At 40.7% G+C, this 72,089-nt stretch overlaps 1 protein-coding gene across 1 annotated transcript; it reads right to left on the minus strand.

The window, feature by feature from the left end:
• Positions 1-14,190: 14,190 nt before the first annotated feature.
• OPN5 (opsin 5) lies at positions 14,191-52,669 on the minus strand. Its single transcript, XM_037393118.1, has 8 exons — positions 52,241-52,669; positions 50,509-50,617; positions 41,617-41,769; positions 34,899-35,018; positions 30,425-30,595; positions 26,867-27,201; positions 23,566-23,810; positions 14,191-22,267 (listed from the first exon to the last, which is right to left on the minus strand). Exons 1-8 carry the CDS (start codon positions 52,265-52,267, stop codon positions 22,204-22,206), a joined length of 1,224 nt encoding a protein of 407 aa, XP_037249015.1. The 5' UTR covers positions 52,268-52,669; the 3' UTR covers positions 14,191-22,203.
• Positions 52,670-72,089: the final 19,420 nt, after the last annotated feature.

Below are 72,089 nucleotides of genomic sequence, written 5' to 3' on the forward strand. Positions count from 1 at the left end.
AGATCTAATGCTCCAGCATTAACAACCCATACCAGAAATTCAGCCTCTTTCAGTAGGATCATTTTAATTTAAAAAAAAAAAGAAGAAGAAGAAAAAAAAAATCCTATTCCTTCCTTCCCTTTTTATGGGTATGGAATATTCTCATGCTGTTCCTGAGACAGAAATGCAGAAATGTAATTTTCAGAGAGCACCTATATATTTCAGATGTCTTTAACACGCACAGTTTTGTCCTTTCAGAGAAAGTTTAATCCCATTGTCTATTTTTTGTTTCACTTTCCCTTCCTCTACGATGTTGTTTGCTTCATCTTTGAAAGACACAGGATCACCCTCATGCAAAAGGTAGCTCTTTGAAGCCACAAATAGTCCATTAACCCCACTTTGGAAAGCCTACTATCCCTCATCTCTTTGAAAGCATAACTGAGCAGCAGTCATAACATTTTCTGGGCCAGTTTATAACAGCTGCGATGTTAAAAATCAGTTTTCCGACATCCTTTCTAAACTGATACCTACAAGATAATGACAGCAGTCCTAAAATGTGAGATGTTAGAAAATGAGCATTATTTAAACCATTTTTTATATTACTTAGGCGTCAATATTTCCTACTTGCCTGTTTCATGTTCTTGCCTTTGCTTTCACCTCAAACAGAACAACATTTTGCAAAAAAAAAAAATCAATTTTCTTTGATTATTTTTTGTCTGGAGATTGGAAATAAAGGTGAGAATTTTTACTGGGATCTCTATAGCGACTGCAACCAGAAGACTCCTGTCTGTGGAGAACAGGAGAAGTCTTCAAAGGGTGGGATGAATTCTCTTCTTAGGCTGCTGTGCCATGACTGATGTGGCTACTCTAAAGCGAAGTTCATCTCTGGTGTAGCTCCATACATGTAGACACCCAGGCATCGTTCTGAATATGGAGATGAGTTCCCCCTGCAAAGTTAGGTGTGATGAACCCCCTAAGTTGGTCCCTAAGTCAAATGAACTGAATCCCATCTCATCTATTTAACTGGGGGGAAAGCATCCAGACAGGGTCAAGTTTTAATCATTTGCAGTTTTTTAAGTCGGTCACTTTGCACCATGGTAAGCAAGGAAGGATTTTGCAATGGTTACAATCCTGCTTCATCTTTACTTACCTGGGGTGGACGTAAAGCTGAGGGGCTAACCAGAGGAACACAGCCACTGCTCAGACTCCCCTTGCCAGCTGAGATACTCTCTGAAATGCACACTCTTCAAAAATGAGATACTCTGCTCATACCAAGTAATAAAAATGCATTCTGCATTTATTAGTGTAAGTATTAGCAAATGTAGGGAAAAACTGACTCAAAGCATTTGTTTTTAGTGTACCAAATCACACTGTCTTCAGTAATAAAGGTTACAAATGAAAAACTGCTTCAATGAGATTGCTCAGCACAGCTTTCCTGTGATGACTAAACTCTCTGGGATCTCCAAATGATCCTAAAATCCACATTTTCTTTCTCTACTTTATGTATAAATATGAATTTCTAATCAGGATAGGCATTCTCCTCCTGGTATATATAGTAGAATAGTCCTGAGTTAGTAGGAAATAGCTTTCTACTCTCTTAAAAATTCACATCCTTCTCTAGTGGGTCTTTAAAGTTTTGTTCCAGGAATTGATCATCCTGTTTTGACGTCAATGGCCAATACTGAGGTTATTGAGTGCAGCAATTTTACAGCCAGCTCCTGTTTTCCTTCATGTTTTACAATTAGCCAAAGTTTTAGCAGAAATATCAGCCGGGAAGAAATCCTCTCATCATTTTAGATTCATCAGCTGCAGAAGCTACCAAGAAAGGTCAAATCCAAAAGCAAACATATGTCTTCATATTTACATTTAAAACAGGCAGCCCAAACAGCAGAGAGCTCTTTGCATTTGTTAAGCACAAACAAAGCATTCTGAAGTAGTGAAGTGTGAAGGTGACTGATAAATCAGCCAACAGTATTTTATGCTAAGTGTTTACAAAAAGAAGAGTTCAGGACAGAAAACGCCACTCTGTCCCCTGGGAGTATGCTTACCTATGATTCCACCTTGAAAATGCCTCCATATCAAGAAGAAGAAATCTTAATACCTTCATTTCTTTTTTTCTATTGTTTATCTATGTAGCAAATTTTCATTTTATTCCATCTTTTTTTTTTTTTTCCCTGAAGACAAACCTTCTTACTTGATTGTTGGGCTTTTGATTCACTAACATAACATTTTCCTTGTGGCCCAATATGTAGAGCTGCACAGATGATAAACCAGAGCTATATGGTTATTATTTACTTATTGTTTTTTCATATAAATCACCCCCAAGCTAAATTTCAGAAGTTTTCTGTTCACCTGAAAAATCTGCACATACCTTTTACAACCTGGGATCAAACTTGCTGACATTGCAATGTTCCAAATTCTGATTGATTGAAAAATTTTTTTTTTACTTTCTGTAGTAGTAGAGCCCATTGCCTGAACCATTTGATTCTCTCATTGATGATGAGAGTTACGTTGCTGTGCACTGTGGGGTATATAAGATGGGTTCAGGCTTCTAACCACAATGAAGGCTGAAAATGTAATGCATCTAAACTACCTCTTTAGGACAAAATTTCCAAAATGTGTTCTTCTTTGAATTGTCTGTTCTTAACATAGTTCAAAACCTTGACATGTCATTAAAAAATTTAAGTTTATGTACAAAGTACTTTCTGTGGAGCAGAGATGGTGATGCTTGACCACTTCTCACTCTGAGCTCCTTGCCTTTCTGTAGTGAACACAATCTGGAAAACTGTGGATAAAGCTGTAAATAATGTGACACAAAAGCTGTGTGATACTAGCTGTCTGACAAATGGCTACTCTGTCCGATAAAAAACACTTCTCATTGAGGGAGTCTTTATTACAGTAACAGTCCTGCTATACCCATTGCCTTTTTGGTCTCTTCTGCCCTGTATCATGCTACTAGTGCCAGGACCAGGACTATCCACCAGAATTTGGTTGACTAAACTAATAACCTGTTAGAGCAATCTTTGGCGTGGCTTTGGCCCAAATTTTACACCATGGTGTCCTTGTTACATCCCTCCCCAGTACAACAAGGACATAGTCAAACTGGAGAAATTCCAGCTGAGGGTCACTAAGATGGCCAGAAGGCTGGAGACATAGATGACATACACAGATAGGCTGTGGGAGTGGGGTTTATTCAGACTATTGGAAAGAAAGGGACATGACAGATGTGACTTCTTCCACAGTCTATTTGGGGTTAAGGAATAAAGATAAAGCCAGAGTATTCTCAGAGCTGCAAAATGAAAGGACAAGTGACAATGGGCACAAAGTGCTACAAGGTAAATTTCAATGAGATACAAGGAGAAAAATGTTTCACCATAAGGGTAGTCAAATATTGAAACAGATTGCTCAGAGAAGTCAAGGAATTGTGTCTTTGGAGACACACAGACTCAGATGGACATTGAACTGCCTTCTGAAACCTAAGTGACCTTGAAGATATCCCTCTTCAAGAAGGGGTTTGGATTACTTGACCTCCACAGGTCATCTTTCTCTTCCAAGCTGAATTAGTCTACAATCTTATGATTTTAAATCTTAATACTATAGATCTGTCCAGATTGTGCCAGTTGACTTCTGCACCAGAGAGTGGACCCTGACACTATTTATTTCTAGTACAGATGGAGTTTTTCTGCTCCAAAAAATGGGCATTGTATGCCAGAAGTCAGTAATTTTCCTTCCTTTTCTTTTGTGATTATTCACAAGGCCAGATATGTAATGTTATATACATATATAAAGTATATATCAGCACTAACAAACCCTTGCGGGGAATAGGAAGCAATTTTTACATTATTAGGTAAGGCTTTTTCTATTTTTATTTCCCATGAAAAAAATTTAATAGATATTAAAAGGAAAAAAAAAAACAAACAAAACTCAAAGGCATTTATAAGTGTTGGTTTCTATTTTAGGAAAAACTAAAAAGAAGGAAAAGAACATAATCCCACACTGCAGTTTTCTTGAATATTCCGTGTATGTGACCAACTACTCATCTAGAAAAAGTCATGAAATCTCTACCATATTTTTGAGATTACAGTTTCAATAAACATCAAGGTCAGCTAATTTGTAACAACAAACCATGATAAATCCAACAAGTAATATCTAAATGATAAGAAATAGAGAAATTAATGCCATGTTATCACAAATATTTTCTATACTCTCTTCTGATGCTGTACACAAAGTGCTTCTCAGAACTGGAATGTTCTGAGATCTCTTGCAGATGACCACGAGCATATAGGCCTCATGGTGAGGAAGACAGAGCTCAAAAGAACAGAGAAGTCATCTCCTTCATGGCACAATCACCTGAGGAGAGAAACCTAATAACCCATCAGTGGAAGTTAATTCACAAGCAACTATTTCTTCATTTTCAACTGAATCAGCTTTGGAGATGCCCATGGTAAGGTTCTCCTATGCTCCTTTTTGCTTTTATTGAGGTCGGTAAGTTCTCGCTGGCTTTCCTAGGGAGAGAGCTGGATCTGCCATGTGTATAGCGTCTTTAATGCTCAAAGGATCAGTAAGATCTTTCACACATATATATACATGAAAAGACACGCATCCAAGTGACCACTCAAGTCTTTTTCTTAACAATTAAGACCTGAATCACTGAAGTGGTTAATATATACGATAACCTTCGTACTGTGCCTTTAGCCCAGAGGAACAATGACTGTGATTCATAAGATTCATTATGTGGATTCATTATGTGCCACATTTGGCACATTGTCAACAGTGCTACCTTTTAAAGAGCCAGGATTAAGGGTGATGGTATGGAAAATTTTCTTTTATCCCATCCCTGGGTCAGTCTGGGTGTATCCCATGTATCAGCTTGCAACAAAAAAGTAGAGTGTGTGTCTTCAAGTCACATGCCCTTTGGGAATTTCTAAAGGGAATACCATCAACACAAAGGAAAAGGAAATAAAGTATGTTTAGCAACTTGAAAGAATTAGTTCTTTTATTTTCTTTCTTTTTTTCTTTTTAGTTGGCCTTTCCATGTTCTTACTAAAAGCATAATTTAGTCAGACGCTGCCTTCCTTTTTATTGCTAAATATGTAGGTTGAAAAGTACATATTGCCTGGAATTCAGGATTGCAGATGAAAACCGTTCACCTTCCTCTGACAATGCAATCAGTGTCTGGCATTAGAAATTGGGCTGATTTCAGAAGGTTTTACAAATAGTCTATGCAAACCGCACCAAAACCAAAGGGTTTTGATTCAGCCCTAAAGCATTATTCCATCCAAGCCAGCATTGCCATATTCCAGATATTATCTACTTTTATCTCAGAGCTGACAAACATCTTTCCCCTAAATTGCCTGACTATCCTATCATGCAAAGCAGTCAAACTACTGGGTCAGCTACAACATCACACAGTTATACAGGTAGGATTATCTCAGTTATTATAATTCTTATTAGGTAAAGCATTCATATTCAAACTGTTGGCTAGAAGTCATCTTGAATATTACCGGCTATAAATTCAAGAAACCAACAAAAAATTCCTATTCTTCATGTCTTACACATAGAGGTTTCCACCAAGATAATTGGAAGAAGGTCATAAGTTAGGCAGGCTTGGACACTGTGATCAGCTGTTGCTTTCCAGGACCAAGTACCTTCAGACCAAAAACTTAAATCCTTTGTGAGAAGGGGAATTACTGAAAATAAATACTTAGAGCAATCTGACATTCTAGACAAACCACACATTTGCAATTGCTGCATCATTAAAACTGGAGCTGAATGCTCTATGAACATAGTAGTTGGATAGTCACACCAAAAAGTTAATTTCAAGAACTTGTCATTTGCACAAAAGAAGTGGTGATGAACAATGAAGATTTATTAAACTCTGACAGAAAACAATTGGAAAAAAACCTCATTTTGAACAGTCTCCATCCATCAACACTTCTGTTTGAGGAACCAGACATCATACATCATGAAAAATGTGGTCCAAGTATTTGCATTTTGTTATTTTCCTTTTAGTTTGTTAAATTTGCTACAGGCAGAGGAAAAGTTGCCCTATGGAAATAATCACTCCCACTTTTTGAAAAATGCTATTCCCTTGTCTTCTCTTAAGCTTTGTGGTAAATTCTCTGCCTCCCCATCTCTCTAAAATAATGTGTATGGCCTTAGGAATGTCTTTATCTAACTCCTGCTGTATGCTAGGTTATATTCCATTCAGCTGGTCTGATCTGTATGCATTTGGATTTTCCAGCTAATTACTTTGCTCTATTTGTATCATTAGTTTTATTGTTGTTGGTTTTGAAGAGACTTTTCCTGCCTAACTACTTTCCAGATTTTTTTTAATTATTATTTTCTTGAAACACTGAGTTACAGGAAAAGGCAGCAAACCTCTTGTGCTCCTAATTATAGCCCCAGTTTCTGAAACCTTTAGGCTTTCCCATTATTACTCCTAGCTAAAAGCATTTCAAAGGTGTATTTCCCTTCTTGATGCCTTATAGCAAAACCAGGCTTTCCACATCTAAAAGTTCCCCCACACAGGGCATTTGCATACGTCTGGAATTTTATATGCTGAATATAAAGCACAGAGGAGTCGATGCCATGAGGACTCCTGCTCCCCCAGGTGCAACACCAGGTTGGTATGCTTTCAGCCTGGTATGCAGTGCCCTGTCACCTCCCCAGTTTACACCAACCACTGCACAACACAGCTGTATTCTCACTTGCTCATACTGCTTGCAGAAAAAAACATGTGGCTTTTCTTGCCCAAGGGCTGAAGGAAAAGACTCAAAGAACCCAATGGACTATTTGATTTGTCCTTCTGTTGTTCTGACATGACTAATGGATCAAAACAAAATGAAAAAGACTGAGCGGCTTAGAAAGACTGAGCTCAAAATGAGAAACTGCTTTTTGGTAAATCTCACGTGCAAAATCCGTCTCCCTTTGTGTCAACTGCAGTCAGTTGCCCTCCAAGAGACAGTCAGCTGTCTCCATCTGTCCTTCAGCATCACATCTGCAGAAGCTCATTGGGTTAAGGTGAAGACCACAATCAGACCATCTGCCTTTGGCCTCTTCCATATCACCACTATTGTGCATCACCCCATTGTTCCTATATACCAGCTTGCAATTTGTATATATGGCTAAATCATATTTTCATAGAATCATAGAATATTTCAGGTTGGAAGGGACCCATAAGAATCATTCAGTCCAGATTATCCTGTTTTCTAACATTTATTTATTTATTTATTTATTTATTTATTTATTTATTGTTTCTGTTCTCTATTTATATACTGCAAACCCAGTCTCCTCTGAAACATCTGCCAGACTCAGTAATTGGGCACAGTAGCTACAGTGACTTTGCTCTGGTATGGAGGAAGAAAACCCACACAGCTGCTGCTGAGAAAGCCGCTGATTGCTACACCTAGGTGTAGGGTGGCAACATTAAAGCAAGCAGCCAGCTGCCATTGCTTAACCTGCTGCTGTGTCTTGGTGGCTCCCCACACCAGGAGGAGGCAGGTCAGACTTGCTGGTGCAGGTTGGCTGTCCCCAAGGCATGTGCCTACCATCTCCTTTATCAATAGCGGATCCGGCTCTGGAAGAAGCAGATACACAGCCCCAAAAGGCATTAGAGACTGACTCTGCCTTTGCTGCACACGAAAGCATCTCCGCTTGTGTGTGCAGCAAAAGCTCTGAGAGCAGAAGTGGCACGTTCAGGGAAACTTTGAAAACATCTACTGGGAACCGACGTCACTTCGTTTGGATTTTACCCCAGATTTCTAACAGTAATAGGTCTGGCATCCTAAAGGGGGTAATGTTAGTAATTACACTCACATTAAATGTAGGCATTTCAACTCAGCTTTTGATGCCATCTAGATGGCAGTACCTTGAGTATCAATCTACCTGTATGAACACAGTCTTCACTGGAGTATGCTTGTAAGTTTATTGACGCTTCCTTTGCATCTGGCACACACATGGTCCCTATTAACAGCAGAGGAGGAAAGAAATCTCTTTGTGATTGGCAAAGAGATTTTCCTCCGGCACTTTTCTTAAGTGTTTTCATAGGCTTGCAAGTCTGTATTTTTCTCTTCCAGCAACACTGCTTTGCCAAGTATACCCCTTTTATTAATACAAATCTATTGGAGATGTCACGCTCTCCTACCTTCTGTTGAACTTGACCTTGAAGGAGCACTAGGCTTGTTTGGACCATGAAAACAGAAAAATAAGCTGTCCTTCCCTACCTTCCCCACTGCTTCCTTTTCAGCCAGTTGTCATCCTTTAACAAGCAAAGGAGGTTTACATGGAGGTAAGCAAATATAATAAACTGATCTCTTTGAAGATGAATTATACCTTTCTTTTTTTTTTTTTCTTTTTGGAAGCCTTCAAGATTGAATTCCTAATAAACAGCTCTTCATAAGATAGCCTCTGTCACTTCTTGTTTGTCTGAAGCATTTTTCCACATTGTTATATCTTTCAGCATTTACCCAAGCCAAAAAAATGTTACTTACTGACACACACAGGCTTGCAATATTTAAGCAAAACATATAAGCTATTCTACAAAAGGCAGGTTGACAGCAACATTTCAAAAATGAGACTATAATGTAATAAAAATGTTATCCTGGCTTGTGTCTGCACAGAGAATAAGAAAATGAATGAAACATCGTGACAAATGAGGACCGGGAGAATTTTCCAGAGAAGGGGAAAATGAAAGTGGAGCTAGAGAAGAACAAAGCAAAACCTTCTGCAAAGGCCATGTTTGACTACAAGAATTTATGGCTTCTCTTCTTATCTCAATGGACCCTCTGTGAAGGCACTCCCCAGGCCAAATCCGAATAATTTGTCAGCTGTCTGCTAAGCCCTTTTTCTTCAAAAGCTTAACCCCAGTTACATGCCCATTGTATTTCCACAGAATGGTGTATCCCTGTTTCAAATAACCGAGCTTAATGCATCCCTGAAAGCATCCCTGTTGCTGATGTTAGCAGTAATAAATATGGCAGGCTGAGGATATATTCCCAGCAGAGCTTTGACAGTGCCTAATGTAAGTCCCTATATGCCCACAACAAATCTGTTACTTGACGATGTCTCTTTCGATACAGCCACTCAGGTGACAAACTTTCTCTTGCTGTCATTCCTTGGTGAGATAAAGCTTTTCTGTAAATAGCACTGCAGGCTGATTTCTTGCTTCTGTTCTTTCAGATCTCAAAGCAAAAGCTCTGGGAGCAGCTATGGCACCAGAAGTGGGTGAGGTTTACGGTACTCAACATGACTTTCATTAGGCTATACCTTGCCTTAGTGCCCTACAGCACTTTTTGATATTAATCCCAGCAGCATCCCTGTTTTGGTTGTTTGTTTGGTTTTTTGTTGGTGGTTGTTTTTTTTGTCCTAACTCTGTCTCTGTACAGATGGTAGAGGAATGAGTGATTAAAAACTACACAGACCTTATAGCATAGCAAATGGACTATTGCCCAATCTAGCCACAGAAGTCAAACTGACACTGAAAGTGAGAGAAACCTTTGGAATAAAAGTAACTTCCTCATGAGACAGAGGCAATGGCAGCCAACAAAAAAAAAAATAAATGAGGGTGTTGGAGTGTAACCAGTACATTAGCATGCTGCAGATAATTTTGTTGCCTGCCTTTGAGAGTCATCGCGACCATGGAAGAGTTAGCATGGCCATGAAGGTGTCCCACCTTTCAAACTTTGGTCAAGGGAAGCACAAAACAGATATAAAGCCAGCTTGGTATATACTCCCATGTCTGCTCAGCAGAGTTCAGTCAAAGTATGTTTGGTATTACGCTTATAATCATATGTTCTGTGCTCTGAGATTTCTGCGTTCACGTAGTTCCACAGGAGTGGTGTATCAGTAGAAAAGAGGTGGGTGGCGAGTATGCAGGTCCTGCACATGCACCAGTGCCCCAAGGGTAGACCATGAGGAAGGAGAGCTTGACATGACCAGTGGATAAGCAATTGTATTTCACTCTTTTAAGCCTTGACTCCACTGCAACATACCATGGAAGCTGACACCGTCATTTTCTTACTCTATTTTCAGTGATGCGTTAGAGTATTAATGCTAGCCAATTTCTATGCAAAACTCTATATGACTAAAATCCAGTGCATATTTTGCACCTTCTGAAAGACTATGCATTAGATGAGACTGGAACAGGAATAGAAAACTTCAAAGATTCAGCTTCAAACCCTATCTTATTTAAAGTTGACAGTTTTTATCTTTGCATCATTCATGATGCTTTTATACTTTATTCCATTTCCTTTACCTAAGCATCAATAAGATTTCAAAAAGAAAACTTTTAATTTTTCCATTATCCCAAGATCTACCTAATTGCATGAGTGATCCAGAGCAGCAAACTGCTTTCAGCTAGAGTGTCATTTTCTTCTTTCCCCACTGTTCTTTTTTTTTTCTTCTGATTTTCTTCATATAGCAGCAATTCATGTTAGTTCCTGAGATAGGCACAAAACTGCATCCTGTGGCTATTGATTCATACAAACACCTAAACATCTTTCCAGGCACTCCTGTAAGGGATTTCAAACCCCACAGAAACATTGCAGGATAAATTCAAAGTATTGCAAGATTCATCTCTATTTCAATGAATGAATCCTGTGCTAAAAGACTTTTCTTTCACCATGGAAATGAAGACATTGTCCTAGGAAATAATTCTAGCAAAGACTGATGTCATAGTTTAAGATACTGCTCACTGAGTGAATTCAGTGAAGATAACATTCAGAGAAGTAGATACTGAAAGTCACATCCAATCCATGCCAAAAAAGTTTGCATGTGGCTTTGGGGTTGTTCTTTCAAGGTTACAGTCTAATTCCTTGGACAAGAATCCTTGTTGCATGAAGGTCATCTTTAGATCGATGAGGAGAAAGTAAGAACATTTCTTGGAAAGATATGGATGTGAGTCTCAATTTCTACTTCTCAGTCTCTTCAGAAGGGCAACTCACTTTGGCTAAACAATTAAATAGTAATTGGGCCAGAGAAAAAGAGAGAAACTGACTGTACAGGCATGTGGTCAGGAGTCTTTGAAATACAGAAGACCCTGATTAAAAACCCTTTTCCCAATGGAAGGAAAGAGACACTTGAACTTTTATCATCCACTTGCTCTGTGCACCCTACACTGCTTGCTGTTCTGGATCTAAAGAAAAGCTTTTAAAGGCTGTAACAGAAAATGGGAAAATCATCATTATTACACTTGTTATATAGGTGAGGCATTTAGGCAAAGCAGAATTTTACTAAAGCCTGACATGTGACTCCCACTGGATGTATGTAGCTTTTAGGTCCATCACAGCTTTCCTTCACAGAGGCAAATATGTGTCATTTGCTTTACATGCTTTTACAATATTCATTTAAAATCAAGTATGCACCATTCCAAGTGGAAAAGTTATGCACTCAATTTTCCACAAAACATAAAGACAAGTGGAAACACAGTGGCATACTTCCAAATATTTTAAGAAAGGAATTCTGAAAAGTTATTTATAGCCAGCATAGCTAGAATCAAAAGTTCTCCCTATCTATCAGCACAAAATCAAAATCAGAAGCGTCAAATTAAAAAAAAATAATACTCCAGAGGAATGAGATCACTGAGCGACCCACTTCAAACATTGTCCAATTGATTCATCCCCTTTCTGATTTTGTTGTTATATTTCACAGGTAAAAGTAAAGAGAAGGAAGGGGGGGGGGGGGGATCTTAAAAAAACTTTAATTGTGGTGACCACCCTGAAATATCCTACAAGGAGACTGCCTTCTGTAAGGTGAATATCCACCTTTTTTAAACATTAAGCACCTAAAAGATGATTTGCCTTCACCACTCCACCATCCTTTCTACTTGCTGAACCCCTGGGGAAATGTAAGTAAAACTAAAAGATCGGTTCCACAAACTTGTTTTCTTGTTATGCAACAATTTTATGAGCCTGTTTCTGGCCTGACGGGATTCCCACGCACCGCAGCCCTGCACCCCACGGGACAGCAGCTCCTGCCAAGCAGGGAGGGTGCTCATGTGGAAAGCGTTCAAAAATCCCAGGGCTGGCCCAAAACACTGACTCCGTGAGACCTAGCGGTGCTCCAGCACCACCTCAGAGAAGTGCTCATAGTTCACAGTATTTTATTCCTGAAAATGAAACTTGGGTAAAGAGCAAGCCTTAGTTTAGTACAACAGCGAAATCAATATTCTATACTGAGATGCAAACCCCTGTTTGATTGCTAGCTGCAAGCCTGGTTGTTTTAACACCCACATGTAAGTTTTACATGCACCAGAACCTCTTCTTTTTTTAAATTCTGATTAAATTCTTCTTTTATTTTGAGCTCCCACTACAGAAAAAGCTTACCATAAGCAGAAAGCTCCTCGCTAATCTCCAAATCTCCATGGAGAGTGCATCTGTTATAGTGTTTTCTCTGATCTTACAGTTTACCTGCTGATCTAAAAATAAATTTCTTGCTCATAATTGTTTTTTACAAAACCTGTTGTTTCTTTTTCAGTGTATCAGAGTAACGGCTATGAAATAAAGGGGAAAAAATAATCTGTTCTTTTATTTTGGCTTTGAGGAAAGCTAACAGAAATAATCCCTGATTCACTCAGAGAACTACTTTAATGCCATTTATAAGCACGACCTTCAAAGAAAAACACTTTCTTCAGTGCCTTGAAATACCTGTTGTTGGATCTAAACCTGCATCAGTGAAATCAAAGTGCAGCACTTGCTTTCGCTGGACCCACAGGATGTTGGGAGGAGCACCCCTCTCCAAGGCCATTAAAGCAAGTCAGTTCAAGCATCTTTGAATGTTTTTCCAAGTAACATGCTTCATGTCACCCCTGTGGGGCCAGTGCGTTGCCGGGAAGAGCTCCCGTGGCTCCTACAATAAAGTCACTTCATACCTTTGCCTTTGTAGGCTGATGGAGCCCCTCTGCGCAACCGGCCAGCGGCTGGAATTCTGCTGCAGGATGAGTGCCCCCCCTGTTTCCCAACGCTCCGCCAGGACACTGCACATCCTTCCCTTTGCCTCAAGCCTGCTGTTTTACACTGGGACGTCTCATTTGGTGCCTTCCAGCTTCCGTGCCATGAGAAGAGTGTCAATCTGTTCCTTTCATCATTTCTTTGCTATCTGTGATCCCTGCTGTATCCTATCAGACTTCCCCCTCTTCCAAGGCGAGTCCATTTAACCTGTCATTGTACAGAAGCTGGTTCATGTCTTGCAACGCGGTTTTTCTGCCCTTCGCCAGATCTTTCCTTCTGCCACCGTTTCCTCTGAGGCAGAGCTGTGGGTGTACAATGCAGACGTGGCATGCCAGGAGAACAGGGGGCAGCTTGGCACTCATTTTCCAGCTCGATCCCTACATTTACAGCTCCCCCTATTGCGTTTTGGACTGTAGCTGAACTCGTTTTGGGGACAGAGCAAAATGAGATCTGAAATACTGCCATGTCCAGTCAATGCCACCCAGCATTCAGCTTTTCACTGGTGTGATCTGCAGTTTCTGAGCCTTGGCTGGCCAGATTCATGGACAGATTACCGCTGAAGGGGAGAGGATGAGTCCGGGAGGAAAAGCTCCGAGCTCTATGCCGCCTCACCCTGCCTGCATCACTTTCCCTGCCATGAGCACTGCCCAGCAAGGTTTTCCACAGTGCATCTCCCATCAGATGAACAGAAAAAGGAAGACTGCCCACTCCCCCTAGTTTTCAGCTCCCCTCAGTTGTCTCAAAGAACAGGGTAAAGCTACTACTAAGAATGAGAGCATCCCTTTTCCTTGTCTTCTCAGGGAAGAGCACATGAAAACCCTGCCCAGGTAGCACTCCACTAAGCAGGATGCCCAAACCACGGTACCTCCTGAAGCTTAATTTGTAGGATCCCTCAGCCAAAGCTGCTGGCTGTCTTTTGAGGTCATGGAGGCAGAGGGAAAAAGAGGTGGAGAAAGTATTTCATTTTTTATTTAAAGAATCCTTTTAATTAGGGTGGCAGACAAATAACTTAACCTTTTGCTTTGCGTGCTTCTCATTACACTGAAATGGGCCTCACCCTCTTTCTGCAGCCACTCAAGTCACGGCAAAGCATTGGACTGCAGAAACATGCAGGTTATGGCTTGCACTTAAATGGCACCAAGAGCAGCCTGGATGAGAAATCATACAATGTTGTAATCAAAACCTAGAGACAAAACAACAGCTAACAGCATTGATCCATTCTCTTGCTTTATTTGAAAGCACATTCAGATAACAAAGTGCAGAAAATAAAGTCTGCCCGTGATGCTGTCCATCTGGCGGTGTGTTTAGAGGAATAAAAAAGGGCAGAGAAAAAGGAAAATAACCGATTTGTTGTTCCAATACAGTGACAGCGAAGTGTTCCCTGGTGTTAAGTGCAGCCAGTAAGCTAGGTTCTGCACTGCTTCATAACACAGCGTTATATATTAACAACATATTAACTCAGCAACACTGCTTGAGAACTTACACAGTTATTTACAGGTTCACTCCATAAATTTTCTCTTACATTGTTGATTGCAGTTCCAGGACGTTGCACTGACACACAATGTGTTGGAAACATTTATGGACACTAACAATTGAATTCGGGACAGTGAGTTACAAGACTGTAAGAGTTTATGAACTCTCCCACTGCTCTGACCTCTGCAGTTTGTTAATAATCATGCTCAGATCTTCCATGATCTCCATTATACCAAAAAGATCCAGCAATAAATGTTCTAGAAAGGTCTGTATTAATTTCTGACAGCTGTATACAGCTTTGAATGTTGCTTGCAACACCAACATGCTATCACTAACACTTAGCTGCATGGTCCAGCAGGCCATGGGGAAGGATAAGTGCATTTTTAAAAGAACAGACAGAAGCAGAACATGGGAGGAAGCTGAAATCACTCAGCGACAGGAACAAAGTGGCCTTCAGCCTTCCTTGCCTTCATGCTACTGTCCACGTTAAACCCTTGCTGCAATGAGTACCTCCCCTCAGCAAGAGGGACCCTCTTAGCTCAAGGTCGAGTTTTTGAAGTCAGAGCTGGAGAATGAGCCCTTAGAAAGCAGTCAGTATGTCTGACATTTCTTGGGTCCAGCGTGCTCCAATACAGCTGAAAAGACATTGTTTCCTTTTATTTCTATCACAGTTTCAGACCGTGGCCAGGCCCCTGACTTCAGCGGGGTTACTCCCGATTTATCTCATCTGTAATTGAGAGAGAAGCCCAGCCCCTACCTACTTTCCCTCTTCCCCATGGACCCAGATCATCTATTGTAGGCGTTGTAAACCAGCTGCAACTCCACCAAGGCTGGTAAGGTTGCCGTTCTGGAAAATATGCAAGATAAATAGTAAACACAAGATTCTTTTTTTACAGTAGAAACTGTAAATAGACATAGACCAAGGACTTCAAAGGAGGTGTGTACCTATTTCCAGCAGGAAGGAATCTGATCCTCTAAATAGAGGAAAAAGCTAGTTCATATGTGCCTGTGATTTCTTGCTTTACAATACAAAGCATAGACCAGTATCAGGACATTAAATGTGAATACAATTCTACTGCCAACAAACTGAAATCATAAATATAGCGCATACACTAAAAATTACACTTGAAATAATTGCTTTATAAGGACACATCTTCAGTAGTAGGAATATCTTTCTATACAATGAATACACCTAAGCTTTGAGATTACATTCATATTTCGGTTATTTTTGGGTCAGTATCACTAAAAGCCTACTGATATCTTTGTAAATTTAACTCTGTTAGAAATATAATTCCTAAGAATGAAAATGTAGATCACAAACCACTAATAAATGTTTTTCTAAAGGTAATTTTCTCATGTAATTTCCCATGTGGTTATTTGGTATATTTTAATTTAATCACTTTGAGATTCCAGATTTATTATCATACTCTCAAAAGCTTGATAGCATAACTGAAAATATTTTATTCCAAGAAATTGTCTATGGCAGAAAATACAGCACTTTATTTCAGCTCGCACTGCAAGTGTTGCAGAACGATACCTCCCTGAAAAGCTCATCTAATAACTGAGAAAGCAAAGCTACTTCTTTCATAGCAAAGTTTAACTTGGCATCTATGCATGCCACTGCATTGCACCAACTCTGGGTTTTGAAACCACTTGATGAGAAGTGAAGTTTCACTGAATGACAGGTCTTTTGAAGCCAGTTTCAGTGTATACAATCTAGCTGTCAGTACAGCAAGGTCAGCACTCATTTCTCCAGCAGTACAGATAGGTCCTAAGGTGAGATGTTACCCCTTAAATTAGGAAAACATTCATAAAATCAGTTATCAGGACTAAAAATGGCCATGTAGATGTATTTTGTGTTGTAAATAAATTCTGCTAGTGGATTAGCTAATCTGAATTTCTAGTAAATCATGCCCTAATTTCTCCCCTGGAGATCTCTCCCAAAGCCTGATTGTTCCTCTAGAAGCCCCATCTCAGCTTTTCCTGCCTTAGCTTCCAGCTTTGATTTTTCATTCTATCACCTTCTGAGACTGTGAATAATTCCCTTTCTTCATTTACATTATTATTGCCTTAAAGCTATTTATAGGCTGATTTAATTTACTCTCAGACCTTTTCTCTTCTAGGCGACTTAGCTTAACCCTGCCATCCTCTCCTTTTAGCTCCTATTGCTTATACATGATCTTTTTTTTTAATTCCCTGTTACATTTTTCCCTAAAGCTTTCCTTAGCTTTGGGGACCAGGACTGCAGACAGAGAGACAAGTTCTCTACACACTGATGAATCTAAGATAATGGCTTGTAATTCAGGATCAAGTATGTTCTGATGCTTGAGAGGAAGACTTTAAGGTGTTGCAGATTGCTTCCATGAATGCAAAACCTTAGAGTAAGATCCTCTTTTTATGTTTTGCAAGACTGATGTAGAAAGAGCAAGACTTTCACACTAGCCTCTGATTTTAAGATGCTACACCTCTGTGTAGCCCCTTTTACAAACTGAAACAACCTTCACACCTTTTTTCATATCTGTTTTCTACACATACCTATTTTCTAAATGTTTTCTATTTTCACTACTGTAGGATTACGTTTACTGCAATATAAACATTATTCATCATTTAAAACGTATACCATACCACACACCATATTCAGCATCTATGACCAAAATATGTTCTGTGCAACAGTCAAGCTTTGGTCAGGACAATGTTTACTTGATATTTCACAAATTTCTTTGTCATTTTACAGAACGGTTAAGAGATCTACTCCCAAAATTCCCCTTAGGTGCTACGTCCAAATTACAGACCAATGGTCTGTCTTACTGACTCAAGGATCCTACTAAACCTTTGCTCTTTATTAGTATCTACCATCCAGATGTTGCAGTTACTTGATATGATACTGAATGCCTCTCTTAGAATAGATCTTTAACAAATTACATGGCAATTTTCTAGGGTTTTCTTCCCTAACTACTTGTGACACAAAAATATGGTCAGTGATGGATAGAAGCTCATTATACATAGTCAGTGAAGAATCCTTTAAGTTCAGAAGTAATGGAAGCATGAAATATGTAGCTAAGTCTTGTATTTCAAAGGATTTTGTTCTGACCTATAGGTCCAAGACTCAGGAACCGAAGATTATCATGGGCAATTACAAAAACAGCCCTATCACCATATGCACTGTGTGCCAGGTAAAGGGCAATACAAGTCAACCTGAAAAGCAAAGCATGTAAATAAAAGAAAGGTCAGTATGGGATGCACAATGGCTCAAGAATGTAAATATAGTGATGACAATAAAGGACTCTTCCCTTCATTGCTCAGCAACAGCTCTCCAGAAATTCTAGTTTCAGGTGGGTAAATGTTCTTCCTTGGGGCTCTAGAACTGCAGACGTGTGAAACTTGGAAAGATGCAGATGTGGAGGAAACCAATGAAACATCTATCTGTCTTGGGAGAAGGGAGGGAGAAAAATGGGTGTTGCAGTGTATGTTATTTGTTAAGAACTGCTTACCCCCAGCAAGTATCACCTGGGAACAGCCTGAGCTGGGAAATGTAACCAAAAAGATGTCAAAGCAGCTTTCCTGAGGGATGCAGATTGATGTGTCTGAAAGTCCCCTTGTGGGAAGAAGAGGTAGAAGTACAATCATAAAATGAATAATGTAGGATTACACAAGAATGAAGTGCCTGGTCAGTTAAAAACAATTAAGATTTATTCTCATGACCAAGACCACCCCGCACACTGGAAGTGGGACATCCTCCAAAAGACATTGTCCATACACAGTCAGCCAAGAGAAAAGTTCCACCAAAGAATCTGATTCACTAGCATTGTGTCTGTCAATTCACTAATCAAACTCTCTTCATATGAAGACACATCAATTTTCTCTTTCCCTTTGGATGCCACAAAGCCAAAAATCTTCTGCTGGCTGCAATCTTGCTCTGTAGGCCATAAATATTTTTAACAAATGACTTGTTGAGTTGGGGTTTTTTTCATTATTATTACAGGTGTAGAAATAAATTTTGCTACAGATGCATTCACCTGCATGGACAAATGCTCTCTACTCTCTTCTGAAAGCTCAAGACCATAACTTTCATTTTTAGTGCTTTACTTTTTTCACCTTTTTCTGTCATAAAACTTTGCTTAATTCCCCTATCTCAAGTGTCTCTTCAAGCATTGTAAATCTTGATAGTTCTACTTGTCAACAGATTTCCAAGTCTGTAGGAGAAGGTTTATAGGCATTCTCCATCTATGACTGAAAATGACCAAAAGTTTCCATATCCACATGCTCTCTGCATAATTTCACTATCTATGACCTTGAAACGCAGAGTCGTGGCTTAGTCTCACTGCGGCAATCTTACTGTCCAGGTCAGCTCATTATATAAATGGAGTCTTAACCTGTGTCAATTATTTCCCTCAAGGCACTGACAGTGAATGCAGATAGCATTTTGCTTCTGAGCAGCTCAGTCTAAATGTGCACGTACCAAAAGGTTCTCATGTATAGCTATTATTCTTGATTACACTATTTTCATTGAAAAAACATTTGGTTTAATGTTAATACATAAATGAGGAACTTTCTTAATATAACAAAGAGGATGAAATATTGAAAATGCAATAAAGAAGTCTTCCTTCATAGCCATGTTGGTGTTTTGACTAAGCTCAGATCGCAAAACAATGTAAGTTTGAATCTCACCAAACAACGAGAAGTTTTCTGGAACAGAAAATGAGAGATTCAGTCTTTTGATGACCTCAGACCAAGGTTACGTGGCTCAGTTTTATATAATGATCAATTATCAGTCCTAGCACATGGAGAGGATAAAACTCTGTCCTGAGCATCAATGGCAAACAATTACCTTTTGAACCATCAGGCTACAGCCATCAATTCAATTCAAAGTTGACCTTGAAAAATTTGAATCCATAATAAGCCTCCTTATTCCTCTACCACTGTGATCCCAAGCAGGGCAGAAAGTAATTGTATGATCTGCTTTATACAGGTAGACAAAGAAGGTACATCCATTCTCTGTTATCATTAAATTGAACGAGCTCCATGAGCTCTTAGGTTCAGATTCTGCTTTTACATTAGAGTTCTGCATGCTTGAATGTTTACATCTTGCTTGATTCAGGAAAACACCTTTCACTTGAACACATGCTCAGTATAAATATGTCTCAAACTCCTGCTTTAACTCCTGCTTAAATTGGTGTCCTATTGTCTCTTACAGAGCAAGATACCATTCAGTAGTGGTAAAACTGTGTCTTCAAACAAATGTAATTATGGCCCTAAATAAAAACCAAATCATATGAAATGTGATTTTCATGATTCTGGAAGTACATATTTGGAGTTTACTAAACTTCTGAACTATTTAGATAACACATGTATCTAATACATCCCCTATAATGGCATCCAAAAATATTTTACAGTCTTTAAGAATATACCATTCAGCCCTACCACCAGTATGTATCCATTTCTAGGATGATCCAGCAGCAATTCCAAAGAAAGTACATAATTAAAAAAAACTAAAGAGAAAAGTCTCCCCAGTTGAAACTGCAGGAAGCGTTCATGCACAAACTGTGAATTGATCTACCCTAAAATCTGGCCAGACTAGTGGCTAATTCCTACAATCTTACCAGCAGCTCTGCTCCAAATAATCTGCATTTATAGGGCCACAGCACATGTGCCTTACACCAGACTTTAGTTATGATAAACATCTATAGATACCAGCCAAAGTTTGCCTGTATGAAGAAAAGAATAAAAGCTGCAGGAACAGGGAGGGAAGATTGTTAATGGCTTCATAACCAAATCTGGAAATACTGTAAAGGATGTCTTGTGCTCTGGATGAAGTCTTGGGTGCAACTTGCAACGATAGTCAAGAAATAAAGTTGACTTATAATGAAAGATCTGTGGAAGTGAAAGAACTCAACTTCTTGGGAAAAAAACAGCACAAAACATTGTATAGGTAACATGGCAACTCCTTCTACCTATGTGCGTTCTCCTAGTATTTATTTAAACTTCTTTTGCTAAATTATTGCGGAGAAGGAAACAAAACTTTCTTCTACTCAGCTTAGGATATTCAAAAAAATTAAACTTCTGCTATGTTGTCTGAATATCATTTGAGAAAATAGTAACTGTTTGTACTGCAGAATGGGAGTGCTGGGACACTCCAACAAACATCATATTACTTTAAACCTTTAAGACATTATTGTATAAAGCAAGATTAACATCACTGCAGATCACCTACAAAAGAAGTTCAGTTCAGTATAGCAGGGAATAAATGTTAAACACAATTGTGAAATAACAATATGATAACAAGCACCATTAAATGTTATACAGGAAAACATTTGAAACTCTTTCATAACTGCTTTCTTTCCTTAAAGGAACAATTCAGAAGAAGAATTGAACCGTTATAACTGTCTTTTTTTTAATTGAACAGTCAACACAAAGCTGTGTGGGAGACTCTTTGATTTGCAATTAACTTACTTTTTATAGTATCATATTCTTCCCAAAGAAATTATGCACAAACATCAAAACCATTACTTTAAACATTAAAAGTCTGCTTATACTGGACGGCTAATTTTTGGTCTGTAGCAATGCCTCAACCTTAAGGTAAATCTAAAAAAAAAGGAAAAAAAAAAGGGAATAATTATGGCTCAGATCCAATGCAACTATTTTGGCTGCCTTACTTTGCAGGTCTTTTCAAGGCACGTTGTTTTCCTATTGAGTGTATTAGGAACTTACAAGCTTCATTTTAGTTGGACTGTTGTTCTCCTTAAATCGTTCCTAATGCTTACCCTTCCAGCACTTAGTGCTTAAAAATTAGGTACAACTGCATTTGAGAAAGAATTCTCTGTTACTGTGCTGTAATCTTTCCCATTAATTCACTAGTTTTGAGTCTGGTTTCATGCTTAGAATTGAAGTATTTGTCATTTTATATTACATAGTGATCTCATAAAGAAGGGTGAAAAGTAAAATACAAGCTGCAAAAAGCCAGTTACCATTCAAAGAATTCAAACCTGTATGCTTGTTGCCATCATATTTCATTTTAATTTTGACCAGGGAATGGTAAAAAGATGTGCAAACTATTGGTTTGCTCAGTTTGGCTTATATGGGGCTGACTTCATTAAGGTTCTGTTTTTTTATTACGAAGTCATTCATGATTCCAAAATGTTTAAATGAAACTAGCATTTCAGGAAGAGACCTTTCCCCTCTCATTCACAGATGCAGACCATTTGCAGTGCGTGAGTGTGGCGCTTCTGAGCTGGCCTTGACTGAAAGCAAAATGTTTCTGAATATTGAAGGACTGAAGTCAAAGCGGTTTTAAGATAGCTTGTAGCCACATGAGTTGGAGAGAGTGGGCTAATATTTCTCCAGTGGGTGATTCAGACCCCTGATAAGTGAAGGGCCAACTCAGATTTGTCTTCCAAGGAGTCCTTTCTCTCATGCTCCAGTTCTCCAGTGACTGCAGCAGGAATCTGGGGAGATTAGCTTTAGCAATCTAAAACTGGCCTTTGTGAATACTACCTTTTCCATGAGGGAAAATAACGTCAAAACTATCACATCTCCTAGTGCTAACAAAAAAAAAAAATAAATCTGAAGTGAATAAAATTTTTTTATACAAATGACTCTTCTCTGTTTCTTCTTCCTCTGAGTACTTAAAATATTTGCTCAGCTCTAATCGCACTATTTTGGTCTGGATGCAAAGAACTACATTGTACATAGGACTAGGGAGTAAAATAAAACTGTCATCATGTTTTAATTTATTTACAGAAAGAGGAACTTGAGACGGTATGGTTTTTATCATCAGGTTTTCATTTGCTGTATATGAAATGGACCTTCATACTTCCAGCTGGGTTTCGTTCATCACCATCGAGTCTCTGTGTGCAGATATGGTATACATCCTATGGGAAGGAGAAAGCACAACAATCATTTTGTTCATACCAAGCTAACAATTAAGTTCTTAATTCTGGGAAGCAATTTCTCCAGATCATTTTGTTCACTGCAGAGGCCTAGGAAAGCCAAGTTACATTCAGCACGAGGGACTAAGTGAAACCTCCTTCCTCCTTTGGAGCTTGAATATGCTTGTGAAATGCAAATCCAGCTGCCAAAGATTTGCTGAAGGCTGCTTTGGATTTTTCTCCCATTTGTCTAAAAGGGCAGAAGGGCTTTTGGTAAGCTATAAATTCAGCACCTCAAACACTTACAACATACATAAACCCTGTATGTCCTGCAGATGAGGTAAATCTGAGTGTAAGATCATAAAATCATCTGCTAAGGGAAGCTGTGGGAGCTCGTGATCCTGACTCGCTCTGAGCAATGCCTCAAAAAATGCTGGAATTGGTAAGGGAATAATATGAATGATGAAATGGGCCTTCATGCCCCTAATAAGTACATACTGAGGCACATGTGTTCTAGGCTTTTGAAGCAAATTACTGGAATTCTATTAATCCACAGTCACATATGTGGTAGGGCATTTGTGGCCTTTATATCAGCCTACACTGTCAGATTAGCATCCATCTTTATCTCACTGGTTCGATTACAGAAGTAAGATACTTGTCTGGCATAAGACAGAACGAGAAACATTTTTCCTCCAAGTGTACAATTAATGTTTCCAGGAACTCCACTGGTGGTCAGCACAGATTTTGCCAGAAAGTTGTAAATAGAAAAGCATCCTTTTTATATAGCTCTTATTACACTTTGATTTGTTTGTTTGGGGCCGGTTTGGGGATTTTCTTGGGTGTGAGCGGTACCTACAGGGTGATTAAGGAACTATTTTCTCTTCCTGCTAATTCTGTGCCTGAAAGGTGCAGTATTAACACATTAATTATCTAAGGAATTAACACAATTGTCTCCCATTTACTTCACTGACAATGGAGGTCATCAACACCTTCTGGAGGTAACCCATATGATGACATGAAAGAAAAGGAACAGGAGGACAGGACTGATCCAAAAACTGCTAAGACCAATGGGACTTTTTTCCAACTATACAATGGATCTAAAAGTAAGAATCACCTCCTTGCTTCTCTTTTGGCACCTAGAGTCACTTCACCAATTTTCATGGCAAGAAAGATCCTGAATACGTCATGATTAAAAACAAGAAATAAGATTCAAAGAGCTGTGACTCCCGGTAGATCTTAGTTTGGTACTTTTTGGAACATTGTGTACTTAAAGACGATCTACTTCTCAGAGAAGAAATTACCTTGTTTTCTTTGAAGAGCTCTTCTTCTGCAGTGTCTTCAATCCTCCTGACCGGCAACAGGCAAACTTGCAATCAATGACCTGGTAAATAATCGGGTTGTACATGGCTGCTGACTTTGCAAGCAAAGTTGGTACCACTGAAAACTGGATGGGAACGGAATCCGGCTGTCCAAAGGCTGACCACACCGAGACCACAGCGTAAGGGATCCAGGCAATGAGGAACCCTGCACAGATCAACATTGCCACCTTGTGAGAGGAAAAAGAGAGAAAGAGGTTAATCCAGAGGAGTTAGAGACTGGCAGCACAGCCCAGAGCTGGGCAGAATGGAAGGGAATGTGCCACAGGATGGAGAAGAAAAGTGTTAACTCGCTTCAGGTGAATTTACAATATGAACAAAAGCTGTCACGCATTTCTCTTCTCTTTATCTAGTGCCTGGGGTTTTTTCACTGACACAGAGCACTTAATGAGTCTGTTACCACAAACCTTTAAAAATGCTATAAGGTCTGGCTAAACATGAGGAAACTAAATGGTATCTCAGAAAACAACAATACTTTGACATTAAATTTAAATTATTTAAGGAGAAGAGTCCTTTAAAAACATACAGACTCTCTTTTTTAGGATAATACATAACATAGAGCAGTGAAAGTTTTTGAAAATCTTAGCAAGATCTTTGCAATGAAAGCAGATTAAACTAGAAACATTTCCTACAGGGTTTCTTGTTGGTTTTTTTTTTTTCTTTTTCTTGTTTATTTGAGGAACTTCTCCCTTCTATAGTGTCTTCCAACCAAACATTCCTCAAACTGTCCAAAAGAAAACCAGTATCTTTTCCATTCCAGAGTGAAATAAGCATGCACTGGGAAAATAAAACCAAAAACAAATTATGAAGCGCAAGTCATCCACATTCTGGCTCTTTTGAAATCATATTCCAAAGTTCCTAAAATCAAAGTCTTTGAAGAAGTTTTCAGGACAGAATTAGGTCCTGATGGTGTGTGGAAGTGGAAGACCCTGAGTGTCTGTAGGTGAGTTTGTTTAGGAGTTTGTATCTATAACTACTAATGCTCCTTCTTCTCTTTCACTTAGTGCTAGCCACCAAGGCAGAAACAAAGGAAATCAGGAAAAGAAGAAACGTTTTTTTCAACACCCTGATCTAATGCAGGACTTTTTCCTCACTTGTAGCCTGTGCTGATGTCCCCACAGAGGTGTCAAAACCCAGTAGGACCAATAAGATGCCACAAGGATGGCCACTGGTAACAGAATGAGAAGAGTTTTGATAAACTACATCTGTCTTCTGCCTGCACCCAGGAAGAGGATCTATGGCCTATCTTCCACTGGAAACAATGTTAACCATCTGAATCCCCTTCAAGACAAATGCAGAAAAAGTAAGCATCAAGTCATTCAACAAGGCATGAGCTGTCAAGTCCCTGGGTATACCCACTCCAGCAGATAAAAAAATGACTGTATCTACCTGGGTAAGCCAGATCTGAAACTACTGAGAATTTAACTGAGTATGAGAACATTAGTACAACGTCTAGGTGTTTTTTTTCTCTTAACCCACAACATGGATTTGTACTCCATCAGAATCTGTAGATGCTTTAAAAAGCAAATTTCTACCAAACATTTAGCTTGCATCCTGGTAAATGAGAAAAGGACTTCCTTATAACATGAAGAAATGTAGCATAAGAATGTTTAGTATAAACACTAAAGAAAAGCTGTTTGGGCCCAAAATCTGTGCTTTATGTACTTCACCTGAACCAGTCTGCATGTGTTCAGTCACAGCCTGATACAGCTTCAAATGACATCATGCAATAACATATCCTGAAGGACATGGGCCATCATACTGCTGGCATTGTCAGACTATTACTGCATCCAGACTGATTCTAGTACATGTGTACTGATTTGGAATAAATCAGTTAGCAGGATTACAACAAAAAAATCATCAGAACGCCCAAGGTTTTTAGATATTGCATAACATTTCATAGAGCCTTTAGTTCCACATCTTGACAGTAATATTATTTTAAGGGAAACTTCATTCTTTTATGCTTTTTTTTGTTGTCTGTCACTAAAGAATCAGTGCATGTGAGCCAAGGGTCTGAAACACAGCCTGTTTGATCTAAATTGTGCTGTGGAATTAAATGGGTTATGATGAAGACTCATTTTCCATACTTATATATATCCCAGCATTATGTTCCCCACTGTAGATCCAAGACAGAAGGGACAATTACTAGTCTTTCGGCTCAGATCACATTGAAGTTTTACATGATTCCTCCAATATGACAAAAATAAATCTGCACCCTCAAATCAAAAGTGTCCATTGTTCTTCAAAGGAAAGGTGCTGAATAACCACAAAACAGTACTGTATTGAAGCATCCCTTTTTTAAAGGCAAGCACGGTTTTGTCAGCTGTATGGGCAGCAATGACCATACAGGTAGCTAGCTGAGATCCTCTGATATGTTTAGACATAATGTCACTTATTGCTGTATATTATATAACTTTCAGCTCAACTCCCTGAAAATGTAATAAAATTTGATCAGCCAAGCAAAAGATGTTGTTTGTCTCCCTCTTGACATGGCTTATAGAGGCTGGTGAATGTTCTGTGACTAAGGAATCTGGGCTTGATCAGTACAGATTTTTATTTTGAGAGATTTCCTGGCAGAATAACCGGTATCAGCAAGGATCGTGGCTGCCACCATTGTCAAATAGAAAATAGATTCAATCAGAAAGGGAAAACAGGATATGGTCTGAGACTTAAAATTAATTTTATCACAAGTGCATTTTTATCAGCAGCTCATGGCTGAACCTAAATGATAAATTATTTGCATAAAACCAATTGCAATGTCACAGAAGTAACTTTCATTTATATCTTCATTAACAGAGGAATGTAAGCAATCTGCAAGCTTTATTTCCCTGCTACAGTAACCTGCCTTTTACCTGTTTTTCTCTTATAATTCCTGTGCACTTCAAATTCTTTAAAATAATTCTTTACAGCTCTTTCTGAAAGCAAAGGGAGCTTTATGATGGGGAACAGGGCCACAGGGAGATGATGTGACTTGGGTAAGGTCACACAGGAAGGCTGTGGCAGAGCTTCAGAGTGAATCACGGTGTCAGGGACACGAGTGCCTTAATCACAAAAGAATGTCTCAGCTCCTGTCTTCCCCCATTTTGACAGTAATGGAAGAGAAAGGTAGAAGAACCACCTTCAGAGCATTGTACTATCGCTTAGCACAGCAGAGGGCATGGCTGAAGCTCTCCAAGCCTGCTTTTATAGCCCAACAAAGCAAACTGAGGTAAATCTTCATACCTACCTTGGTCAGCTTCATTTCAAGTATGTGGCTGTTCTGAATCCTGGTATCATAGTGAGCAACCTCTTTGGTGGATGATTTGACTTTTAAAATTATTTTGACATAGGAAAACACAATCACCGCCGTTGGGAACAGGAGGCAAAAGAAAAGAATACTCAGAATGAAAGCTTGTCCGGCCACTGAAGCCTGTGCCAGCCACCAGTCCAGGGTGCAGGAGGTCCCAAATGGCTCAGGGGCATAGCTCCCCACACCAGCAAAAGGCACTGTAGCCCAGAATGTAGCATAGGCCCAGATTATTGCCAGACAGATAAATGCATGATGTCTCTTAAGCCAGGTACCTAGAAGAAAATTCAAGAGTTACAAGTTCAGGTCCATATGGTTTGGGCACAATTGAACACATCATTCTACACATGCAGTCGGAGCTTGTTTGTCCACAACAACTCTGTAGGGCTCATCTCACCTCTTCCCAGGTATCTACGTGACCCCTGAGTCTAGCCACCCCAGCTCGCATTGTACGTCGTGAAGAGAAATGCACGGTCATATGGAGGGCTCCACTTGACTTCATTTCAGATCCTTACTTTAGGCTGTGATGATTTACACCCTAGAAGAGTCCGTACAAAAGCAGTCCAAATAGCTAGCTCAGTAACAATCACAGGAATCTTGTCTAGTAATGTTGAAAATTGCTTTGTGGTCTGTAAAGCCGTATTCACAGTGTTCAGTCAGGTCAGGCGGAGGTTCAGCCCACATGGATGCATATGTGTTTAATTCAGACTTTCACTATTCAGCATGAAGGCTCACTAGCTGCAACTGTATGATGTAACTTACACTATTTCCTCTTCCTCCTGTCATAGAATAACTGACTGAAGTTTGATCTCGGGACACTTCTCAACATAAATTGTTCATCCAAGTGACTGGAAGACATGGAGGCTTTACAGAGGAGAAAACATATCCAAGATTTATTTCTACCTTGCCACCCTTTTCCAGTACAGTAAATCACCATGTGCACACTGTCAGTAGTATTCTTCATAGGTGTTTTCATGTATCCTTGCCCATTCTGTTTATTAAATCCTAATGACTTGCCTGGAGTCGTGGAGTAGAATATTGCCTCTCTGCTCGTCTGGCACACAACTCTAATTCATCTAAAAAAAGCTTGTTTACAAGCTTTCCGTTGTCATCTGTGTTCAACATGTTGGATTCAGATAGGACTAACGAGTCAGAACCTATGATTTATGCAGAAACTCAGACTGTAGCATTATAACAGCTCCTTCCACTTTGGAAGCTCTAATCTGATTTCACTTCCCATTCACTGACATTGAGGACCTTTCTTCAGGATTTGAGAATGACTTAAACAAACCCAAAGCAAAGAAACAACTTTTATTTCTGTGTGACCAGTGCCCCTTCCTCAGCTGATTTTACATTTCCAGATGACTGGAGGAAAATGAACACTGACTGACAAATGATGTGTGTGAGCACAATGGCTGAGAGACAGAAATGTTGTTTGTTGTGTTTGGGTGTGGAAAAACAAAGCAACAATAGAGTGAGTACTAGAAGAACATCATTATGAGATCCAACCAAGTGCACAGAGGGAGCTGGCAGAGGAGCTCACCGAGCCCCTCTCCATCTTTTATCAATCCTGGCAAACAGGAGAGGTCCCAGAAGACAGGAGGTTAGCCACTGTGGTGTCCATCTACAAGAAGGACTGGAAGGAGGATCCAGGGAATTACAGGCCTGTCAGCCTGACCTCAGTACCGGGGAAAGTTATGGAGCAGCTCATCCTGAGCACCATCATGTGGCACGTATAGGATAACCAAGGAGTCAGGCCCAGCACCATGACAGGCAGGTCCTGCTTGACCAACCTGATCTCCTCCTATGACAAGGTGACCTGCTTAGTGGATGAGGGAAAGGCTGTGGCTGTTGTCTGCCTGGACCTTAGTAAAGCCTTTGACACCCTTTCCCACAGCATCTCCTGGAGAAACCAGCTGCTCATGGCTTGGAGGTGTTTAAAAAACACGTAGATGCAGTGCGTAGGGACATGGTTTAGTGATGGACTTGGCAGTGCTGGGTTAAGGGTTGGACCTGATGATCTCAAAGGTCTTTTCCAACCTAAATGATTCTATGATTCTATTCTGTGATTATTTTCACAGCTATTATAAACCATAGCAATCTATTACAAAAATTTAAAAAATGCAAAAAAACCCCCAAAACCACACAGAAACAAACAAACAAAAAAACCCAAACCCCAACAATAAAACAGATGCTGCTTTTGGAGCACAATGACAGTGTAGGTATGTAGTCTGGTGCTCCAGGTTCCTGATTACTGATTTAGGCCTTATATAGAAAAAGGTTAAATAACCACCTAGACTGAACATGCTAAAAATGTTTATTGCTTTCCATCACTTTGTATGGACAACCATGATCAGAAAGCCCTTGAGAAAAAAGATTTTGAAGTGTTCTGTCTCTTGAGCTAAGTTGTCATATTACATATCAGAGCTTATGGCATGAATGCAGCTGGCCATGAAATATTTACTCCAGCTGACCAGGTCTGTGAAAAATTGTCTATGCTTTGGGTTGCCACTGAATTACTTTGGTAAGAATTTTATAGAAAGAACTGAAATCCTGTTTAATGTGAATGATGTATTTAAAACTCAGCTAAGGAGACCTTCCCTGCGCTCACATTTCAGCAAAAAATGTGGACATGCCAGGATCTATGATAGCAGAACTTAGTGCATGCAGTACCACAGCTTTTAATTGATAACACACTCAGCTATTGGGCAGACCAGTTTACTTACACTTCCTAGCTGCAAATATTTCTTGTAAGTTAACATTACATGACTGATAGTGTATGTCATTATAATGAAATCTGTTGCATGTCCCTCAAGTCACATGGGCAAGGTGTTTCTTGTATGTAAAGTCACTGTGAGTATTCCTGGTATCTTGGTGGGGAATTAGTCCCTTCCAAGGCAAGAAAAACACCTTTTCTAAACTGTGACAGCATCTTTTAACTGGAAAGAATGAAGCATATAATACATCATGTTCGAGAGATATAAAATATTGATGTATATGGTGATAACAGCTTTCACTGCTAAATTCATTTCATCCTCTCAGGTTCCATCTCCATATTAGAGAGATGATACCACATTATGCCCTACTGCACATCCAAATCTTTTAGATGTTTTAAATAGCTTGCCACACATCTTAAAGGAATCTAGGTATCTAATAAAGAATATTTTTGCGTGTTGGTCTAAAAGACCTTGCAGTATGTGCAATATTCGCATCTGTGAATGTTAATAGGCCTTGATAGACACAAAGTAATTATCCATGAGTGATTACTAAAATACATGGCTTAAGCAAACAGCAGAGAGGCAACAGTGAAGGTGATATGTCCAGTAATATAAATTTAGCTGGGATTAATTGGATCATGCAGGTAAAATTCTCTCATCTGTGCATTCCCCTCTATATTTAACAAAAGCATTCTGAAGAGCTTGAGTATGATTCCAGTCTAGAAAACTACATCACTTCATATACTTTTTCTATAGTCACTTAATAGATTTTATTTCTTACCATAAGACAAGTGGCAGATTTTTAAGTATCTATCCAGGCTGACAGCTGTCATGGTAATAAGGCTCCCACAGCCAAAGAAGAAACCAGCCCATCCATACCAGCGGCAGCCCATCCATCCAAACACCCAGCGGTGAGAAAAGAAGGAAATAATACTAAAGGGTTTTCCTACAACTTCATAACAAGAAAAGAATGTCAGTTGACTGATAAAATCCATCAGTGATAAAACCACTTTTTTTCAGAAAAGCAAACCCTCCCCTTTGCCCAGAGCTAATACCAGTGACAATGCTCTGCAGTGTGGAGAGGGAGCTTCAGGTGCAACACATGGGATGACTTGCCTGCCCTCCACCCACAGGATTAAGCCTAAGACAGCTGTAACTAGACCCCATAGCATCTATGCTGTGGTAGGATGAGCCAAGCCTGCGGAATGGCTGGAAACAGGTGCTTTATGCAGACCACATGAACCAGAAGTAAACCCATACTCTGGTACTGTAAAATTTCAGAGTATATGTTAAATCCACATGCAAACACATGCCAAAATGTAAACAGGATGAGTGACGGGTGAGTCTGGCTTTGAAACAAGACACAGATCCAGTTAGGATACATCCCTATAATCAGTTGAGTGTCTTCAAACACAAGATGAAATTTTCCTTCAAAGAGGAGTTCTGCAAACCTGTCAAGGCCCAACAGTAGGATGCATGCTGCGGGGAAGAGTTAGATTGGAAAGGAAGATGGTGCTATGGTCAGCATGGACTTGAGCTGCAGAAGTGGTTTCAGCTCCTGTCCATACCACACTCTTCCTTGGTGACTATCAGCAAGTCACCTGGCCACAGATACTAAAAAGCTTTAAGCATCCTGAAACAGAAAAGAAATACCTAACTACTTTGGAGACTGTCCTAGCAGCACCTTAGCTCATTCCTCCAATTGTAAGATTGGGTCGTACATTATGGAAAAAGTGAAGTTAAGTTATATTCTGTTCCGTTCTCACCATAAAACAGATTAACATTATTCATATTCTTTGTAAGTATCATGAAATTGAGAAAGTTTGGAAATTGTAATTTTCTAATTAGAAATCTCCACTTCCTGATTTATTTATTTTTTTATCTCAAACTGGACAAACAAAAAAAATCAACTTTAATGGAACAGAAGACTCAACAATTTACAATCTAGGAACATGAGCATGTTTTCCAAATCCTTCACTTCTACTGACCAGACTGAGTTGAAACGCTCCAAGGCATGAACAGTTCAACACCTGAACAACACTAAATATTGAACGTTGCCTTCCTGTGACTGTATTTCCTTCCTGCACAGGAGTTGCCAGAGATTTGAAACCACCCTGGGCTAGTTTCCCTGGTTGAACCATACTGTCTCTAATGTCATGGCAGCTCAGTGAATTGATTTATAAAGAAGGCAAAAATGATCTTGCAAACTGTAATTCTCACAAGGTAACCTATTCATAGAAGTCAAGATTGAAGTCTCTATTTTATTGAAGTAATCTATAGAAATATATTTTGGATTGTTCGCAAAAAAATATTCAGTTTTCAGATCAAACTGATGTGAAACATCACTTTAGCCTGGAGATGAGGAGTCTCAGCGGGGATCATATCGCTCTCTACAGCTACCTGAAAGGAGGTTGTAGCCAGATGGGTGTTGGTTTCTTCTCCTAAGGTAGCAAGCGATAGGATGAGAGGAAATGTCCTCAAGTTGTGCCAGGGGGAGGTTTAGATTGGATATTAGGAAAAATGTCTTCACTGAAAGGGTTGTCAAGCACTGGAACAGGCTGTCCAGCGAGGTGGTGGAATCACCATCCCTGGAGGTATTTAAAAAACACATAGGTGTGGTGCTTAGGGACATGGTTTTGTGGTGGACTTGGCAGTGCTGGGTTAAGGGTTGGACTTGATGAACTCAAAGGTCTTTTCCAACCTAAATGACTCTATGATTCTATGAAACTAAACATTCTGTTTTCATTCTTAACAGAAAATTAAAACATTTCTATCAAAACAAAATCTTGCAGAAAATGGCCTTTGTTCCATCTTTTATGCCAAAAGAATCATGATTGAAGTCCCTTCAAAATGAGACTAATTTTTAAACAAGGTATTTTGGGATTCTCTTCCTTTAGCCTAAGCTTGTAAGGGAAATCCTGCTTGAGCCTGAAGGTTGTGCTCAGGCTGATGCATTATGTGCTTTTCTCTGAGTAGAATAAACGTACTTTACTTTTTCAAGCAAAAGCTGACCCCAGTGATCATGGTTTCAAGGAAAACATGAAATACCGCAAGGCCTGGGATATATGCTAAGAGTCAGCAACTTTCCTAATGTAAATCATTGCCAGCTGTAAAGGTCAACAGATTTATTTGCACAAAATCAAATTTCTCTTCAGCCGCACAGGACCGGGAGCCAGGCATCAGTGCAGAATGAGACTGATGCGGTTTTGAGCGAGTGGCTGGTGCCACCCTGTGGAAATCTGCAGGAAGCAGGACCATGGCAGAACCCGTTTCTTGAACAGGGTGCCAAGACAAGTGTGTGAAATACGAAGATTTTGGAAAAAGTCCCATCTTCAGTCCAATCGGTCCAGCAGAAAGAACACATATTTCTTCAGTCAGCATCTTTCATTAACCAAAAAAAAAAAAAAAAAGAAAGAGAAGGGAGAAAAAGCATCCGTTTCTTCAAAAAGATGCCAAGACAATTGTGTGAAATACGAAGATTTTGGAAAAAGTCCCATCTTCAGTCCAATCAGTTCCACAGACAGAACACATATTTCTTTAGTCAACATCTTTCATTAACAAAAAAAAAAAAAATAATAAAAAAAAAAAAAGAGAAGGGAGAAAAAGCATGCATGGCTGTGCCAATCACAATTATTTTTAATTACAAAACTTAGACACACAGATAGATTGAGGTCCCCATGGAAGACAAGGTGACCAAGTGATATGTTGGTGACAGAGCTTAACAGAGAAACTAGCAGCCCTTGTGCTAAGAGGGGTCCCAAAGAAGATGTAGTTTGCACACTTGGGAGATACAGCTTATATGGTTAGGATATAGCTGTTTACATTGCAAATACATAGCTACAGAAATTCTCCTGAAGCACTCTGTCTCATTGAAGTGACTCCCATTGGAGTCAGATATGAGCCTTATAAAATAAGACAGACTCAGGAAGTAAAGGAGATGAGAGCATCACTGAAGAGGCAAAACCTGGTCTTTTTTTTGGTGTTTTTTTTTTTTTTTTTTTAATTCTAAATGCTGCAAGATGGAAATAGTGTTTCCATGGCAGATATGCCAAAGATATTGAGATTTCTTTGTGTGGCAGCAAAGCAGAGATATTTATACTAATGTCTTTCTTCTGCTGAATTTCTAAGTATCTCCTTCAGAAAAGCATGTTTTCTGATCACCAAGAGGCATCAAAAGTACTGGAAGTTGAGGATGTGAGCAGCATCTTGCCTGTGTGCAGTCAGAGCACAATAAGCATCGATTTGGAGGCTGGGAGCCATCATTTTATGTTGTCCAGTGCTATTTTAGGCATTTGGATGAAGGCAAAAGCATTTGGCAGAGACGAGGGCAGGAAAAGGGTGCACTGGAGCTGAGGGCAGGGGCCCCAGAGTATGCAACACATAAGGGACAGATGACTTTGGGAGCATGGGAACATACTATCATTTATATTGCACTGGGGAGATCCCATGGTCAGCTGGGATACATCAGGCCTTTATCCCCATTGGATTGTCTGCCATCCAAAATACCCTTTTCTAAAGGACATCCAGTCCTCCCCATATAGTTGCATGTAGCCATGAGCAGCTGAATGAGACTTGTGTCAAGAGCCAAAAGAATGATCTCCAAAGGCGCTTGACTCTGCAACTCTGTGTAAACCCTTCCAAAACTCCCTCCTCTCACGTCAAGGCATCCAGGCTGTGGGGCTGAAATGAAAATCCCTCTAGTTGGCTGATGTTGCTCTTCCTCTGTAGATTGATACAAATGCTTATTTTCCTGACCCAAAAATAAAAGAGGACAATCACTAGGCAGGAAATTACTAGCTTTGATAGGCTGATGGCCACTGACATGTTCCAATTTTTTCCTCTCATGCCCCTCTCAAGTCATATTTGGCTAAACACGTATTTCTGAGGCACCTGGATCCCTCCTGTTGCACCCTACAGCAAGAAATACAATTTTCTTCAATCTCAATACCGAGCTACTTTGTGGTTATGCACATGGGAGCTGCCTTTGAAGTCCTGCCCAGTGCTGGAGTGAACAGTTTTGCCTGATTGATAAATCCAGCCCTATTTTTTCCTACGTACTTTTCATTTCTTCCCATCAAGTTCTTCAGGCATGTTGTTTTCTATGCTTCTCTATTATTTATATACAAATAATGGAGCAGAAATATCAGTAGTAAAAGTCATTTGGGGGTCTCATGACATCCAGAGGATTGTCTCTTGCTGCTGCCAAAATGAATGGTGGGATAGTAAAAATGAGTGAAAATAAGAAATGAAATTACCTGAAATGCCCAGATCACACACTGCTAAATTAACAGTCATTATCTCAGCAGGTCTCAACTTCTTTTTTCGCTTCGAGGACATAAAAATAACATACCCATTTCCCAGAGTTGAAAGAATCCCTATAATAACGAAAAAAAGAAAAACAATCAAATTAGAATTCTCCCCAAAAACAGTAATATCCCATCTTCCTTGTGAAATTCACTGATATTTTCAGCTTGAACGTGTGGTCCCAAGGCTAGACATTTTACTCTGAAACATGATCATCTCATTCTCATTATGCAGCTCATAGAGACATCTACTGCAGACATCTCCCTCCCACCACAAATGCTGTTTTCCCCTCTGCAGAAGGACATTGCCATCACCACCTGACCCTGCACCACTATCAACTGAATGCACATAATAGAAATCCTATCATTCCTCCCTTCTGATCGGCCCCGTATTTCTCACAAATGTTTATACAGCCACCAGAATGAAAATCATCTGTCTGCAATCACAAGGACCCCAAGCCTCTGACCAACCCTAGTTTTACTAAATATGATAATTAGAGGTTGAGGGATTCATTTTTAATATAAGGTAAATTAAGATGTAAATATCACATCCTAAATTTTATGATAAAAATTATTTTTCTTGTAAGAAGGAAAAATGATAAAATATAGCTAATTTTGACTTCCAGCTGGAATTCAGCATGTGAGACAGGATCCTGTTTTTCTGAGTATTTTTTTGCATTTTTTTAGGCCATATCACCACTCAAGGACACGCAGGGGCTAACACTGCAGGCGGTCAATCAGCCACGGAGCTAATCACACTGGTACCAAAACTGGCAGGGTTTCCAGTTCCCGCAAAGAACACTGTTTCTTCACTAGCTCACGTTTGAAAGAGTCTGAGTGTTTTGCAGTGGAAGCACAGGACAGCACCCAACACCCCTTGCAGGAAGCAAGAGTCACCCACAAGGGTGAACACCCCGAAGGGACTGTGGCCCATGGAGGCCTCACACAGGAGTAGAGGAGACAAGAAGAAAGGAGATGCAGAAGAAAAGAGTGAAAAGCAAAGAGTGGAGTACCCCAACGTCCTGCACCGCCATTGCCTCACCAAAGGGACCTGCAATGGCACTGAGGGAGAAGATGTTGGAGTGAAGTTCAGCATGAGAAAGGGGAAGGAAAGGTGTTTTCCTTACTTATTTTATGTCTGTCATCTTTGATTTTCACTACCCGAATCAGCAATTATATTATTAATTAAATTTATCTCCACCGCTTTTTCTCTTCCTATTTCTTCCCTGCCCCACTGCGGGGGCTGTAAGCAACTGGCTGCCCTGGGTGCTTGGCTACCAGCTGAGGCCAGTCCTCCGCGCTACTAAAAAAAGTTGTAAATAACCCAACTTTCCTTTGTCCATGAGGCAGCAAAGTCACTCTCTGTGATGCCTTCCCACACGTGGCTTTGGTGGTGCAAACTCAGCCGTATTCCATGCCTTAAAAGGACCCCAGCAGCCACCCAGCAAGGTCACCCTCTCCAAATATTGTACCTTAGAGTCTGACATAATTTTCATCAGTCTTCTGGGAGGCCAGATCTCAGGAATTAAATGGGTCTTTAATTATTTACTATGGCCCATCAATGGAATTATCCCCTTTTAAGGTTGCCATGTCATCACAAAACCAAGAAACCCAACTTGAGAACATCCAGGCAGAGAGAAAAATGGTTCCTATATGCTAAAACCAATACTCAAGAAATATGAATAACTGTGGAACCAAAAGTTTACAATACTGAGGAGAAAAATACTTTGATTTTGAATTTTTCGGTAATAAATGCCACATGTCTAATTGGAAACATTTCTTGTTTTCATACTGACAGTATTGCTTTCTATATTATTTAAAAAAACAAACAGGACAGAAGCTGTCTTATCATCGAATCTTCAGTTTTCTCAGCAAATTTGATTTATCCCTGGTGAATGAAATTTAAAGAACACCCTATTCTTATAGCTCTGAAAATTTAATCTGAGTTATAAGTAGATATAGGTATTCATATTAATTCTTTTCTTCCTTGCAGCTAAATGAATGAATCTATGTAGCTGAGCGTTTTTCATATGTCTTGATCCTTTTCTCTCTTAACACCATTTTTCATCTAGTGATATTTAGGACATCTAGAGTGCCAGCATCCAGTTTGAAATACCTTTTGAAAGTGCCTGACATTTTCCTGAACCTTTTTCAGCTGTCTGGTAGACCAGAGAGATGTCTTCATCAGACAAGGCTCTGAAGCGACTGCTCATTATCAACAGCAACGTTTCACAGAGCCCCAGCCCACTGACCTCCTAATCCTACCGCTGGAAGGGGTCCGGTGGTAATTTAGGTTGCTTTTTATCTATACGTGTATCTGACAATTGCTCATCTGAATTCTTTTTTAACTCCTTGCTGATAGGAACTTTATAATCTCCTTAGATAAGCCATCTAATGCCTCATTTTTCTCACTATTAAAAAGATTTCCCTAACAGCTATCTGAAGTCCTCACTGGTGCAGGCTCCCAGTTGTGGTAGGTGCTGGCAGGCGGTGTCTCTGGGCAGAGCCTTCTGTTGGAAATGGGGAAAAAAGACTCTTCAGATATAAAATAAAGGCTCTTTTCCAGGAGCAAACAGTTTAGGGCACAACTTTCCATGGCACCGTAACATTATTACATACATACAAAGAAAGAGCCAAGGATGTGATAACTCAAAAAGTGATACCCACAGAGAAAGAGCCAGGCTCAGGTACACAACCTGCAGCGAAAGTTGAAAGTATATAGAAGAAGCAATCTGAACAAATAAGGTTCCTTTTCTCCAATCTGACAGCAGCGTTAAACCATCAGATAAAAAAAGAAAAAAAAATAGTTCAGGATTTTGTTTTCAATTAAGCTGTTTCATAACATGCTGAGGAAGTGTGCAGCAACAGTTTGCAAATCAATAGTTACTTGCCACAGGCTTTCAAAGGAGCTGCCAGCCAGCGGGTCTCCGCTCAGTAGTTCATCACCCTATCTGGCCATATAGTAAATCAATCAAGTCAATGATGAAAAAGCTAGCAGGGGAAGTGGCAAAGTAAAAAGAATTGGATTCTTATAATCGTGTGTACTGTTTGATTTTTTTTTCCAGACAATTAAAAAAATACACATGGAAATTAATTACTTAGAACAAAAGATCGCACAATCGCAGGGAATTTATCACAGATTGGTCAAGATCCCTGCTTTTTTCTAAGACAAAAATATGTATTTTTATATTTTCAAACTGCAATACTTAGTTGCACAGCCAGCCTGACCCTAAATGCTCTGCCAAGTTTCCTAGTAGGATCCCAGCCGCTTGCTAACTGGGCAACTTCTTCCCCTTTTTGAAATAAATTTTAAATTCACTTGCACCTTACATGCCTCAAGCACAAAAGGATGCCTGACAGCAGTCCTGCCTTCCCAGCTTTCTGCAGCCAGTCCCTCCCTCTGCTATCAGGATGTCCACACAGGGCATCCTCAAGAGCGGCCACCACCTCTTGGAAGGGATCTGCAAAGGAATAAGGGATACAGTTGAGTGGCAGAAGGTGACAATGCACAGATTCGGTCTGAACTACAGGTTATAATAAAAAAACCAAAGACATACCCTCACTGGGTATGGAGGCTGAATGCTCCAGCTTGGTTTTCCATCTTCTGCAGATTACTTGGTGTACAAAGCAAATCTGCAATACCGCAGAGTTACCCTAAGACACAAGTATGCCCAAGAGCTATTTGAGCACGTAGGTTTTGCTTACTGTTTTGGATACCTGGGAGCTGTGATTAATTATGAAGCTGCCAATTAAAGCAAATTTTTAGCCTTAGCAAATCTGTTGTGTGAAATTTGATGTCAGTGAATAGTTTCAGAGAGCTAGGTTTCCTTCTCCACCACCTTAAAATTCACTATTTACCACCAAAAAGCTCTGCATGGCAGTGCTTTGTGTCCCAACAGAAATGTAGATGATTTGAACTGTCAGCAATCAGCTTAGTGGAAAAGGATATTTAGGATAATTATTGTTTGCAGAAAGTAAAAATAAGTCTGTCAGAATTTCCCTGGGAACAAAGATGAATTTCTTTCTAAGTTCTCATGTTTTTGCAAGCCCAAAGTATTATTCAAGTGTTGCTATCCACCTATACATGAATGGGTAACAAAGTACAGATCTGCACATCAACAGGAGCTAACGGTGGCATCCCCAAGGTGCTAAGCTAAACTGGTCTTGAAAGGTACAACTCAAATGAGAAGCATTAACCCAAGCAAAGCCCTTTTTCTCTTTTTTTTTTTTTTTTTTTTTTTTGGTAAGAAAAATGTGTTTAAAGACTACTTTACCCCATCTGTTCACAAGCACAGAAGAAGACTTTACATTCTTCCTTCCACCAGTTTTGTTCAATTCCCTCTCTCAGTGGCTGAGCTCTAAGCTGTAATTCTGCTTTGCTGGTAAAAGCACAATACTCTCCTTCTTCACACAAACTCCTATAAAAGTTGGGGGTTCTTTACTTCTCTTGGCCACTGGCAAATTAATATCCCTTACTGTATTACACAGAGTATCTAAAACACTGCTGGGCTGGGCTAGAAAATACAAAACCAGTTCCCCTTGCTGAAATGGCTGAGGGCACAAGTGACCAGCAGATAAGCAAAGGCTGCTTCAAATCATTGCAACGATTGCAATTAAGAATACCCATGCAGGTTGCCAGCAAGTCCAAGGAAGAGACAAAAACAGCATTTACACTTTTTTGTAAATGTATGAAAATGTATTAAATGTATATATGTATGAAAAGCATACTTGGAAATACTAATGAAAGCTGCTACTGGAGCATGTCATGACTATAAGGGTAAAGTAACTCAAGTAAAATGCAATGCAAAACACATGAAAAAAGTAACGTAAACCCAGAACAAAATGCAAAATGTAGCATATGATGTCTGGAGCTACACAGGTATGCAGCAGAGCTATGGCTTGAACTTCCCTGGGTTGGGTCACTGGGTGCCGTGAGTCCAGCACAGGCAGTTTGATGTCCAGGCCAAAAAACTGAGAAGGTGGGAATCTTGCTGGTAAGTCCAATATCAAAATTATTATCAGCCCTTTTTAAACTATAATTTCAGTCTCCTCAGACTGCTAATGTAAATCTGTGCCTTCATTGTTATCTTTTGGATTTTCACTGGAAATTTATGATTTCTGTTCCTTGCCTTTATTTTATATCTTTGTTTTTCAAGGTATTTCACGCCTGGCAGGGTGTGGATAAATGTACACTAAATGCAGCCGATATAACAAGGCAACACAGTGTACATGGGAAGGATTTGTTTCAGCTACTCAGACATATTTCCTTGGATTAAAGCTAAATTTGCTTAACCAAGTGAAAAAAGACTCGAAGGGGGGTTGTTTTGGACAGCTCAGTGAAGACATCTGTCTGCATAGCAGCAGAAAAAATGCATATATGTGAAAAGCCAGGATACATACAAACCAGTGGGTGAATACCAAGAACACTGCAGAGATACCGCTCCACCTGCTGACTCGGCTGCTCTGAACTCCTTTTTCAATAAAGACATAAGCAGAAGAATGAGGAATGTGTTATTCAAGCTTCAAGTGAGACCTCCATTATAGAAAACATTACTTAGATCCATTGGAAAGGTAGTAAAGAGGGAGTGGGAAGGAGTGATGTAAAACAGTGAATGAGAAACATGAAGGTAGGACTGAAAGAGCTTTGTATTTTGCACAGAACAGATAAAACAAGAGAATGATTCAAAACCAAAATAAATGTCAAGGAATACACTGTACACCTTGTATTCAGCTTGGTGGTCAGCCGCCTGGAGCCCAGTTTGGTGTAACACACTTACTAAGAAAACTGTCTAGCTGTGAGAAACTTTATGAACTAAAGCTGTAAGATATAAGGAAACCTAAACCCTCGAAAGAAGTGGAAGTGTTGAGGCAAGTATTGACATAAAAAGATATAAACCTGCCCACCTCCATAAAGAAGAAAAGGTAAATCATCAAGAAGGACCAGTTTATCCCTAGAAGCAATGGAGAACAGTATTTCCCAGCTGAATGACAACTCCTTGGCATATGAGTACTTAAAGCAGAAGTTGGTCCCAGTTATCATCCATGTGCACTAACCAATAAATAACTGCATTGGTTCTGCTTGCAAAGTCACTTTGCACATGGTAAAAAGACTCCAAAACAAAAAGGAGGGAAGTGTGTTAGGAAGAAAATATAGTTCCGTATCATATGTGATAGAGGACAGCTGATGCCAGGAGCTGAGCAAGATTCAAATGAACGTGTCTGAGGGTGTCCTCTTTGCTGCGTAGGCACATGAGAGAGGCTTTGAAAACAGGCCATAAACACCACATAGCATAAGGGCAAAAGCCAGTTCTGGTCAAGAATAATTAAAATGCAGTCTAGTAACCTATCTGGTCAAGAATAATTAAAATGCAGTCTACTAACCCATCTGTAGAAAAAAAAAAAAAGAGTATTTCTACACTTTTTGCTGGAAGGTCTACTGCTAGTCACTTTAGGCAACCTGGAGCAGCATCGTCTCTTGACATCAACTGCTGACAATGTTGACACCGCATTTCTAACACATTCTCTCCTCTCCCTCCTAGATTTTTATTTCTACTGTGAAGAGATATGTAATTACACATCTAACACCCAGCAGCTTCTGCCTTGTTTGTGAGTGCCTGCAAGGCTGCAGTGACACACTCACATTTCAAAGGACAAATTACAGAATCATTACCAATTACTGTCAAATAAAACCCAGCCACGATATCAGCTTCTCTAGAAAGCTTTGATGCAAACGGGTCTTCCTTCTGGAGATAGTGTGGGAGGTATTCTTCCTGGGAGGAAGTGTTGTGATCTGATGCCATCCCATTCATGTCCAGTTTTGCGTCTGGAAAACAAAAGAACAAAGTTTGCAACAGATCACATCTGCCACCAGCAAACGGAAAGATATTTTTGTTCATACGCAAGGTACACCTTCCTTTCTTCATTTCTGCTCTGCTACCTCCCAGGGCATTTCAGGATCCAATTCAAAATTGCATAAAGCATCCTGCCATGATTTATTTCATTACTTGGTTTATCCAAAAATGTCATTATTCATATGGCACTCATCACAGTAATCCATCTGAGCAGTGTCTAGGTACCAGTGTGTTGTGGCGTTCAGCCAGGGTTTCTGAAGTTTCTTCCCTGAATAGGAGCTTCATATTTCCAGCTGGGTGTAAGAATGATCCAAAACTGAGAATACAGAAAAACCAAGCAGGGTAATTCTTTGTGTCTGAATAGCTTCATTGCTCAATGTGTTTAATGCATACTGAACTTGGTGTCTTTATCTGTGTGCACTCTTCTTGTAATCCCAAGAAACTGAGAATTATCAGTAAGACAGTCTCAGCAATTTCTTCATATCCTGAGGGGCAGTACGCCTACAGAGGGTAGCTCTGCAAATTTTACAGTTAAGTGAAAACTTACATCCGTAAATTCTCCTTATTTAGGTAGTGGGTTCTAATGTAAATAACCTTACATGGCTATGCTAATAAACAGTAATTGGTTATTACAGTTACGAAGAAGCAACAGGAGTATTAAATAATAGATTCATCCAGGCAAGGTTCTTGAGCTTTCTCTCCATTTCCTTTTCTGTGGGAATGGGCTATTGAGGTCAAGAGTGCTAAGATCAATAAAGCGAACCCTGATATGGCAAAACTAGAATCTTACAGACATCCATGAAGGTTATCCCTCCAGGATAACTGAAGAAATAAAATAAGAAAATCTAGCATAAGACAAAAACATTTCTGCAATGTTTGAAACCACCCAGCCAAGAGCTGTTTAGGACATTCAGTCTTCCCAGTTCTTCTTGCCAGTGCTTGGTGGGGCAGAAGTGGCATGCAAGAACTTGGCATTTAACTCCCAGGCTTCCATACTTTTTGCTGTGGGACCTGGAACAACTTGTGACGCTCTAAATTTTGCCCCTCAAAAGTCCAAACTTGCATGGAGACTAAGTGAGGGGGAGCAAATTTCATTATTTTACCCATTTGCCCTCTCTTCTCCATCTTGAAGGCAGACAGCCTTCTCAATAATAGCCCTGTATGTCCAAAAATGTGGCAGGTGACATCTACCTATACCTAAAGCACCCACAAACCTCTCCCTGCTGTCCCTCTAGCTCTGAAAAAAATGACCTTATTTAAGGGAGTCAGATCATAAAGGCACACTGCCACTCTCGACATCGGACCCTCCAAAAAGTGTCCTAGGCACATGGCTCTAAGTAGCACTGTATCTTTGAAGTTCAACAGCTTCATTGCTTTTCTTTTTTTCCGTGATAAAGGGAAAAATAAGCAAAGACTGATTAATTAAAAAAAAAACACAAAAAACCCCAAAAAACTACCCCACCCCCCCACCCCCAAACCTTAGGTGACTTCATGAGCACTTTTCTTCTTCCACAGCCATGGAGAGTAAGCACTCCAAATTGTTCACTGCTCCAGACATCAAAGCAGCCATTTAGGTTTGGGTTAGGTACCATGGTATGGCAGCCTAGACACAGTCTAAAGAGACCATCCTGTACAGGAGGGTGGACTAAGACATGAGTCTGTGAAACAAAATCATCAAGACTGGTTATCCTCTCCATCCAACCATAGCCACAAGTCTTGATCCAAACTCCACCTGGCCTTTAAGAGGATCCTGATGCTTCTCTGTTACCCAGCTTGCATGGTCCCACAACCCTTGTATTGCTGCAGCGTTTGAACTTTGTGGGTGGTTGAAGTGATGCAAATGGAAAAGCACATCTGGGAACTGTCAGCACAGTTTGGATTTGATGTGGCTATCAAAATATTTAAGGGCATGTTCTTTTCCTGAGCCACACAAAAGTCTCCCACTCAGGTCAGTATTAAGTGGCTCACCAGGACAATATTGTCCAACTTACAAGCATGCAAACAAAAAAGTAGCTTTAAAGAGGAAATTTCAACTCCTGTATAGGTTAAGCCCAGCCAGAAGCCCAGTCATTGAAATTTTTAATCTGCCTTGGAAGCAAAGGTGCAAGTTTTCCAAGGAAATGACAGCCATGAGGCAGGAAGAAGCCCTCTCTGATCAAACTGGACTGCTACAATATGGAAGATTTTGCTGTTCTGCTCAATTACCTGATTGCAAATGTTAGTTTTATGACAGACTAGTCCTACCTGCTGAAAAAGAAGCACCTTACTTTAGCTTCAAGCAGAAAGAGCACATTATTTCCTGAAAATTTTCAGAAAAAAAAAAAAAAAGGAGATTAATGTCTAACTTCCAAAAAGGCACACAAACTTTCCTTATAATTTTCCATCATGTCTGGCAAATTAAGAATAAGTTTCAGATATAAAAACATAAAAAATAGCTTTGCTTGATTTAAAACAAAATGTAACAGCGACATATAATACAGGATTTCAATACTATATTGTGGCTTTAAAAGACGTTCATCATCCTGATTTGGCAGGAATTAATTGTGCCCCCCAAACGAATCTCACTTTTGAAGTGTAAAAACCAAAAATGAATGTAATTAATAAGACAGAATAATTATTTGTCTCACAATTCCAATTCAAGAAAAGCCACAATCCTGATGAGCATCTAGTGCCTAAATGTTGGATAAAAAAATAGAGAGAGGGATAACTTTCAAACTATTAGGCAAAGCCTAGCAAATGTAGGGAATGTGCAATTTCCCAGGTGAATTATTTCAGGAACCAAGATTTGAACTAACTGTTGGTTTCGTTTATATATGTGCTTTTTAAGATACCACAGCATTACATGCCTGATAAAAGCCATAAAGGTTCTGATCCACAGCCCCTAAAAAAACTGAGTCAGGGGCAGGAACTCTGAAATGTTATTTTAATATAAACTTCAGTGATTCATATTTGTACCAGGCTTCATTGCTTGCAAGTTCCTGTGACCTCTTAAAACATATTGGGAAGCTACAAACAGGGTATACTTGAACCCAGATTCAGATTAAGCCTTCTTCCATGTGGCTCGGTTAAATATTGGCAGATACTGGCAAAAACTGAAGTCTTTAATCTAAATTAGTAAGAAAACAATCATTATTATTCTGTTAGCCTGCCAAAAATGAATGCGTTCAGTTTATGTAGAACAGCCAAACTGGTATGAAGTGGGGAAAGTATTTTTGTAACTTTGCAGACAAATGAAGGAAATATTAATACCAACTATTTTCAAAGAAAAAAAAATCTGAAAAAAACTAAAAGCATGTTGTAGCTCACAGGCAAAATTTACTTTTGAATTTACTAAGGGCTAAATGGTAGAGTGAAACAGAAGATGTCCGTGCACCCAGCACCCCCTCAGAAGGAATTAGTGGAGCTCATTTTAAAAGAATTAACACAGCTAAAGTGATGATATTATCAATTGTGTTAATTAAGAAAACAACTTTCTGCCCTTTCATGATATGTAAAAAACAATAAAACTATAAATAGTTTTATCTGAGTCAGTAAAAGACAAAAGCTTAATGGATACATTAGTGCCTTTCTTTTAAAAGAAAAAAAAGGGGCAAGATCTTTTTTTGTTAATTTGTCCAATGTCATCTATTTCTTAGAGTCTTCAGAACAAAGTTAGTCAGTTCTCAGTGTCTGCTGGATCTCAATTCATAGTGTAGTTTTTACTCTAAACTTCTCCTGTGTATTTCGTGGACCCCATCTCACAAGCATGGGCTGTGGAGGCACAGGTAAAGGCCCCCAGTGGGCTTTGCCTTGCGCTCCTACACCCATTCTGGCTGCTACGCTGATAACACAGACCACGAGTCCAGCACACCTGGGGACAAACACTGCTTCACCCTTTACATCGCTGCTTCTCAGTACTCATTTTCCTCAGTACTCAGTTTGATGATGAATGCCAAAACTTATTTCTATGACATACATCCCTAGCCAAGTATTTCCCAGGAGTCCAGCTAGCTGTTGTATTTAGGAATGTAATTAACAGTGACCAGAAAACTTATTTCAAAACAACCACAGAGCACTATTCTTTTCTTTCTTTCTTTTTTTTTTCTTTTTTCTTTTTTTGTTTAACCTCCTAACGTTGTAGAAGAGATTTCCTTAAGAAAGAAGGTCTTGATTTAGTCTTAGTTTAGGGCTAAAGTCTGAAGACTATGGACTAGGAGTCTGTCTTTTATCCTTGGCAGACTTGTTTAATCACCAGGCTGCTTGTTATTCTCGGGTAGATTCTCACACCTGTTGAAGGGGAACCATCCCTTTGAAGTCACTAAGATTAAAGTTTAAACTAACATTTCCTACATTTCAGCTGGGTACTGTGCCTCTTCATCAGACTGCTGCTTTTGTGCTAATAACGACAGAAATCAGTAAAATTGCAATGTCTCGTACTTCTCCTATGACAGAGAATCAGAGAGCTTTTGGAACATCAGCTTTCTGTATGTTGATGCTAAGAAAATATTTTATGCCTGCCTATCACAAAAGATCTGTCCAAGCAACATAACGTGACATCACATAGCAACACTGGAAAGGCATGGGCAAGAGAAAAGCTGCACTCAGATGTACGTGGCCCTGATCTCAGGCTAAACACCCTGCTGAGAGGTGAAACCCAAATTTTCAGGTAAAGCCCTGATTAGGTGCTTCTATTTCCTTTCAGCTTTAAAAGTATGCAGTAAGACTTATTACTGAGTTTTGAAACAATGTAATAATTACCAAAAAAAATGAGACAAAAGTAAAGTTAGAAGTAGTTATGTGAGTGTCTACAGCGACTTTTACATTAGTAAGCAGCACAGGCCTACAGCAGTGGATCTGTAGAGCAAAACAGTTGCTGCTGAGGACCTTCGCTTTCCCAAGGCTGCACATTTTTCAGTGCTAGCACTCAAGAAAAAAAGAAAAAGAAGAAAAAGGCAAATATGTGAAAATAACCACAAAGTGAATGATAAGACAAGCCATTTTTTAATTGAGTCCTTGATTCTGATTAATAAGCATAGATTCAAACCCAAGCTCTCAAAAAGTGTTTTGCAACATGAGTGCTTTATCTAGTGTGATAGGCACACTTGGACAAGCACTGGGAAATAAACCAGTTATCAAGGACTGGTTTTGTCTTACTCTCTCGCAACACAAAAGGATTCCACTCTGCAGTAGGTCTCCAATGACCAAAGTGTGGGAACAGAGCGCGCTACACCACTGCCCACCATTTAGCTCATCTACAGACCGTCTTTCCAGCACATCCCATGCTGAAAGGCCCCCAGTGCCTGCGAAAACAGATTTAAAACCATAACAAAAGACACAAATCTACTGCTTCCTATTAGAAATGGACTTGTGCTTATTCCTGTGCTGCAGACATTCATATTTAATTAATACAAACAATTCTGCTTTTAAATAATATATTCTTTAAAATGCTCCTATTCCACTATAACCAACCTCAGGAGATCCAAATCCTGACTCAGACACTACAAAACGGCAATATCAAGCCTCAAAACTTCTGAGCCTAAAAACAAAAGCAATTTGAGGATTTTTGCCTTGGCTTAACCCGTGCAGTTTTGCCAGCCCTACATCAGTTTTGCTCCCCACTATCTCCTCGTCTCCCAGTAAGGTGTTTCACCATGTCCTTTGTGGCTTGGACAGGCTTTTCTCACCCTGAGGAAGGCAAGGACATGCCATCCCCACTTCTTTCAAGAAAGAAGCAGACTGCAGAATAGCAGCAACCTTCCTGATCTTTTCCTCCTATAGGGAGGCACTGAAGGAGTGGGGAGAAAAAACTTGGTTGCTCCTGCAAGGCACTGACCACCTGATGTTTTTTCTAAGGCTTGGACAAATATAGGGAATTTTCACCTGGGGCTGCCAAAAGGAGGACATTTTGCAGGAGGTGAGTGACAGCAACCAGAACAGACCTGACCATTACCTGTCATTTATTGGGCACTGACTTTTGGTTTCAGGGTTTTGTAGACCTCTCAGTGGCTGGCACGCTGCAGGCACAGCACGAGACTTTCCATGCCCCCAGCAAACTCTAGCCTGTGAGCTTAAGGTCACATCTGCCTCTAGAACATCATCTGGAGAAGACAGGAGCTTCACAGTAATTGCTGTCTCAGCAGCTGCAAAATGCTGGCACAATCTGTCCCAGCTGTGGTTTTGTCCATTTATATTTTATCAAACACCATGGCTTTGCCACTGTCCATCTTTTCCATCCTAGTCCAGCTGTTTTCCCATCTTCAGAAGGAGATTCTTACAGTCCCCTACTCTTCTCCAGGAAGGTCTGGAGGACCAGGCACAGAGCAACCTTCCGGGTCCTGCAGAGGCTTATGCTTCTTCTACTTGATGGGCAATTTTCAGCAAATTGTTAAACCTCTTCCCCCAGAAGGAAAACAGAGTGAATTTGTATCTACAGCAGAGGTGGGCCAATGGACTAATGTGTGGTGGTGTAATGGCTCTCAAGTCTGTGATATGAGAAAGAATAATGTGTTCTGCTGTTTTGGAAAATTATTATAAACCACAGGCTGTCCTAAGAGATGTGAAGGCATGCAATGCTTTTATGAAGTAAGAATGAAATTATCAGCTCCAGTCACAACAGACTTTGATTTTGCAGGTGATCTCATACTCGGAGACCTGCCTGAAGCTGTTTTTTTCCCCAGGATAGCATCTTTGGAAGACAAGTGATTTATTTACAATAAGGAGATCAAAACTGAAATTTCAGATTCATCTCAGCAGCCTGTTATGTTTTCAATTTTTGATGTGAAAAATCACAATCATTATGTTGTCAAATTGCTGTATTTATGCAGTTAGCCCTCAGTATCCAAAGGGCATGTAACAACCTCCACAAGCCTGAAGTCATCTGAATTTTACAATTTATTTGTGGGTTTGTTTTCCTATAGCTCAACAAAACAACAAATAATTCTCTCTGTGGTGTAATGCCTGCTAATATCCCTGACAGAAGCCAGATAAATGTGTGTGTCCAGGAGCAGAATCTGAAGGTGCTGGCGCATGCAAATCATGGAAAATTTCCTTCTTCTGAAAATAGCAGTATATTTGAGCAAGATGGGGAGAGAAGCAGCCTTTACAACAGTCACCTGTGATTAGGAAGATAAATCTTTTAACTGTTCACTCTGGCTGCTAATAAACCCCCCTGCACGTGGTTTCCAAGAAGGCAGAACCACGATGTTCAGTGATGATTTTGGAAGATTGGGTGGTATTTTGAGGAGAACCAGCTGAGTGGTGACTGGGGCTTTGCACCCTGCAGAAGGCAGGCGCTGAGAAAAGAAATCGTGGCATACAATTGTTACAACCCTTATGACTGAAAAACAGGCTGGTGAGGACATGAAGCAAACACCTATTTTATTTCATAGCAGGATAAATGCTAATTATGTTGGTACAGATGACTGTCCAGTCTATCCTTAACAATCGCCTCCCTAGGCAATTTTTTCCTGAGGTTAATTAAAATTCTGAAGGAAAGAAACTTGAGACCACTCACTTCTTAAACAACTCACATTGTTAGATCAGAGACTCATTTCCCCCAAAATCCTTAATATCTGATATAGGTAGATCCTTTTGAAGAGGAATAATATTAGGGATTAATTTCAGTATTTTAGGAGTGTAATTAGTGTAGATTCGATAATCTGTTGAATTCAGCCTTTATAAAAGACTTGTTAATGCAAAATGGATTATGAGCAGGATTGTGCACAGGGAAGACAATTCAAATGCCTTGAACAGGTAACACACATATGGAGAAGTCCACTTACATGTCAACTAGTGTCATTGCTTTGGCAAGAATTGGGCATCAGCAGTGCTTTTTAGGGTCTCAAAAAAACTTGAAAGTCACCATGGTATTATAGCACAAAATATAAATGAATTTCAAGAGATGTAGGAGAAGAAAGGCAAGAGGAAAACAGTAAGTGAAATTCAGAAGAACTTGAATTCAAACTCAAGCATTATTTATGGACAGAAGCACTGAGAGAAACTCCATTTGGGAACAAAAATTAAAATGAAGAGCCATGTATGTATTTGATAGACAATAATACAGATTTCCTTCTGTTTGGGTTTTCGTTCATAAAATCAACCTAACTGCAAAGCATCATACACAGCAACATCACAACAACACACCGTGCAGCACCTTGCACCTGAGCCAGTTCCCACAGCAGAGGGCATTTCCAGCACCCTCACCAAGGGGCATGGGAAGGCAGCACCCAAAATGCATTCACAGCTTGCCCAAGACAAACACATTGTACCAGGGACCTTGTTTAGATTAAAAAAATTCGTCTGCAGATTCAAGCCCTCATGGAATAGTTCCTCAACTTCAAGAGCCAAAAAGATCTGTGTTCCCTTCGTATCCCCAGGGAGCCCTCCGGCACATCAGCATTTCCTTGCATCCATGTCTGAGTTCCCCCTGCTTATGAATTTCAGGGCACACACCACTGCTCTTGGCTGGGGCAGACAGGACGATGTTTTCTTGCACTGGTTTTAATGGGGGTCCTGGTGGCGAACATACCTTCAGCTGTGTGAACCTGCTACAGTGGAGTAACGCTGACTTAAACATGCTGGGTATCTGGCTCTGCCCTTCTCCTAATCTTGCAGAGGGAATTTGGGTGTCTCTATAAACCTGAGCCAAAACCAACCAAAAGAAAATAAAGCAAACATTTCACAGGGTCTGAAGAGGCCGCAAAGGTTTTATTGACTACTTCTGTGGTACCTACAGTGCACCAGCAGCAAACCAGGTTTCACACTCCTGCTTTCCTGAGGTTGACTTGTCAAAAAAAGCATGTGCCGCTCAAACACGGGAGCTACACAATCAGCAGAGACTGCCTAGAAGAAAAGGAAAAGTGGACACAGTCAAGGCATGGTTTAGAGAGGACAAAAATGGGGCTAAGTTACCTAGCAAGTACAATTTTAACCAAGAAAACGGTACCCCGACAGTAGCACCGCAGGAGAGCAATCATCAAGAAAAAGCTATACAGACAAGATCAGCTAAAGAAGAACAGAAAGGCAATGCCACCTCACGAGATACAGGACCTGCAATATTGGTTTAGGCTCCTGGAAGACTTTTAGGTGGAGGTTTCCTATTGCAGAGAAATTCTATTCCTCCGCTTTGACATCACTAGCTGCTTGTCCATTAAACAAGCATCCTGGAGACACACAAAAAGCCTGATCCTGTCCCAAGGAGAAACAAGTGGCTTCCTGGCAGACCAGCATAGAAAATCTCATCTGATCCTTTCTCATGTAAAACAATAAGGCCTGAGAAAATACGTGCATAACTATTTTCTAGCTCATAAACTTAATTAGAGCGGTTTAGTGATTTAGCGAGTCATAGGCTGGGAATGTAACTTGGAAATGCTGACTCCCTTTCCCTCCCTCTCTCTGCTGGATCTCTCTTCTCCTATTACAGGCTGAGTCCGATATTAAAATTGTCCTTTTTGTTGCCTGTTTACTACTGAAGCAGTAGTTCCTCACTGCAAACTTCGGTGCAGCCGGGCACAAGGTGCCTGCATCCAGCTCAGCAGCTCAACACCCTCCGGCTGCATGCAAACACTAGGATTTGCCGATGCCCGACTCTCAGACGAGTACTTCAGTGCTAATTTGCAATTAAATGCAGTTTAGAGTTCTGCTAAATACAAAGAGCTGGTTTTTCTTTGGTGTACAGTGCTGTCACAACACTGTGCTGACTTACAACTCCAGGCAATTGCCTTCTCTCTACGAACAAGCAAAGCTGTGAGGAAGGGACATGGACACAGTTTCTGCAAATACTTTCTCTCTTGTTTTAAGGGAGTGTTTAGGGACACTGGTTTAAATATCATACTTTGCAATTAACCAAGAATCAGTATCAAATCAGTATTAATCAGATAGTATCAAATCAAATCAATATTTGCAGCTCCTTATATTGCCTGAAGACAAAATTATTCTTTTTTCCAAATTCATTCTGTAATAAAGGTAATGCCAGATTTGTACAGACCTCCAAAAAGACTAAAGGAAACACCAGTCCAAAACCCACAAGATTTATCAAAATCCTATTACAGTGCTCAGGCACGTTACATCATTAAATTATCTCTGGTTATATCACACATGCCTAGAGACTCTAATGCCATCAAGTGGGGTGGAGGAGAGAAAGAAATAAAGGACACTGTGCAAACACTAAATACCAAAACTTTCAGAATATTTTCCTGACTTTCTCAGATACATTTCAGAAGGCTACACCCTAAAATCTTTATTCCTATGATGAAACAATTTATTCCACAGGAAGGAGAATTCTATGTGAAACTAAGTATTAATGAAGCTGCTATGAAGACGGACCTAAATTAAGAATACAGTGAAAATACATAGTGTAAGCACCCAGATGTGCATATATGCATGCAATTTTGCACCTGCATATTTAGCATGTACACACCTATACATGCAGCATCTTATAAGAACAGAAGGAGAAACAGGACGTACCTTATTCACAAACTCCGTATAAAGCATCCCCCTTAGAGCTCCACAGCTGCTTTTATTTCAGTGTCCAGACTGGACTGATCTATAAAAGCGTAAATCCATAGTGTTCTTGGTGTTTCAAGTTTTAGAATTCAAGAGGGAGAGGGGAAAATCATGCTGTTCCTCAGTAAAAGGCGATCTTTCTCCTTCCCCCCCTTCCTGACTTAGGCTCCCAGCCCCTGGATGCCGTGATGTTCCTCCCTCTCTCACTCTTCCCAGTGGTGCTGCTGTTGATCATCCACTTTACTCCACGAAAATCACTCTCTGGAGCATCCTGCCTTTACCTCCGTGCTGATCAGCTTTCCAAAGGACCAGTGCCACCTCGGAGAGAGACCCCGGGAGCGTACCACTGGCAGAGGAAGGGGCATAAGCCAGACCCATCCATATTCTGTCAAACCACATGTCACATGCTGCTGGATCCCTCCTGCCAGCACAGCTGTAATCCTGTTTATCGCCCGCACCACAAAACGGAGAATGCTTTTAAACTTGAAGGCTTACGTGTTTGTTTTCATTAAGTGATTCTTACTTTCTGGTAAGAGAGGAAAAATATCTACAGTCCTAAAAGGTGCTTTCACAGAGTTAACAGAAGTATTTTTGTTATTGTATATTAGTATTGTATGTCATTCATCTTCACCAGCACCCTCAGTCACTTATAAAACTGGGCTGGTTAGTAAGAAGACACGTGCATAAATCATCATCACTACCTTGAACTCAGTAAATTTTTACATTAACTGAAGACCTGATTTTCAATCCTCATTGCAACGGCATAAAGTCTAAAGCCTGGGGGAAAAAAAAAAAAAAAAAGAAAAAAAAAAGTAAGTTACAGAGATGAAGTACAGGAATCTATCCCTGTTTTTTTCTCACTAAGGCAGACTTCTGAGTCTGTAAGCTCTGCCTCATGGAATCAGTTTGTTTTCATCAGCTGCCTGGTCAAGAAGCACTTTCCTGGGTAACACAGCAAAATGAATCCAATCCTAGATATGGGAAGGATATTCCAGGGAATATTTTTAGTTGCTTTGTAACCAGAGACTAACCCTGTCACATTTCTGCCAGGGGCTAGGAATTAAGAGGCTGCAGAAGTCACTGAAAAATTTTAATAACAACTTCACACATTTTAATACCAAAGATCAATACAGACCATGGTAGTTGTTTTGCTTCATTTAAAATAAGGTCATCATGAATTTCATCGGTGTCTTTCTGTGCTTGCCAAGAGGTGAAAGGATTGTATTCTACAAGTAAAAGAGAAAGGATTCTATCCTACAGTGATAAAAGAAGATAAGGGGAAGCAAATAACATCCACAAAAATGGAGATTCTTCTGAGTCAGGGCAGAATCTTACAGTAACGCTCGATATCACTCTCTGATGGTTACATAAAAAAGCAGCATGTTTTCTGCTTTCCAGGAGATAGCCAGGATTGGCAGTAGCCCAGTTTTCACTTACAGGCTGGCCCCAGTTTGTTCACTGAGACTCCAGAGAGTAACTTTCTAACCCCAAAATCCAGGCTACACCATCAAAAACCTTGTGTGGCAAGTGACTTCAGGAAATTTCACTACAGAATTAACATGAACACAGCGTTTTACACTCAATTGATTTGAAGCTGCTTTGCAGAAAAAGCTCATCGTTAATGTCATGTTTTATTTACAGGGTGAAGAGCCATGGCAGAGAAAGGTGAAAAGCACATGGTTTTCCAAATAGAAAATTCACTTTAGGTAAGGTTTTCAGTCTTCCAAACGGTCAGTGTGTGCCAAAACAGTTGTAGATGTCAGGAAAGCTGTTGGGAGGAGGCTCCAACCCCTCCAAAACCATTCATGTGCAAAACCTTGCAAGCCTCAAGAGGAGACCAAGGTAATGGCTGCTTTGGAGGTGGCAAGTCCCAAAGACAGAGGCTACACGGTGTCCCTCCTCTCCTCTCCTCCACTTTTTTCACATCAGCATGGAGCAAAGTGACAAGCACTTGGTGAAGGTTAAAGGGAGCAGCTTAACACAGGACTGTAAGGACTTGGAAAGGGCAAAGAAGAATGGGTGAAAAGGAGGCAAAGAGGAAAATGGCTGTAATTTGTAGCATCACCCAGAGCCTTTGGCACTAGGAGACAACAGAAGCATGGCTTTCCTACAAAGCAGTGGAGAACTTCCATAGAACTGGACTTTCAGGGCTCCCACTAATACTTCTGGCCTAAAACATCATTTTTTAAAGAAAGATTTTGATATTTGCTATGGACTCAAACACCAGTAGATGTAAAGTATAAACTGAAGTCCTTCTAGGGCATGTCACTTACCTCTAGGAAGGAGTTTTCTTTTCCTAGTTGCAGAAATCATGGCAAAAAACTCAGGGAAGGCAGCAGTGGAAGAAAACTGAGTTTATTTCTCAGTTTATTGTAGATGGTGTTGGTGATATGACATTGTCATTGTTACTAACAGACCACTGACCTTAAGTCCTCATCTTAGCCCCCACCTAAACTGGTCCTGCTTTCCTTTACTTTCTTGAGGAGCAAAGTAGCCAGGTGACTAAACTCTTAATAGAAAAGAAAAAGAAAGAAAAAGGTCAGATGGTTATTTTTTTAACCACAGTCCTTGTTTGGTAGTTTTCATCTTGGACTTTTCATATTTAGTAAGGTTTAGTCATATCATATACGGCAAAAGTCCAGCAAAGAACCACATGTGAGTGAAAATCCTAGCACAGTATAGGATCGTAGATCACTGGGAAAGAAGCTCACTAACAAACAACAGTATAAAAATATCCCCAAGCAAACCAGAAAACTGAAGAGTATCAGAAGAAGAAACTATTGCTACCAACAGAAATGCTGGCAGCCTGACATCTTGCCATGATAGCCCTTGGCCAGCACAGGTAAACACAAGGGTGGGAAAGTAGCTCAGAGAAGAGGGACAGCAAAGGACAATGTAGCTAGGAGATTGCTATTAACTGCATTAGTAATATCACATCTTTTATTTTATTTAAACAACTTGGGTTATTGATGCATGGTGCCATTTAATTGGACTAGTAGCAGCTTCTACTTTATTTTAATCAGACTAGTAATCAATTATTTTATGTGTTTATAGGGTCCATAACAATATTTTTACTGTACCAGGCCAGGCTTAGGATGTGGTACCAATGCAAATGCTGTGAACTGTTTGATGAACTAGTTCAGGCTCAGTGAAGATGTAAGACTTAAGGAACATTGTGGAACACTTTTTCAGGAATCTTGGGGGGGAAAAAAACCATAGTTTGGAAAATGTTCCAGTGGCTGAAGAGAACCAAGAAGTTGCTAGTCTTCCCAAGCTTGGCGATGAATCCAGGTGGCATGTACCATCAGAAATAGAGAAATAAAAGCCAATACTGAATATGCTTACAAGAATACAAAACTGAATATTTGATTGAGGCCTTTTTTTAGGAAAGAAAGCATACAGAAAAAAATTTTTAGAACTACAGGGAGGAGAGGGGAATCTTTCAGCCTATCAGTTCATTCATTTTTTTTTTTTTCCTATTTTTAAAGCATCCTTTTAACAAATTATTGATTTAATACAAAAGAAAAAGAAGAAAAAAAAAATCAAAATGGCATTATTTCAATTACTGGTACACCACAGCACTGTAATATATCTTTTCAACAAAAAACAATGAAGTTCCATGTTAACTGCATAACACTACACACTAATCTTGGTGCAACAGATAGAACACCAGTCCAAAGCAAAAGTGGTCCTGTGCCAGCTGCAGGTTTTCTTAAATGTTCAGCACGTTCACTCACATGGTTATAAAAACAAATTGTGGCTTGACGCTTAATGTCACATTGATCAACTGAGATAAAGCTTAAATAACTCTCTGCTCTGCTTGTGCAATTTCAGCCTGGTAATGGCTTGAAAGTAGGGAATCTGAGTGCAAGAGCTTCATCCATCAGGATGTGTCCACCCAAATTACTCCTATGGCACTCATCCTCTCTCATGAACAAATAGATGCCAGGACTCATTAGAGGGCAAGGCTGTGCAAACCTCCACATCAGCATCATGACGTGCCAGAATGAATTAAAACAGTGCCAGTGCAAAGCTTAAGGCACAGAAGAGCTCAGTGGTGGTGGGTGCCATCCTCTCTTGGGGCCTCATCTTCCAGCTGTCAAAACACATTAACCGAGTCTTTGACTATGCTAAGTCCACCAGTGCCGTTTTGGATGATATGTCGTGCTCTAGTGCCCTTGCCATGAAGATCATCTTCACAGTGATTGATCCACTGAGAAAGATGCCTTGGAAAGTAAATGATGGTGATGCAAGTTCATCAGTCCACCAATATCAACATAAAAGTTCTTAAGAAATTAGAGATTTATGGGATGGAGGAGCTATAGCATTTGAAAACTGCACAACAGCTTAGTGGGTAGGGGATTCATATAGCTTGAGAAGACACAGTAAGAAGCTGAGAAGAGCATGCCATTCTTTCACTGTGCAGTGTGGTGGGCTGACCTGGGCTGGATGCCAGGTGTCCATCAAAGCAGCTTCATCCTTCCGCTCCTCAGCTGGGCAGGGGAGAAAACAAAACAAAACAAAACAAAAGGCTTGTGGGGAGAGATAAGGACAGGGAAAGATCATTCACCCATTACCATACCCTCTACCTCTCCCTTCTTCCCGGACACAACTTCACTCCCAATTTTCTCTACCTGCTCCCCCCAGGCAGTGCTGGGGGTCAGGGAGTGGGGGGGCTGTGGTCAGTCCCTCACACGGTCCCTGCTGCCGCTGCCCCTCAGCGGGCAGCTCCTCACACCCTGCCCGGCCCCTGCACGGGGCCCTGCCGGGCTGCAGTTATTCACACACATTTCCCCCCCCCTTGTTAAATCTGTTACCCGAGATGCTACCACCGTCCGATGAGCTTAGCCTTGGCCAATGGTGGGTCTGTCTTCAGGCCGGCTGCCATCGGCTCCATCGGACACGGGAAAGCCATCCCTGTGCCCCCCCCACTACCAAAACCTTGCCACACAAACCCAATACATGCAGTTAGAAATTGAAGACACCTCTGGAAATTACCTGTCTCCAGAGAGCAGAATACTGCTGATCTCAGAACTTCCCATGAAATCTTCTCTTGAAAAGGTGATGTGGGGAAGACCCTTTTCTCAATAAAGAGCTATAAAGTTATATCTAAGGAAGGAAGGAAGGAATGAGGTGACAGGTGACATTCAGAGATAGTGTCATTTTTTGAGGAAGAGAAGATCTGGATGACTAAATGAACAGAGAAATGGCAAATGAGTATGTTTTAGTTAACAAAGGTCCTAATCAAGAAAAACAGACCACGCTCACAAGGGATCAGAAAAAAGTGTTTGGAAGGAGTAGTGCATCCTTACTGCACTAAAACCCCACAGATCCTTTTCATTCGCAGATGTCAGATTGAAATAACAATATGCCACCGAACTCCCCTTCTTCGTTCATTTTGGATACCTGTCTTTCAAGTAGCCCCTGCGCCACACAATTCTTAGTTGAGTGTTCAAGTGGATAATCAATAGTATGGCTCAAGTTACAGTCCAATACAAGTAAACAAAAATAAAAACTTTATGTTTCAGCCACTAAGCCACTCTTCCTTACCCACCTGTCTGCACCTGTCCATTACAGTTCAGCTGTAAGTTTCTTGGGGCAGAAGTTTTTCTTCAAGACTTGACCACTTGTATCCCAAGACACAGCCTATTCTATCCTTTCTAAATAATAAATGCTCCAATTTTGAAGTTATGAATTAGTCATCTGCAAGTTCTTGAGAAGTTACAAGGCAAGTGGAAGGACGAAAACCCCAGCATGTATCATTCATCAAAACACTGCTCTCTCCCTCTACACATTGTAGGTAGCTGATTGCAAGGCCATTTCTTTTGGACAGATCGCTTGACTCGGGTAGGAAGGTAAAATATTTACCTTTCCTTGTGCTCCCTCAAGAAAACAACATATTCTTACCATGTAATCCTCAAGAGAAATAGAGTATTTTCTATGTGAAAAGAAATCCTTGTATGGATATATGAGTTTCTCCTACCTTGTGCAAAGTGGCTGTCTCCACTGCTCCACCAGCAACCGGACCTTCAAGGCTGCATGTTCTACTGTATCTAACTATGGAAAACTCCTCAGGCCCCCTCTCTTCTCTTGTTTTCTGCCTATCTTTGTCCTCATCCTGTTACAGATAACTCTCTTCAACCATTTCTCTTGCTCTGAGCCCTTCCTGATTTCTTGACTCCAAATCCCTTTCTTCTTTGCACCTACAACATCTCAGACGTATTGTCCCAAAATCTCTCAGCCACTTTGAGATGCCATCCACATTAAGCTCCTACCAGTTACTGCAGAGAAACAGATAGTCTGGGTCTCGTTATTGCCAGAGGCCATTTCACCTTGCTATAAAATGCATAGCTGAGAGTAGTCAAGTGAATCTCTCTCTAAAAATGACAAGTTTTCTAGGACTGAAGAACTAGCTCTAAAATTAGTCCTAATTCTAACTTTTCCTCCACATAACCCCCCAAAACAACTTGTACTAACCTCCACTATAAAAATAAGCAACATCTCCTTTAGCATGCATGCATGTAATAATATTTTTCTCTTACTAAGGCATATGAAATCTGTGTGATCAATCAAGCTGCTAATTTGGTCTTCTGAGTCTGCAGAACTTGCCAAAGACAACATCAAACTAGGCCACCTGCTGACAGTTCACTCAGGCCATCTGGCTATATCTCACTTTAAAAAAGGCCTGTCTCAGGCAATGAGGACACCTTGGGATTTTCTCGTTCCAGCCAGTGGTCCCCAGTCTCCCAAGAGGAGGAACATGAATGGTACAAAGCAATGATACAGACAAATAAAGTGGAACAGCCCAACACGTACAGGCAAGCATACTTCTGGACTTAATTCTATGGTGTATGAAAGCAGGCTAAGATTGATCTCACCTAACATTCGTTGATGAAACATTGAACATCAAGATTTAAATATCTAGAAGCCTTTTATCTTTAAGCATGAGAAAAATAAACAGAAAAAAAGCACTTTCATCATGGAATCATTCAAAAGAGGAGATAGGTTAAATAAAAAAAATGGAAAAAATGTAATTTCCTTAAAAATTTGAAATTAAAACTTCTGAAGCTGAATACATCCTAAATACTGATTTTTAATTTCTTCATCCCTGAAAATACACATTAATTCTGAAAACAGAATGAAAATTAAGCAGTTGGTTTGCTTCTCAGTTTGTTAAGCAAATCAGGACTAAAGAATTACACTGCCCAAGTTTTCCCCAATAACTTTTGAGCTTATTAATTCCCTCCAAAACAGAAACAAGTGGAAATCTCTAATTATATCTCTTATAATTGTTTGAAAAAATCAGTAAGAACATAGATGAAAGAGATGCAGAACCATAACCCTCAGGAAAGAAAGGAGGCAGAATCACGACCTGTGCCATTGATAGAAGCTAATGAGGGCATCAATCTTTGTTTAGTGCCTCATCAGAAAACTGAAACAAAACTATTTCTCTGTACGGTATTTCTCTTTTGACATCTTTTAGGGTTAAGAGGCATGGAAGGAATGTACCGTGACTGTTTTAGAAGAAAAAGGGAAGATACATATTAACAGAAAAAGAATAATAGAAAAATCAAGCTTCATTGATTCCACTGCTCATGATAAAACAGGTTACTTGTTTGTATTTGAAACTGTAAAAACCTTACCAAATTGACAAGCTGTACATATCACCTATTTAGATTGGTAGGCTGGTTAGTATGGGTAGACCCCATATTTTAAATGAGAAATAGATCTACTGAAGAATCTAGAAAAAAGGCAACCGAATAAGCAGAAGTGTAGGGGGGACAGACGGACGGACACAAAAATACAAGAAAAGATATATTTTTTAAAAAAGTTTTTTAATCTAAATTGGAAATTGTTTGAGACAACTGAACAGTAAAAAATGTGTAGAGGAATTAATAAATTTTCTTCCAATCTATGTCAGAAAGGACAAGAAGAGAATGGGGCTAACATTTCAACAAAAGAGGTTCACACTAGACACTAATAAACTTGGATTGACATCCAGTAGAAATAGTTTCAGAAGAGTCAGGGAGAGAGAAATGGGCTGGATAAAAGAAGAGTAGGGAACCTGAGAAGTTAAGTCTGTATAATGTAAGTATACCCATTTATGAAAGCAGCTCATATGCCAAGTAACTATTGATGTAACCAGCACAGAAAAAGATCTTGTGTATTAAAATCAGATAACAGATGCTGAAATGCATTAACTAGCGAAGTTCAAAAGAGTATGAAATGCTATTTGATTGATCTGTGTTTACTTGCATTGTAAATTCCTCTACTTCACACTGTCGGTCCAAGAAAGAAATCAAACACATTTGTTGACAGAGGTTTATCTCGTTGGGTTATACGTTAATGACATTAGACCCAAAGGCAATTCTGGCTGGGTTTGAAATAGGGAACTGCTTGTTTGAATCTTGACTGCTTTGATAGCTCACACTGTTAAAGAGTTTGGAGTTTCTACTTTGGAAAAAAAAAAAAGAAAGAAAAGCCCCTTTAATTTTTTCCTTTGATGGAAGGATTTCTTCTGAATTTGAAACCAAAGACCCTCCAGCAATTTCACTAGAAAGCATAGCACCTTCTCGTTATATTTCATTTCCCTACACATAAAAAGTGGAGTCCAAACACCTAATTCTGCCTACATGTAATCATTAAACACATTGGTGGCAGTCTGAGAAAGGGGAAATTCGCAAGTCACCCAGATCCATCATTTCCCTACATAGACTCCTGCTACCTTCATTGCAAATGAAAAAAGGTCAAAGGACACTTGTGTTTTTTAATTTTCCAGTATATTAGACAAGCTTCAGGACAGGATAAAATACTGTTTAAAACTAGCTCAAGTACACTCCATATTTATTGTATTATTGAAACAGCTCAGGCAATACTGAGGTAACACTATTTAGTTAAGACCATTAACGCTGAGCTAAGGTACTGATTTTTAGAATAATATCAGAAGAACTAGTATTTGTTTGAGATGGTCAGTCTTCCTAAAGGCTCAATAGTTAATAGAAATGAGGCTGCTTTGACTTATGCAGAGTTATGGATCAGTTTGGCATTTGAAGAAAAGAAACACAATCTCTTCCATGGAGAGCTCAAACTAAGACTAAAGAACAAAATCAATTTTTCCCCTTAAAGAATTTTTACATTTTGCTACCATTCTGTTGAGGGATGTGTTGTCTCAGTGGGTGGGTTTTGATCATTGTTAATATAGCTTAGGTGATCCAACACTGATCAGTTCACAATCACATTATGCATGAAAGGATTCTTTTGCTGGTCTTGTTTGCTTGTGCACATGCACACACACACACTTTCCTACTCTGAGGTCCTTCATGAATGCATGACTTGGCATGACTCATAATGAGGCACAGAGCTGCTAATTATGTGCTCTAAAGGTTACACAGCTCAATTACTCCCCTGCAAAATGACCATCAGCAACTGTTTGACCTTCTTCCCCAAAGGCCGTGCTCTATAGCAGCAGAGGTGATAGTCAGGTGTGTCTTGAGCAAGGTTTTGAGCACAAGGAACATGAATCTTACTTCCTACACACAGAATAAAACAGGGTAAAAAAATAAGGTCCTTATTCTCAGCTCCCAAGCTTATCAGCTTCCACCACAAAAATCCTCTCCCTGCCTTCCCTCCAATACGCTCTGTGTCTCCCCAGCAAGGGGAACCTCCAAATTTCCAGTTTGGAGCATCTCCCTTCCATGACAGCATATCACTTTCCTGTGCATCTTTAGCTGGAGGTATGTACTTGGGTTTGTACTGGCTATTGCATCAGCCACAAGCTTCCCTGTTATTTATGTAAGCTTTGTTAAACTGATCTGTGCCAGTTCTTTTAGCAAACAATTTCAATATGATTCCCCCCAACACATTTCTCCCAATTACAATTGGGAGAAGCCTCTGCTTGTGCAGTTACCACCTCTGCAACACCATTTTTTAGAGATAATAATACCTTAAATTTATGATTCTCATTTCAGCTCCTGTTTGTTTGCTTTTGAACACAGTGGCAGCCTGCCGGTTGGTGTATGTTTGCCTACATATACATATACATATACAACTACATGCTTTTGAGTCACTAGCTAAAGAAGGAATGATAATAAATTGAAGTTATTGATGAAACCCCATATCCTTGAAGCAACAATTGTATCTTAACTCTTGGGTCCAGGCTTTCCTCAGCAACATGCTCCTGGAAAAGAGGAAAGAGACAGAGGGCGTATTTTGTATCCACCTCAGCTGATTTATCCCCTACCATACTGCCCTAGGAGCAGTTGCATGACACAGATGAGAGAACGGAGCAAGAATAAGTATTCATCAAACTCAGCATTGCTGCCAAAAAAAGGTACCTGCAGCTGTATCCTGACACAAGGGTTCATGTTAAAGCAAAGTTTTGCGCAGCTGCAGAGAAAGGTGATGATCTATTACGCACTTGGTCCGCATGTTCTCACATGAGTCTTCACTGGAATCACTGGTTTATTCACCGCAGTGAAAGGATCTCGATCGTGTAGCCTGCGTGACCTCCAGCAAGGTGCAGCGATCAAAGGACTGTAACAGTCAGATCAGCCAGTTTAATACAAGGACAACCCAGCGGAGGCCACTGCCTGAGTTGTCCAATGGTAAGTATATGTGTAAGTTCTATTTCAAGTCTTTCTTTTCTCTGGGTGCTCTTTGGGCACAGCAAACAAGAAGAAACATGAACTCTGTCCTATAAAGCAGAATCTCTTGAAGTGGACAGAAAGAGTGAATGCAAAAGAAAAGAAATTAAGAATGGGCAGAAACAGCAGCAGAAAGCAGGTAAAAATGCAAAAGCAAGAGAGAAAATTCTTGAAGTAAAATGGGTTGGAAGATGAAAGAGGCTTAAAGGAAAAGAAAGAGGAAAAGTTTCTGAAAAGACATTGCTGTTCATTTAAACTGCATCTTCTGTGGTGCAACAATCCCCAACATTCCCTTCACTATTTCAGGGTAGGGATGTCCTCCCTATGCAGTTCCTCCCCTCAGGCTCCTGCTCAGCCTTGTTTATCACTTGCCTTTTTTTACTCTCTTCCCACTCCCTTCCCAGACACTGTTGCTTCCCTGTGCATGTCACACATTTTAGTCCTTAGACCACAGTCTCATCTCCCCAGTCCCACAAGTATCAGGCTGAAGTCTACTTACTATGCTCTATTTACTTCCAGAGTGAAAAAACAACAAAGTAGTCATGAGGTGTTTTGGAGACTGTTCTACCTGGTCTGGATTATGGTTGTCAGGCCCTGACAACATGGATTGTACCAGAGAAATCATGGTAGCAGAAAGCCTCTGCACGCAGCAGAGTGGGAAGCAGACTCTGCCATCAAATTAATGCTTTTATACTACCAAAAAACACCTCTAAACAGCATCATCTTCAATGCAAAGAGAAGTGGCAGCAAAGAAAAGTGGTTTCTCAAGTAACCCAGAAGGTAATAAAGCAACAGAATTAGTGCTTGGAGATGTCAAATACTAGCTTGTTGAGCATTTACCATGGATTCAGTTCTGGTGGATTAATTAAAATTGTACTTAAAAAACCCCAAAGTAGTCACAGCAGAAGACTGTTGCTTGACCAAATTATTTTTTTGTGGAAAACAGTACAAAAGGAAAGGTTTCATTTCCTCCATTTGAATGTGTTTGTGAGAGATGCGGGTTTAACATCAAGTCTTTCATGGTATTTTCACAGACTTCAAATACAGATGGACAAAGTTGCACTTCGTATTTTCAACAGGTATCCAAAACCTTTATCGCTGTTTATTTTTGTATCAATACACCAGTACTCATCCATTTTGCATCACTTGTGACAAGATATAAACAAAAATACACAGAACAAGAAAACCTTCCCAGCTGGGAGAAGACACCTAGGCAATATCTTGAGGACCAGGCATAAATTTCTTGTATTTCCAGTAGAGAAAACTGGAGTTAACAATTACTAGAGCGAAGACCACAGGAGAAAAGGGCAAAGGACAAAACAATAGCATTTGCAAACAGTTGAGTGCAAGAGGCAGCAAAATTTGAGTTTGACATAACTAATTTTTCACACTCTTCAATTTCTGAGACCTAAAGGCAGCTGTCTCTGCATCTGTGTCACATACTTTTGGAAGACAAGCATAAACCTCCATTTAATGGGGCTACATTATCTTACTTCACTAGTTTTCTTGTATGTTGACAAATATCGTGACTTTCTTGAAGATCACTAAAGGTAAATGCAAAGCACTATGTGTTTATGCATAAGGAAGGATATTAGAGGTCTCTGTGTATGTGGTACAGCACAGAGAGCAGATTGGGAACACCTTCCTCAGAAATAAACCCACTTCTTCTTTTACTGTTTTACACCTCTGCAAAATGTGTGACATGCAATAGTAATAGAGGCTCGCTAAGGTGATCCCACTTCGATGACGACTCTGTCATGGTGACTGTCTCCAGGGTGCTGGGACTGCATCTGCAGCTACAAAAGTGGTGCCAAAATGTGTATAAAATGGGAGCCAAGCCTACAGACAAGCAAGCACCCCAGACTCCTGACAGAATCTTCCATGTCTAGGCAGGCCACAGAGGAAAGAATCATAGAATCATTTAGGTTGGAAAAGACCTTTGAGGTCATCAAGTCCAAATGTTAATCCAGCACTGTCAAGTCCACCACTAAACCATGTCCCTACACACTGCATCTATGCATGTTTTAAATACCTCCAGCGATGGGGACTCAGCCACCTCCCTGGGCAGCCTGGTCCAGTGCTTGACAACCCTTTCAGTGAAGACATTTTTACTAATATCCAAACTAAACCTCCCCTGACAAAACTTGAGGAAGTTTCCTCTTGTCCTGTCACTTGTTATCTGGGAGAAAAGATCAACCCCCCACCTGCCTACAGCCTCCTGTCAGGCAGCTGTAGAGAGCGGTAAGGTCCCCCCTGAGCCTCCTCTTCCCCAGGCTGAACCCCCCCCAGGTCCCTCAGCCACTCCTCATCAGCCCTGTGCCCCAGCCCCTTCCCCAGCCCCCTGCCCGGCTCTGGACACGCTCCAGCCCCTCCACGTTCCCCTGCAGTGAGGGGCCCAAAGCTGAACACAGGGGTCCAGGGGCGGCCTCACCAGTGCCCAGCGCAGGGGGACGGGCACTGCCCTGCTCCTGATGGCCACACTCTTTCGGATACCAGCCAGGATGCTGATGGCCACCTGGGCCACCTGGGCACACAGCTGGCTCATGCCCAGCCGGCTGCTGACCAGCACCCCCAGGCCCTTTCCCACCAGGCACCTTCCCAGCCCCCTGCCCCCAGCCTGTAGCACTGCCTGGGGTTGCTGTGACCCAGGGGCAGGACCCGGCACTGAGCCTGGTCGAACCTCGTGCCATTGGCCTCGGCCCATCGGTCCAGCCTGCCCAGACCCTCTGCAAAGCCTGCCTGCCCTACAGTGAGTCAACACTCCCCAACAACTCAGTGTCATCTGCAAACTGACTGAGGGTGCACTCGATCCCCTCATCCAGGTCATCGATAAAGACATTAAACAGAACTGGCCCCAGCGCTGAGCCCTGGGGAACACCGCCTGTGACCGGCTGCCAACTGAATTGAACTCCATCCACCACCACTCCTTGGGCTTGGCCATCCAGCCAGTTTTTTACCCAGCAAAGCGTACGCCTAAGCCATGAGCAGCCAGTCTCTCCAGGACAATGCTGTGGGAGACAGTGTCAAAGGCTTTACTAAGGTCCAGGCAGACAGCATCCACAGCCTTTCCGTCACCTGCTAGGCAGGTCATGTTATCACAGAAGATCATTAAGCAGGACCTGCCTGTCATAACCCCATGCTGGCTGGGCCTGATGCCTTGATTGTCTTGCATGTGCTACATGATGGCACTCAGGATGAGCTGCTCCATAACCTTCCCTGGCACCAAGGTCAGGCTGACAGGCCTGTAGCTCGCTGGATCCTCCTTCCTGCCTTCCTTATAGGTGAGTGTCACATCGTGTAACCTTCAGTCTGCTGGGACTTCTCCAGTTTGCCAGGTCTGCTGCCAAATAGTGGACAGCTGCTCCTCCACCACCTCCCTCAGTACCCTCAGGTGGACCCCATCCGACCCCATAGACATGTGCACATCTAAGTGGAGCAGCAGGTCACTGATTTTTTCCTCCTGGGCTGTGGGAACTTGCTTCTGTTCCTCACCTCTGTCTCCCAGCACAGGGGGATGGGTACCCTGAGTGAAGCTGGCCTTGTTGTTAAGGGCCTAGGCAAAGAAAGCACTAAGCACCTCAGCCTTTTCGGCAATGTTTCTCACCACATCCAATAAAGGATACAGATTATCCTTGGCCTTCCTTTTGTTTCTAATGATTTGTAAAAACATCTTTTTTACATCCTTTACAGCAGTGGCCAGCCCGAGTTCTGCTGCGCTTTCACCTCTCCGATCCGCACCCTGCACAGCCTCACAACACCCCTGCGGCCCCCCAGAGCTGCCTGCCCCCTCTGCCAGCGGTGGAAACTCTCCCTTTCCCCGAGTTCCAGCCCAAGCTCCCTGCTCAGCCAGGCCTCCTCCTCCCCCACCGCTCATCTTTGCCTTTCGCCGTTCAGAATTCCTCCCTGAGGAACGCCCGGCCTGCCTGGAGCCCGGGCCCTGCAGGGCTGCCTCCCCAGGGGCTCTGTCACCCGGCCCCTGCACAGGCCAGCGCCGGCCCCCTGGCAGCACAAGGCAGCCGTTCTGCTGAGCCCCCTCCTCACTGCTCTGAGAAATGAAAACTCCTGTCATCCGGCGATCGCTGTGCCACAGACGCCCTCCAACCCCCACATCACCCACCAGTCCGTCCCTCTTTGCCCGTGGCAGGCTCCGTGGGGCATCTCCCCTGGCTGGCTCGCTGACCAGCTGGGTCAGGCAGTTATCCTCCGCCTGCTCCGGGAACCTCCTGGAACGTTCCCTCTTCGCCGTGGTGTATTTCCAGCGGCCATCCGGTAGGTTGAAGTCCCCCACACGAACAAGGGCTAGCAATTATGAGACTTCTCCCAACTGCTTGTAGAACACTTCCTCTGCCTCTCCATCCTGGTTGCGTGGTCTAGAACAGACTCCCACCATGATATCCACCTTGTTGGCCCTTCCTGATTCTTACCCATAAACATTCAACCCTACTGCCACCATCATTCAACTCTAGGTAGTCGAAACATCCCCTGACATACAGAGCTGCCCCACTGCCTCTCCTTCCCTGCCTATCCCTTCTGAAGAGTTTGCAGTCACCCATTGCAGCACTCCAGTCATGTGAGTTATCCCACCATGTTTCTGTGATGGCGATTGTGGCATAATTTACCTGCTTCATGATGGATCCCAGCTCCTCCTACTTGTGGCCCAGGCTTTGTGCATTGGCAAAGATGCACTCCAGCTGTGCTGTTGATCTCACCTCCACCCTGGCATGCCACCCCCAGGCTCATCTCTAATGAGCTTGGTTTTATTCCCTTCCCCCTTTAAATCTAGTTTAAAGCTCTCTTGATGAGCCCTGCTAACTCCTGACCTAGGGTCATTATCGCCCTTTGAGACAGGTGAACCCCTGCTGCTGCTGTGTAAACTGACCCATGATCAAAACCCCTGAAATTTAGCTCTTGACACCACGCCCAGAGCCAGGTATTGATCTGTGTGATCTTCTGATTACACACCCCATCGTTCCCTGCAACTAGCATTATAGAATAAATATCACTACTTGTCCTCCTGATCCCTCAACCAGTTGCCCCAAGGCCCTGAGATCTCTCTTGACTGCCCTCAGACTTCTTGTCATTTGGTCTTCATCATTGCCTACTGGAAGAGCAGTAATGGGTTGTAATCAGAGGGCCCTACCAAAAAAGCGTGTTTTCTAGTACTATCCCTTATCCAGGCCTCAGAGAGGCAGAAGACTTCCCATGGGTTGGGTCTGGTCGGCATATGGCACTCTCTGCTCGCCTCAGAGTGAAGTCGCCAATGTCAACAACCTTCCTTTTCTTCCTAGCAGAGCTGGTCATGATGCCTGGGATTGATTGACTCTCCCTAGGCAACTTGTGCTCCTTGGGGGCTACTTTTGTACATGGGGGTTTGGCCACTTTCAACCCTAGCCCTGCCTGCGCCAGGTCAGAGCTGCCGCTCAGCAGGGCCTCAATGCTTCCCTCTCTGGGGGGAGAGGCTGGGGCACCTTCTTTCTCCACCTGCACTCACTTCTCAGTTTTGAAAAGGAAAAGGTGAAGGCAACATTGCCACCTTTGCTAGGTGACTATCCAAGAGATGCCATCACCACTAACAAGCATGAAATGGGGCTCCACGCTGGCAATCACATTTCTGCAACCATCTGTCAACCACTGCAAAAAAACCAGCAGAAAATACTTTTCAGGTCATTTTTCCCACTATGATACCTATTTTTTTTTTTACCATAAAACCAGCGCTACTGTCCTAAACCATCTCAAGAACATAAATTAGTTGTTTTCCCCTGCAAACGCAAGGTTCTCATTCCCTTAATCCTAAATGCTTGTTCTTTCTTTAAGTCATTCCCACCATGTGGATGGATTATTAACAGTGTTGAAAAAGTTGCTATTGGAGAAGCTATAATCGCTGCCTACAAAGCACTCTGTGACAAACTGCCTTCCGGCTGGTAGAAAGTAGGGAAGAAAGGACAAATGAGTTGCCCGAATGAGTTTGTCTGACCCCCACCCATTCACCTGGAATTCGAGTGTCTGGGTGAGGACACACCGGCACCTCCCAAAAGCAATTTGCCTCACTGTGCCCTTGCCAGTCCCAGCTGAAACAATATATTTTCTTTCTAATACATATATAAATAATGTAAACATCTACATGAGATCTAAATATATATAGAGAGAGACTGTATTAAGAGATTCTTCTCAATGCAGTTAATACGTGTTTTGCAGAGCTATATAAATATCCAGATGAAGCAGGAACACAGCATTACAATGAATGTTTGGAGCGATGAAATCTCATGATCCAGCACTGCAGGCAGCCAGGGTGTAAGCAGATCACACTCCTTTTTCTTTTCTTTTCTTTTTTACAGCTTGGCTGTTTGTTCCTTTGGTTTTACTGTAGGCCTATCCCTGACTTTCATTCAGTGATGATTGGAAATCTTTCTGTTATGTCCAGCCTGAACATATACCTATTTATTATTACATTGAAACTCTCCTGTAGCTCTGATAACTCTTGCCTCACTCATTTATTTCCCCACTGTATTACAGGAACCACTATCATTTCAACCTTCATTTTGCCATCTAAGTAGATGAAGTACCTTCCATTTTCTGCATGAAGAGAGATTCCCCATTTCTCAGATCACAGTCACTCACTCTCAGGTGCTGCCTTAGTTTATCCATCTTTATTCAGTGTGAGACACTACATCCTAGATGAGGGGGTTTATGTATGTATCACATACCAGGGGTGTTCATTCTCCCTGGTTTTTATTGAAAAACCTTTCTGATACAATTTAGGAGAGCATTCAGCCCTTTGACAGCAGTAGAATTAGGGTCTGTGTTGAGCCTGTGATGGGATAGTCTTTCACGTCAAGATAGGCTCATCTCAAGAAACAACCTAAGAGCAGTTCCTGCTGCTATTTCCTAAGGGCATCCCTTGTGCCTGGGACCTGCATACCTCACCCTGTTTCCAATTACTTCAGACTTCAGGGTGACTGTTTTCATCAGCCATGTTAATACTGGGAAATTATTCCCTGGCACCGAGTCTTGGTCACCTATATTTAAACTGAATGTTTGTCCACATTTTCAGCCAAGACAAACCAGCACCCTACCAACAAATCCCAACCGTGGGCCAGGAATTATTCCCAAAAAGGTAGCCTGGATGTGGCCTCACCATTTTGCTGGCCAAAGTAGCTTCATAGCATGGAAATACTGGCTGGCATCAGGGCCAAAGGGCCAGCTGTGATCCTGCTGATGTTCCTAGTGCCAACGCACCCAACACGTGCTGTTTTAACCTCCTGATTAAGTATGGTCACTGCGGATAGCTACAGACCTGGATCATTGCTGATGGTTTAAATCTGTCAAAAGCAGTATATTTGCCATTGGACTAAGCGTGATTTTTGCCTCTGTAACAGTTATATGTGGATGTAAAGAACTACAATTATAGAAGTCCATTATTTTCTGAGAAAATATTGACATTTTAATTTCCCAGACTGTGGGGTTTGAGACACACTTAATGCTAGATGAATGAACAAAAAGTATTGTAGTATGACACTGTAGAAGATAAGGACTGATTTTTATTTACATTGAGAAGTTACTGAAAAAAATTATTACTTACCACATCAAGCTACAAATAACTACAGCAGTGAACTTGTAAGATTGTCACAGAATTCCAGAAAAAACATGTACATGACATTTGAAAGAATAAAGCTTGCAGAATGGAGACCATATAGCATTAGTAAAAATGAGCTCTTAGACCTTTTAAATACTGAAGCCTATAAGAGACTTTTTTTTCTTTTTTAAGATAGCGATTAAAATAATGTCCTCAAATAATCCTGAGTGGCATTTGTGTCATCCCAAAGCAATATTACACAAGATGCTAAAGGTAGTAAAAGGAATCAATTCCTGCAAATAAAATCTCATTCTTTGACTAGTGATCATGCTATGATGCATTCCTAATAAAAGAGTTACTCCTCTAATTCTTACTATGGATAGCAACACCAAGAAATTTTGCACTCGGAAAAAAAAGCAGTCTAAGTGTTCTGAATAAGAACAAAGTGGATTTTAAGGACTTTTTGATCATTAACTTAATAGGAAATAAAGGTACATTGTGCTCCTGTAGAAGATACATCCTGATAACAACAAAAAAAACCATTGCCTAATTCTTGAAACAGCCATTGTATTAATTGTACCTTTTCTCCACAAACGGATTAACTTTTAATGACTTATTATTGTTCACACTATAGCAAGTATTGCAAAGATAATGCTGTTATTGTCCTCAAACTGTGAGTTATCATGAAATCCAAAAATCTTTTATATAAATCAGACTAAGGCTCATGGTGGGGATTTAATTACTTCAGTGCGTAGAAGAATACTGTCTGAAGTTGAATCTAAGATATTAAGCATGTATTTAGCATAATTTAAATTATTTTACTATAACACATACATTTTTAAGATGATGATTGAAGTTCTAACTCCAAATTAGATTAAATGGGAGACAAAATAAATGGAGTAAGAATTACAGGGTGAATAAAATTAAATGAGACATTGCAACTATTTAAGATACTCAAGATTATATTCGCTAAGAGACAGAGCAAAGAAGAGATAGAGACTGAGTGACCACAGCATGGAGAGGTGAAGGTGTAACCAGAACCCACAGCCATGGTGTGCAGATAAGCCTGGTTCAGTCTTGAAACAGTGAATGCTTTTTTTCTAAGCCCTTCTTTTATGATGTTCTCACTGCAGTACAAATAATAAAAAATTTGAAAACATGCAAACCCACGGTGGTGGATAAGCCTTCACCTTAACCATTCCAAATGTCCAGAAGAGGTCTATTTATTTATTTTACATCCCTTGCTGCTCATAGTCTCTCTCTCTAAATGGTGACACATGAATGTTGCAAACTCTGCTGGGATACTGGGAGCTCCCAGTCAGAGGCTGGACCTTATAGCACGAACTGGAACTTGAAAATTAAGTCTATCCAAGAAGCAGAAAATAGTTTAACAAATAACTCCTTTGTAATTGTAAACACATAATTCCAACATAATGTTCTCTGGAAGGCACAGGAGGAAAAAAGATAATTACTGGAGCGCTATCTAGAATTTTCACAACTTTGAGAGCAATCCCTTGAGGACTAGTAAATGCTAACATCTTCCTATTGAAGTAAAGAGATTTTTAAAAAAAGACACAGGCGTATCATGACAGGG

This window comes from Falco rusticolus, chromosome 6, assembly GCF_015220075.1.
Source record: "Falco rusticolus isolate bFalRus1 chromosome 6, bFalRus1.pri, whole genome shotgun sequence".
NCBI lineage: Eukaryota > Metazoa > Chordata > Aves > Falconiformes > Falconidae > Falco > Falco rusticolus.

Bases quoted from the DNA above. Each gene is read 5' to 3' on its own strand.
- OPN5 (XM_037393118.1), bottom strand. From the start codon at position 52,267: ATGCTTTATACGGAGTTTGTGAATAAG. The intron at 23,811-26,866 runs GTAGGTATGAAG...TCCTCTCACAAG, and splicing joins TTGAAATGAAGCTGACCAAG to GTGGCAATGTTGATCTGTGC. The intron at 22,268-23,565 runs GTAATTTCTTCT...TCCTTCCCATAG, and splicing joins AGCTCTTCAAAGAAAACAAG to GATGTATACCATATCTGCAC.